The sequence below is a fragment of the Oculina patagonica genome, chromosome 2, assembly GCF_052425735.1.
Source record: "Oculina patagonica isolate OP01 chromosome 2, crgOcupat, whole genome shotgun sequence".
Classification (NCBI taxonomy): domain Eukaryota; kingdom Metazoa; phylum Cnidaria; class Anthozoa; order Scleractinia; family Oculinidae; genus Oculina; species Oculina patagonica.
In genome coordinates, this window is record NC_135759.1 from 21,199,793 (window position 1) to 21,271,093 (window position 71,301).

General features: G+C 39.1%; 6 protein-coding genes across 9 annotated transcripts in view; 3 read left to right on the plus strand and 3 right to left on the minus strand.

The window, feature by feature from the left end:
* Positions 1–2,664: 2,664 nt before the first annotated feature.
* LOC144643567 (fibroblast growth factor 8-like) lies at positions 2,665–12,690 on the minus strand. Its single transcript, XM_078502874.1, has 5 exons — positions 10,802–12,690; positions 10,519–10,564; positions 10,228–10,405; positions 8,096–8,199; positions 2,665–4,498 (listed from the first exon to the last, which is right to left on the minus strand). The coding sequence occupies exons 1-5, from the start codon at positions 10,849–10,851 to the stop codon at positions 4,049–4,051; spliced, it is 828 nt and encodes a 275-aa protein (XP_078359000.1). The 5' UTR covers positions 10,852–12,690; the 3' UTR covers positions 2,665–4,048.
* A 12,044-nt stretch (positions 12,691–24,734) lies between these two features.
* On the plus strand, positions 24,735–30,654 carry LOC144643568 (fibroblast growth factor 18-like). The gene is made up of 5 exons (XM_078502875.1): positions 24,735–25,026; positions 25,186–25,225; positions 25,317–25,479; positions 26,838–26,944; positions 29,880–30,654. The coding sequence occupies exons 1-5, from the start codon at positions 24,974–24,976 to the stop codon at positions 30,327–30,329; spliced, it is 813 nt and encodes a 270-aa protein (XP_078359001.1). The 5' UTR covers positions 24,735–24,973; the 3' UTR covers positions 30,330–30,654.
* A 6,983-nt stretch (positions 30,655–37,637) lies between these two features.
* On the plus strand, positions 37,638–50,068 carry LOC144643574 (fibroblast growth factor 18-like). Its single transcript, XM_078502883.1, has 5 exons — positions 37,638–37,815; positions 37,918–38,008; positions 38,096–38,264; positions 42,462–42,565; positions 49,079–50,068. The coding sequence occupies exons 1-5, from the start codon at positions 37,727–37,729 to the stop codon at positions 49,352–49,354; spliced, it is 729 nt and encodes a 242-aa protein (XP_078359009.1). The 5' UTR covers positions 37,638–37,726; the 3' UTR covers positions 49,355–50,068.
* Positions 50,069–56,304: 6,236 nt separating this feature from the next.
* Positions 56,305–67,741, minus strand: LOC144643571 (uncharacterized). Of its 3 annotated transcripts, none has more exons than XM_078502878.1 (2): positions 67,547–67,741; positions 56,305–57,624 (listed from the first exon to the last, which is right to left on the minus strand). In XM_078502878.1, exon 2 carries the CDS (start codon positions 57,473–57,475, stop codon positions 56,723–56,725), a length of 753 nt encoding a protein of 250 aa, XP_078359004.1. In that variant the 5' UTR covers positions 57,476–57,624; positions 67,547–67,741; the 3' UTR covers positions 56,305–56,722. The 3 variants fall into 3 exon arrangements, with proteins under 3 accessions (XP_078359004.1, XP_078359005.1, XP_078359003.1); XM_078502879.1 differs by lacking the exon at positions 67,547–67,741 and adding an exon at positions 58,606–58,746; XM_078502877.1 differs by lacking the exon at positions 67,547–67,741 and adding an exon at positions 57,808–58,437.
* The window catches only part of LOC144643579 (protein D3-like), a 217,454-nt gene continuing 209,791 nt past the window's right edge, over positions 63,639–71,301 (plus strand). Inside the window, exon 1 of the mRNA XM_078502885.1 lies at positions 63,639–63,649. The gene's annotated coding sequence lies outside the window, so the exon portion shown is untranslated. The remainder of the gene's footprint in view (positions 63,650–71,301) is intronic.
* The window catches only part of LOC144643504 (fibroblast growth factor receptor 4-like), a 16,416-nt gene continuing 16,404 nt past the window's right edge, over positions 71,290–71,301 (minus strand). For both annotated transcript variants that reach the window (XM_078502774.1, XM_078502775.1), the window contains exon 15: positions 71,290–71,301. This exon is cut by the window's right edge and continues 803 nt beyond it. The gene's annotated coding sequence lies outside the window, so the exon portion shown is untranslated.

Consider the following 71,301-nt stretch of genomic DNA (forward strand, 5'->3'; position numbering starts at 1 on the left):
TTGAGAACAAAAGAAAACGTTAATGGTTGCTATGGTAACCATTGTGACAAAGTGACGAGTAAAAAATTAAAATTTGGTCATATTTGATCATTATGGTGTATTTTGGCAAAAATCGAACATTGGCTTCCTAGATAATTTTAATTTTCAAAACAACCACCCTTCGGCTAAAAAAACTACATCGAGCCTCCTTAAACTACACGACGATGACGAAATTTTCGGATAAACACGCTGCTTTTAGATTTTTAGTTAAGAGAATTGAACCCCTTTATAATAAGTGATTCCACGGCATAGCAGCTTCCATTTCGCGGGAAAAGATTGCCTGTTGCATCATCGTCCAAAAACCGCTGACTACATCATGAATTGATCGCTTTGCAAGTTGTGAGAGCATCGCTACTCGGTCCCAGACCTCGTTTCTTCCCCCCCCCCCCCCCCCCCCGGCAAAACACCTCAAATAGTACAAAACTTGGGTGAACGTAAGTGTAGCGAAGCGAAGCAAGAAATCTGTCAGATATTCATAGCCATGAGCTAGATGCAATTCTTTGTCGTTTTTTTTGTGCTGAAATTCGAAAAGAAACGACGGCGATGAAGTACGAACGAGATTGTGGAAAGGAGTTTGTCAGATTCAAGAAGTTGTTACGCTCTTCGGACACTTTGTTTACGGCTTTCAATGATTGATACAGTGTTTTCACTCACTTTGTAGCAAGCTTCGCAAACTCAGGTGAATAAAATTGTACTGTTTTGTTTAAGTTTGATTTGTGAAGACAATGCTTTGAGTGAGTTGCATGTGCTGTGTTATGTCTACTATTGTTGATTGCTTTTCCCGTTCTGGTCATTGACTGACTACAAGCTATATAATTAAGATGTAACCGGACTACATGCTTGTCCAATTTGAAAATAATTAGATTCAAAAAATTCCTCTGAAAAGCCAAATTGGACTCGGCCTACGGCCTCGACCAATTTTGGCTGCCCTCGGAATTTTTTTCATCAAATTATTTCCAAATTGGACAGCATGTAGTCCAATTACGTATACAAATTTTAGATGCGCTCCAAGGAAGAAACTGGTTACTAGAACCCTAGTCCAGTCCTTGAACTCCCTCTTCTGCACGCCCTTTATAGGGGTTGACTTGCATGGGCATGCGCCAGTTTTTACCCCGAATCGGGGGAAAAACCATATTTGGCAGCACTTTTGAAAACGCATGCGCACAGATGACGATTTAAACTACATAACCGTGTACTAAAGCTGGATCACCGGGAATTATTTTAAAAAGAGCGTATCAGTAAAAGATCACGACCAAAACACAAAACGCTATCCGTCAACTATTTCTGATATTTTGTACCTGTTCATTGAATTGGCTTTGGATGCAAATTAGCACAGTTTTTCCTTGCATTTATTCGCGCGCTTGGTCGCGTAGTTGAATTCGTCATTTGATCGAGCAATTTTAACCCTAGCGCGCGCGTCCCAGGCAAGTAATAACGCTACACTTCTCGTTTCTGATTGGTTCGTACTGAGAATGAGCATGCAAGTTATCCTGGACTCTCGCTTCTCACGCTTCGGTTTAACCCCAATACACGTAATGGACTCCTGCCCTATAAAGGGCACGCGAAAAAGAGATTTCCGGGACTGGACTACTTGAACCCTTGAGAGTTCTCCTCCCACGCTCTTCCTCGTTTTTTTTTTTACTTTTGTGCCTGCCACGCCACGTGTGGGCTGTACAAGTGTAATGTAATGAAAGATACCATTGTACATGACAATGACTCTCCTCACTTGCACAATAGAGTCACTTAAATTTATGAGATTTATGGGTATAGTTTCTCCTGTTCCCAGAACCACATGCACTAATGGAATTAATATAATTGTAGAAACCTTGCAACAGACAAGCCAAGTAGTTTCATTCTTCGTTACGTAGTCCCTAGCATCCAAACTGTTCTTCTTACAAACTTTGTACGAAAAATTCATAACAGGCCATTTTCTAAACGTTAGCGCTCAACAGTGCAGGTTCATGGGAGTTCTTCCCTTGCATGCTTTATGCGAGATAGCCACACACAAGCCATACATATAATTTCTTTTTATTCTAAGCGTTCTATTGTAGGCAGTCGGCTCAGTAAAAGCCATGTTTACATCACCATTTAATATCATTTGCATTAAATTGTATTTAACATTTTTACACAAGCTAGTATGGAGACTGTCTCTGGACACACCCCTTTCCCACGATTCCTCAATCTCGCCAGCTCATCTGTTCCCAAAACCCCACCACGCAACTATATCTCAGTAAACAGTAGTCGTATTTAAGGATAAATTGAGTTTAAAGTTGTTAACTAATTTGGACGCAAGTCCGGCCATGTTGAAATTGTTTGCTGTTTTCCTCTAGCCCCACTGGTTTTGGTTGAATAAAGTGAATTTAGTCTTGGAAAATGATCCAGGCAAAGCACAACTGTTTGCTAGGAACCCACAATTTTATTATTTCATAATACAAGTAATCATCTACCATCATGGGAGTTTCGCAAATCTGACAACGTGACAAGGCCCTATAAGTGGACTGTTGTTGGGGGTTGAAAGCTATCTTGTTTCCAGAGCCTTTCCTCGTACTGATCAGCGAAGACTCTGGAAACGAGAGGGAGTTGGCGGTTAAAACGGACCTCGAAGACCTCAATCTGTCGAAAATATTTTGGGTATCCTGAGGGGTATCCTAAAGTCTTTTGCTGATCTAAGCCCTAGCATAACAGGTAAATTTGTTGGACATAAAATTTAAACAACGACTCTTACAATAATATTGCTACTTCAGCTTTTTCCTGAGCCGAAGATTTCTTACCTTCCCGCACTCGGCATTTCTAATCAGAAATATTTTACCTTAGATTAAAGAAATCGAAGTTTTTTTAAATTTCAGCCTGAAGCTTATTTAATCAGGCTTTAAAGCTTATCTTGTTGAATGAGTGGTATAGTCAAATAAAAATTTCCGTTAAGATTATTTCCTAACAGGAGAAATAAATAAATAAAGGTATAAATATATACACACTCCTATACCTATCCCTTGTTCTGTATTCAGTTTATAAATGGTAATCAAATAAAAAACAAGTTGTATAAACCTTCAGAATGCTGACAAATTTTGTGTTCTGGCATATGAAAAAAAAATTACGCTCACTTATTTTACAAATTAAACGCACTACATAACACCAAATGGTATCCCAATTAAATTACAAAGGCACTAAAATATGCCTACTATATGCTTTCTTTAAAAAAGCTAACGTTTATAATTATTAGAGCATAATAGTTACAATTAATATATAGTTACAGTGCACAAATCGGTGTATACACAACAGCTAATGGCCTGTTTTTGGTGAAAATATTCATTAAATTTACAAGTGTTATTTTCAAAAAAAATATTTGCAAAATTAAAAATTTGGAAATAATACAAGTGGTATTTTTCATGTAGCGAATAAAAAAGAAGCTGAAAAATACAAAACGTTTCTATGGTAGCCATGGAGTTTCACTTGCTCTCTTCCAATAATCTTAGAGCTGTTATTTCACCCACCCGATTACTAGTTTGACTCACTGAATTTAAATGACATATAAAGTTGCACGCTTTGTCAGCATTTTTGGGTTATCATAATTTTCTATCTTATATTTTTTAAGTAAAATAGTAATTGTTACTCTTTTTGGGCATTGATGGTGAATTCCTAAAAATAAAATATCTGTGGTGAAAACGACCTCAAACATTCAAGTCCAAAGTTCAGCAACAAATATCTCTTTGCTTTATGCTATTTTTGTAATGCATTCAGCAAGAATGTGGTTCTTCGAGCTATTTACGTCTTGATCCCTAGCTCGAAGTATCAACGCTTCCTATTAATTTTCAGGCATGATTTCAATCGATTTTAATGCTACTTCTAAGAATCACGTGGTACATCAAGAAAGCATCACCGTCATGATGATTCTCTTTATTCTCATTACCTTTCTGCTTGATGACGTAATGATATTTTAAGGAGAAATTTGATGCTGATTAGACTTGAGAATTAAAGGGTTGACTCATAACTTATTTTCACTTTACTCTATCTATAGTATCTTTACAGATGCCGTGGGGTTACTACTTAACTGTACAACCGTGGGATTTATTGGCGGAGCTGTGGTCGTTAAAGAGTTCCCTTTAGTTGCTGTGTCTGTTCTTTTTCTCAACTTAAGCCACAGTTTGAATTTTCTCCACTTCTTAAGCGAGACAGAGATCTTTTCATAAGGTTGCTTTTTTCGGTATAAGTCAATTCTGGTGCTGCCTCTTTTCTTGTTAATCTTGTACTTGCGTCCTCTGTATAGCCTGATGTTCGATGCTCGTTCTATGAACTGAACAGCTTTGATACCTCCCTTCTCTGCCTTCTGTGCCGGCCTTGGTCTTCCTTTCCTTGTGAAGGCGATGAGGCTGTTGTTGTACTTGACGGAGCTGAATTCTGTGTAAGCATTTTCAGCGACACGATCCGTGAAAAAGCAGTTCTCCTTCCACTTGCCTCGTTCCTGTTAAAGAGATAATTAATGTCAATCCTTTGGCCATTCAGGCAAATTAATAAGTGGGGTTATGTGTTAATTAAATCACTGAGAAGATAAAAAGCGTTCTCTGGTAAAAAATTTAAAATTATTAGCTTTCGATAGCCTGACTGCTGTCTTCGACGGACTTCATTTTTATCCGTCGAAGACAGCAGTCTGGCTGTCGAAAGCTAATAATTTTAATTATTTTTTACCAGAGAACGCTTTTTATCTTCTTACAATGAATCCTGGTATCGGATCTTCAATATTTTTATAAATCACTGAGATTAGGCACACAATAATACGTTAACAGGCTTAGGGGCTCAGACAGCTGCAGCCGCTGGTTTCGTGGTAAGAAACGTATTGTGGTCTTCCTAGATGGGATGCTGCTACAACCCCTGACATAAGTCTTGCACTTTAGTTGAGCGAAAAGCGACCTTACACACACAAGATTGTAAAGAGAGGGACCAACATTGATAGGGGGTACTGGGCGATCCTACAGCAGTACAGGAATGAAGATTGCTAAATTGAATTCGAAACTCTTTGTAATCGGGCAAGTTTTTAACAACTTGCACAACTATTTTTGTCTGGGTTTGTAGTTCTTCGAAATTCAATTAACAACGGGAAAATTTGCGGGGCGCCAAAAATCACCAGGGCCATTTTAACAACACTGTGGCACTGTGAAATTAACGCGCTTTGCCTATAAAAAACATGTAAGCTATGGCCTCGCTCGCAAACTGAACCATTTGATCTCCAATTTGACGCATTAACGATTAGGCCACCGCACCTCCCACAAAGGACTCACGCAATTTATCAAACCTGAAAATAGTTCGGTGGGGTAGAAAAAGGCCAAGGGATAGCAATAAATTAGATAGGAATATCTGTGGTTAAGACTGACTTGGACAGATTGTAAAAGTTTAAACCCTTTGCAATATGAAGTTAAACTCTCATTGCAAGCTATCTTTTGATGATTCTAGGCAATCTTTAAGCTCGTGGGCGTAAAGACAAGTTCAGTAACTTGCTTTTTCCCCTTTCGATAAGACCACCGAATGTGCAAAACAAATCTCATTTCAGAGGACAAATAACATAACTGAACTCGAGACTCTTTGTGATTTGTGTCTGTCAAACAGTATTTACTATGTTTTACTGAAGTGGAATTCTAGCAATGTTGTATTGTTTTCCTCTACGTAACCATGGGAATATTAAGTTAAAGCATAACCCGGGTAAAGAACAGTTTATTTGCCGTTGGGGTCTGAAAGTTAGCTGTTTTTGCGAAAGTTAAAAGTTGGTCAATTTGTCGCTTCCTTTGCTGAAACCACCAAAAATTCAATCACTGTTGAATGTGCGTTACTAGTTTGCAGGCGACAAACACAACTAAATTGTGCTATTTCCTTTAGTAAACCATCACGCTTGGCAAACACCTCCCACGCTCACAAGTAAAAAGAAATCGGCATCGCAAGTGACATCAGAAAGATTAACTTGTACAGCGGAGATTTTGCGGTACCTAAACTGTGCCGTTTGAACTTTCCGGGCGGTGCTTTCTGCTATTGTGTAGAACTGTAGGCTTATTTGAATGCACTGGTTTTCTCTCCCGTTGAGGCTGTCTCAACTTCACGACTGTTTCACGCTGTTTATGTGGGCAAACGGGCGAAATTTCAAACTGATTTCGTCTGTGTCATGTTGTGTTTGTGTATTTCGGAGCACGAATGGTTCAGAGCTGTAGTCCCGGACATCAGTAAATGAAAATCTTTCCAGTCAGTTTCAAAGATGACGTTTGAAGTTTCGCTATTTGGGCTGAAAACCCCTTGAAAAATGTTTGGTGTTATTAAAATTTGATCAGAATGTCGACAAAACGTGTCTTCGCGCATGTCTTAGACCACTTGCTTCTGAAAGCGAGTCAGTAATCAATTCAATCCAAAAATATAGCGAAACTTACAAAACTCCACTGAGTAGATGGCTAACTACACAAGTTTAAAACAAGAGCTATCGCTGACTGAAAACTAAGTCTTCAAATGCTTAATGTATCGACAAGTAAAAAGGTAAAAGACAGTGCGGGCACTCGTCAGCAGTGTAAGCGGCATACCGTGATTTTATTCAGAAATTCTTGCTTCTGCAAAGCAATGACAGTTACTGTGTTCCCCGAGTCAGTAACGATTTTTAAAACCAAATCTGCATGAGTAGCTACGCACGTCAGCAAAACATGCACAAAAGTATAAATTACACTGTTTCGGATAAATTTTCAGTTAGTAAGGTTTAAAAATTGGTTTTATACACAAACTAAGCAAAATCAACTCATTCAGTCTCGACCCCTCTTATACTGATTTTCAAACATTTTCTTGTTTTAAAAACTCTTTAACATCAAAGTGATATCACCTATTTTTGTCACTTCGCTACTTTCACTTTCCAAGTCTGAGAAGTACCTTCCTTCTAGAAAAATCTTCAGCACCGAATAAACTCTTGCAAGAGTTAATTAAATGCTGTCCCATTTTCTCTGAAAAATACTTTCTAAGCGCGCCCCTAATTGCTTTTTCAATAGCTCCTTCAATTAAGCTAAAATAAATCAAGGCGTTACCGGAATGATGACTGAAAAATTTGAGTTGGTGGAAAAATGTCACATTGACGACAAATGGCGGGGCAGGGGTTACCGTGACTTAATTGCTTTCTTCGCGATAAAATGATGCATTGCTTCTTGGACATTTACAAACGTGCGTCATCAGGTTTTATTTATGGCAAAAAGAGACGAGTCGGGAAAGGTGTTAGCTAGACAACATTCCAAACTAACGTGCACACATTACATAGGCGTCCACCATCCTGACATGCGTGGCATTCCTTTAACATAAGTCACTAAGGAAATGTGGCTACCCAACAACATGTTTGCAGGATTCTAAAGTCGTTAGCAATCGTCATTAAACTGAATTTTCGAAGCTGACGATCCGAATGCAAACCAATCATTGAAAGACTAACACTTGGAAGGCTAGCAGTGGAAAGACTTACAAAGGAGGGCAACTTAACAAATTAAGTGGTTTCGCGCGCCCGCCAACGCAGTACAACAGTTTAGAAAGTAATTTTCACTTGAACGTTCTTGAAAGACTGAAACTAACGCGTGGAGGAAGGAAACTATGGAGGGAAATACTACCGATTGTTCTTGTTTCCTTTGATTTAACTAATTTTTAATCTGAATCAACTTGGAAATGAAAAGATTATGACAGTTACAACGAGGGCACACAACTTAGAAAATTGTCACAGTAAGAAAGTCAAGTAAACTTGCCACTAATTTAAGGACAGTTATTTCAGCTAACCTATATCCGAGTTGACAAAGATGGGTACACTTTGAGGAGTGATTCTTTTGTTTTTGAGCACATTGTGACAGTGTTTTCAAAACATAAAACGAAAATAGATTTAATCACATAATTAGAATAGCCATTATAGGCAGGTTCCGGTTCCAAAAACGTCCTGAGCAAACATGACATTCAAAACTCTTCCCAACTGTTACCGACTCGGTGTTCCCATTGGTGCATATTTTTCAAAGGCCAGCATGATATATTAATAATAATATAATATATTTAGTTATTTTACTCCCTAACTTACCCTTGCTCTCAATCTTCCTCGCTTGTCCACACAGAGGTAAAAGTTAGTTGCTGAGCCCCGTATCCGAACTCGTCCAAAACTTACTGATTCGATCACCAACTTGGCTGTAATAAAAACAAAAGAAACAAGATGAGAACACGCTTGCAAAAAAATACGTTTGTTTATAGGCCTTCTCCTTTGAATGAAGCTGCCACTCATAGTTCATCGCCACTTCAGGCCTTTTGCTTATAGCTTCAAACTACGCCGATTTGCACGCACAGCTTTAGAAAGTTCTAGCAGCTTTCCATATACAAGATATATTATACAAACATTATACAAATAAAAGAGACATTTATGATTATGCTCTGTTCACCGGTATGGTTTGACACTGAGAGCAGAAATTAAAGTGTCCGTATTAAGGTGGTGTCTTAATAATAAGGAAACCTGTGGGCATTTATTAAACAAAGAACACTAAAAACACTATTCTGGTATAATAACGGGGTGTCTGTATAAAAGCAAGGTTGTATCAGAAACTTAACAACGCTCATCTAGTCAGAGCTTTACTCTTGGTTAATAACATGTAGTCATGATCAGTGGTTGGCAGGTATGTTGAAAAGAAGTTGACAGAGTTTCGGTGAGAAAGACCAGTTGGAACATGTAGCTTCTACATGCTGAAACGCTTTTGCCCCAAAAATTTAAAACAGGATAAAATCGGCGATTTTTGATACTCAGGTCGCACCGAGTGCAGCAAACTGCGGTGTTCTGTGGTTTCGCCCCCTCGTCCCACAACAAAACAAAGTCAATAAAAGATGCCTCTCATAAATGGCAGCAACGCAAATCCGCTCCGTCAAGCTTTTCTTTGTTGTTTACTTAACCGATGAAAGGTTCGAATTAGAATGTTACAATCGATAAATTCGCGACTGTTGGAAGTGTTAAAATGTAGTCATGTATCTGGATAAAGAGGTCAGTTTTGTGGCGAGGCAAAGCTTCACCGTCTATATTTGTTTTAATTAGGACAGTTTGCTTCATGCAGTGGTAATAACTATTAAACTCTCTTCGTGTGGAGCAGCTCTTTGTTGCCTGTCGCGAAATCTCTTTCATGCAATTAACGCAAAGAGGATTAAGTATTTGAAACGGGTTCTCGAAAGGTAACAATAAACCAACCGCCGCGAGGCGTAAGTCTGTTAACTAAAGACGCACTCCAAAGAGGTCGATTAATCACTTCACTTTCAGTGAGGTAGACACACGGATAGAGATGGCTGGCACGGTCATTGAAAAATTCTTTAAATCCTCCTCCTTTCAGATTTGTGTAAATAGAACACCCATCGCTTGACAATCAAATGATTTGTCGTCAAACAATATAAAAACTTGAATTTTTGACGAGCTACTGTGGAGGGAGTTACTTATAGCTACGTCAAGAAACAGGGACACTTCGCTTGTCTGAAGATAGCACGAACGTTCTTAAGAAAATTGAGACATGGCATCGATGCTAAGGTGTAAAAATAACCAATTTTAATTTGTGTTTCCTTTCAAAGAACCTGCCTTCGTACTAATAATAGCAACAATTAACCTTCTACGTAGGCGATAACTTGAATTACTGAAAAGAATGCGAAAAATTTCACCGTTTTCCGAAAGTATTAACAGAGAGTCGTTTTGCTGTGAATTTCGGAGCGTTCACTCACGTAAAGCTTACCTCAAATTAAATAAAAAACAGAGAACAAAACATTCTTGTGGTTCAATAAAACAAAAAGGAAAACCATTTAAATGTCTGTGCGATGCGTTCATGCACTTGGTAAACAGAAAAAAACAAAGTCAACTTAACTTGGAAAACTACAGAGAAGACAAGTTATGCTAAAAAAATACTTAGGCGAAAACGACATTAGCGTTAATTTCGAACAATCCTCTGCGAAGGATATCCAGCGAACAAATCTTATTTGGCCCTTTCACCGAGAGAAAAAGAGAGCACGATGCGCCAGTAGCCATTTGAAGAGCGTGTTACTGCCGTAAAAAGCTGTCAAGATTCCGAACAGAAGATTAAGACACCGCTTTTACAATAAGCATTAAGAAAGGCGACAGACAAGTAATAAACTCCAGAGTAAACAAGTTTTTACAATATTAATTATACAGTAACATAACAGTTTACGAGTTGGTACCGTATTTGTCGCCGTCTTCACCGATGGCATCCACGCTTCTGTCAGCCTTGATTCTAACGTGGCGGCCACTATTTCTCGAGTAGAGCTGAATGAATCTGCGAAAAGGTAAACTTTTCGTGTCGCTTTTCGTCTTCTGGTTCGCATAAACATCGTCGAAAACTCTCTTTTCTTCCGGTTTCTGAGAAGAAGAAAAACGAAGAAGCGATAAACCGGATAAGTTTCAATACGTGAGAGAAAATGCAAATTTGTCAAAATTAAATTTTGAACGAGGTTTGTGTTAGTTTCCTTTACCAGATCAAAATTGCTTTCTTGAGCAAGTCCATCCGGCAACAGCAAGCTGAAACAAGAAAAATGACGTCAATTAAGGATTTGCTAGATTGTTAAAGCACAGAAACTGTTTAGTACTTAGTCAAGTGAAAAATTGTTGATGCTACTTCAGGAAGGCGCCATTATTCATTTGACTAGGCGCTAAATTGTAATCTTAATCGATCTCGTGTTCAAAAGGAAGCTTCGATTCGCTCGTCTTCTCAACCGAGTCTGAATTGCTATATAACAACCAGCTGTATATACTTACTGGAGCGTGAGTAGCGTAAACGCTCGCAAGAGATTCAACCCCAAGGCCATACTGCACTAAACTGAATGGCAGTGGCGTGCGGAGAACCCTTTTATCATGCGTCACGGGTTAACACCCGTTACGTATACCGGTAAATCGCGCGCCTTTGGTACGGTGGGAAATGAGAAGCGAGATTGGCCGCAAAGAACAATTAGGATGTGTTAGCGGAAATGTACGACAAGTGTAACCAACTCCTACTCAGCGAAGGAAGGAACCTAGTCAGTGGTCTATCTACAACGACCCAAGAAAACATAACAAAGTTGATCGGAGATGTATAAATGACGGAGACACAAGTCTTGCCCATTAATAAGGTGTGCCCCCTGTACTTGCTAAGAACAATTAACTGTAAATGTAATTAAGATGCTTATCACAATCTTTTATCGTCGGCCGCTGGGGTTTGACCTTTCTAGGTGTCAATCTAAGCTTTTTACGCCTTAATTAAATTTTAAATGTTGAATTGTTACGCGCTGCGGTTCAGAGAGGTTTGATGACATGACATGGGTGTTTAGAGGCAGGTCTCTTTTGCAAGCGATTTGCGGACCACAGCGATCAAAGGTTTGCGGGTGCTAAAACGCGAGCTCAGAGTAAATTCTTTTCAAGACCATTAGAGGTTGCAGCGGCGACATGAAGGGTTCGTGTGAATAACGTATCGATTAAGTCTGGTCTGTTATTGGGCTAAAAGAACAATATGTCAATAAAAGTGTCTAAAAGCGGCCGACTTATTTCAGTTAACAACTTGAAAAAAGAAGCGGATGTTTGGAAGATTAGATGACCTGCGATATCAAAAGCTATTTCGTAGCTTGATTATTCAGCTATTTCTAGTTCGCGAGTTTGTTTTTCCTGCGCGTAACAAAAGATACAAAAGTTGTTATTGCACTCATTTACTGGCACATTTGTCGTACAGTTTTAGATTTTGACGGATTTAGGTCGATTAACATTTACGACGAAACAATTTAAAAGCGTGAAAAGCAGTTAACCTGCTACTAAACTGAAATATGAGATGGAGGATTATGTACAGTGAGATAATGGTTAGAGTAAATTAAAGCAGATAATAAAAATGTCCAAATTATTGGCTAATATACAATGTGAACCAAACAAGTTACAGGGTCCCACATCACTGCTGTGTTACAGCTCATTAAACTGTGTAAACAAAAAGCCAAAGAAAACTAATATCCTCTTTTTTGTCTTATCGACAACTGATATCATCTATACGCGCGTGTCGCGGCCAACATTCCGTAAGAGGAAAAAATAAGTCATGAATTTTCCATTGAAAGTTCTTGTATAAGCTTGGTTAATTTGACAGTTTGCATTTTTTTCAGTGACCAGAAATGATATCTCGGAAAGCACTGCTTTGAAGGCCTCCGGGCGGCATCTCTTATACCGAATTCTAAAAAGGTGACAATCTGTACTTCCTTCCAGCCACTCGGAGTGCTACTTATAGCCGAAAAATCTCAAACCTGTACAAAACACCTTGAAGAATTTCCCTTCGGTAAACATGCTCCTTGCAAAGACTCTTTGTCAGTTTCTTTGCAGTGGTTCTCGCCGCAGAAACTTCGCGACGTTTTCTAAAGGGAAATCGCTTTGGAGCAATGACGTCACCGGGTTTGAAGGTTGACCGGGGACGATGTTCATAATTGATTTGCTAAGATTATAATCTGTGTATGTCTTTATTACTGTAATAGAGTTGGATGATTGCTGAGTTTATTGCACTCTCGAGTTAGACGGTTTGCCTTACGTAGAACAAAAGAATGTTGTTATGATACATTAGTTGAAGGAGTAAAACAGAATAAAAATTAATTGAATTTTGAGTGTTTGAGCTTTTATCTTCAAGTTATGTTATGAGAACAGGGCGTGAGCATTTTATCTGCGTAGAAATTTTAAACTTGGGGTCTATCTTGATTTCTCAGTGCTTATCTCCAAGAACTGCCTTTTGCAAATGATCAGGGTGTAAAAGAACCTTTATCTTATGCTTTTAAATGTGAGAATTTACAGAGCTTGTCTCCACCTAGCATCGCTGGCTCCTAAACTCTTCTTACACAATCTTGGCACCGGATTATCCGGGAGACGGCGAATCAATTGAAAAAGTATAGCTTTCGAGAGATCTTAGTATAATAGGATATAACTGGCTATTAATAACAAAGTGGGGGAGGGGAGGGAGGGGGTGGTATTCTGGCATGTGATCAGCAGGTAACCTTCTTACAGAAGAAATTCCTTTTAACGAAATATTAGTTATTCTGTTTAAAGTATTCATTTTGCTTTAGAGAAGCGCAAAAAACCATACAGGCGATGTACTTGTGTTATAATACTGTACTGATAAAGGCACTTTACACATCCCCACAGAACCCTTCAACAAGGAGTGTTGCCGGTACCTGCTATCGGGCGCACGTCATTTGTAACATTGCAACTCTCTTCCGATCTCTCCGTGTTGATGATTTTTAAACGGAACTCAGTTTTCGTTTTTCGTATCTCGGCTGATTCCAGACAGTTCAGCTCGTCAAAGAGAAGGCTTATTTTGAGATTTCCGTTCTGTTCACTCAGCTATCACCGGTGACCGCGTATCGATAACTCGGCGTATGGGAGACTTCCGATGGGGTAATAGGCCAACTCGTCGAAGGATACATCAGATTTACAAAGTCCATCATAAACTCTCATCTGTTATCTCAACTTCTCCCAAGGCGCTTCGAGAAATTGCAGGCTATCGTGTAATAACTGAAAATGCTCTAAATCTCGCGTCCTCTCGTGGACACTTGATACGATGGCTGGATAATAATCCATTTTGCGCACATTTTGATTTTCACAGCATGAGCCCATTTTGCTTCTTGTAGGGTCATTTCGGAGGATTTTTATGAAAGTGAAAACTGCTTCTTTGGCAGACTCCGGGCGCCAAGTTTGAGCTGTGACATATATTGTTACATGGGAATTCTTTTCATGAAAAAGGCTGATTCCATGTCAAGGCAAATGGGGAGGCCCCATGTAATATTTATTGCAGCACAAATCAGGCAAGAGTATTAAAAGATATATTAGCAATCCTTTTATCGGTTTTATTTTAAGAAGTTTTACGTCTTAGAAAGCTTTGGTACTAATAAAGCTCTGACTTTGTAACCAATACCCACCCGTTAGAATAAGTTTAATTTTCAACGAGGAAACACTCAAGAGTTGGCGAAGAGTTGAATTCGGGTAGTACATCTCTAAAATCAAAAGTTTATATACCTTTAAAAGTTTTCTTCTTTCGAAATGAGGAACGGCATGATTTTAACAATAGCAGTATTGTGGAGGCGTGCGGTGTTCTTGAATTGAAAGTGTCTAAATGATGACCTAAACATAATATCCTGATAAAAAGATTATACGAGCTAGACACGGCTGAAACTGATAAAATACTTGTCGCAAATAAGCAGTTGATAAGTTCATTCTAAAGCTTCTTTTGCATCGATAAAGAGCCAAGAAACAAATTTTGCATTGTTCATGGATGCGCGTCACAGCCATGCGTGGGAGGGTTTGGGGTTTTCCAATCTTCGGAATGTTTGTTTTCCAAATCTGTACTGGGATCTTCTTGACTCTGGAGCACTCTGGAGCTGGCCTCGTTGACACATTTAACCACAAACTGATCGCCAGACTATGGAGTCCCATACCCTATATGTTTGTGAGAACAAGATCTTATCATTTTATAACTTGAGGTGAATAAATCTGCCATGAGAGAGGTTAACTTGACTGAAACTAGAGGCCATCTTTAAGTATGCCCTTTGTTGCTCAATATAGCTAGGAAATCCTCTTCAAACACTATGAAAAGAGGTTCAAGGGGAATGGCGCAATTCTCTTGCAAATCACATTAATTCTGCCGAAATCAGGGTCTAAAATAGTATTGTCCCTTTTTGGGTAAAAAGAAGATCTTTTCATCCATTGGAATCCATAGCCACTAAGCCAACAATGCGGTAAATTAATGTCAGCAGAGCTGTACATAAGGTGAGACACACATGTTTTCGCTGGAGCCAGGATTCTAAAGAGCTGTCGATCGCATTTAGTACAAATTGGCCAAAGATAAGGAACATAAAACTGCCCTGGAGGAATTCCCATGCGAAAAAGGGTGTGGCTACAGATTTTCACCATTGCGCAGGGGCCGTGTTTTTATTGGAAAGTGGCCAGAGCTCAATCGGAACAATGGATTTCTGATGATTCTTTTCCTGTCAATTCCAATTACGAATTCCTGAAGACGAAATTATTGTCGATCAAATGAGGTTTAAATCCTTCCTTTTGGTAAATTTGCAAGACCTCCACTTCAGTCATGACTGATGTTTTAATCGTTTTCACTTGTCTCTGTGTTGATTTCAGCTAATAATAATATATTTCTTAAGATGCACCCGAGTTAAAACAATCTGTACGGAACTGCCAAAGGTCTCAAAGCATAAACAGATAGTCAGGCAAGGGTGAGCGATCCGACTTTGATATTAACTCACTTAAGAGCATTAAAGCATTTGAAAAATGTTTACTTTTCATTCTGTCTTTGCAAAGCAGATTAAGCTAGGGCCATCGCTAATTACGGGGCCCTTATAATTATGTGCCGTTAACTCATTTCTTTCAAGAAATAAGAATTGCATCGATTTAAGTGATGAATTGATGAATTTGGACCATAAGGCATGGCTTACAAGTTGCACTATATACTGTACTGTGCATTTTCTTTTTTTACTGACCTTTCACCCAATTTCGACTGAATATCGTGTAGAGCAACAACTTGAAAAGCGTTCAGCTTAGTATCAATTTCTGGCCTCTTTAGACACATGGGCTCTATAAACACTCGCATGCTTGAACTGTAGAGGATTAGGCAAAAATACACAAAGCTCGCCTCGTGTGTGTCTGATAACTTAAAGACTAAAAAAACACGGCGGCGGTTTCATAACGTTACTTTTTACACCGCAGTTAGAGCTGCACGCGAACTACGGCTCATTATAACAGTAATTTCCTTTCCCTACAGCAAACATATTCAGCATGCTATTTGAAGTAAAACTAATATTTCCAATTTCCTATTGTGCCTGTAAATAGATTTTCGGCTTCGAATGCTTTCCTTTTAACTTCGTGCCTTCACGTCTGTTGCCGAAGACTTTGGCTTTGCGGTCGGTTAAGGTATTTGACCAAAAGCCGACCCGGCAGTGTGCTTAACAGAGGCGAAATGTTACTATTCTTAAATCAAGTTCCCATTCCTCTAATAGAATTAATGGAACGGTTCCTTCCGATGCGATTCAATAAATTGTTAACAGTTCCTATTTTGATACAATTTGGATTAAAATACCACTTTCGGTACCGGTTCATCGAATTAACGTAACCGTATCAAGTCTATCATGATAGCCGCTGGCGAATTTATAGACTCCCATTATCCAACACTGGGCATATTTAACAATTATTCATTATTTCAAGCGTGTAGTGAAGTATAGTTCGGCATAATCAGATAAATTATATTGCCTTTTCACATTTCTATTTTTCGACCCAGTTTTGATACGACCCGAATTAAAGACGAAGAGGCAGTAGTAGACAGCAGTGAAGGTCTCAGTGAGTTTAATGATTCTTCGATTACTTTAAACCTAACTTGATTTTTCCAAGTTACCTATCATGAGATAACTCACTTATTTGTGGAAGACCATGATCTATATATAATCGATGTAGAGCAATCACGGAAATAGCCGATTGAACATATGACGAGGCTGTTAAAGATTTTATGATTCAATGTGAAACTTGTGCTAACATCGACCGGCAAACCTCTTAAGGCTAGAGCTGATTAAAAAATCTTAGCATATGCATGTTGAAGACAAATATCATTTCTCCGATGGATTAATCAGTAATTGCTTTAATGCTAGAAACTATAAAACACTAAAGCGCCTGGGGAGAGGTGATGGCATACGTAGGGGGATCATCCTGTTTTGTACCTGAGACTCAATATAAAATGGCCGAATATAGCAATGCTATAAACACTGCACGAAAACTTAGGTGTACTGAAAATTTGTGAAGCAGCACAAGAACTCCATTTACTAGCCAGTCGAAGCAAAACTCCGAATATCGGATACAATGAGATACTAACACACTAAAAACTCGATGAAGGAGTATTGAATCATACACTACGTATTTGAATCAAGACACTTTACACTTGACGTTAGTTTTCCCAGCCTTTGTAAAGTACTTTGAGGAGAAATTTAACTTTGATCACTTTAATTTTGAGTTCAGCTGTCTTTTTATTATTCTATGTAGAAGAAAGAAACGGTGAATGATACGATGCCAAGACACAAAAAGCTTTTGCGTAAACCTTGCCGCGAAGAAAATAAACTTGGCGATATCTAAACTAACTGTCAATGTTTTGAAAGGATTTTTGTTCATTTTACCTTGCCTTGTGAAATGTTTCAGACAATGAAGCAATCCTACCCTTGAAGGGTATATACAGTTGTAAAATACAACATATTTTGTTTTTGGAGCAACAAATTCCAGGGATAAGCTTAACTGTTCCTCAGAATGCGAAGACTTTCGCGGTGTGATCACTCAGATGCATGAAGGTCAAAGAATGTTTGAACATCTGCATTTTAGATATTATAAACTTTAACAAAACACACCGAAAAGTAAAGTACCGTACCCCAAAAAACTTAAAATAGCGTTCGGTTATTATTATCATTATAGTGCCCCGGCTTCTTATCAGAAGATAACATATGTATTTTCTACACGGAAACGTTTTTTTTAGGTTGTTTTGCGAAAACATTAACATAGAGTAAACATAATACAATCAAAACATTGTAAAAGGTTGTGATGTTATGTGATGTGTCGAGCCAAGATAACTAATCAACAGCACCTTGTAGACTACTTGTTTTTTTTCCTTTCATTTGGCCTCTATTCTAAAATTTAATATTATATTAAAAAAAATTATTGATTTTTTTTTTTTTTTTTTTATATTTTTAAATAAAATTTTTTTTTTTTTCGTGCGCCGTGTTCCGCCTCTGAAAGGAACTAACAGACATTTGCGGTATGCTATATTCAGTTTAGTTGATTACAGCGCTCGAAAATTCTGCTATACGTTTATTTTGAAAATGATTTGGGAGAAATTAAATTTTGTTTGCCTTTAAATAGATTCTGACATGCCGTACTAGATTGTGCAAATAAACTGATCGCAAATTGAAATTCCATGCCAAGAGACTAGCCCTTCTTTACTCAGACAATGAAAAGCGACCCATTTATTTAGGTTGGTCAGAACTTCGAGTCGGCTGCTGTTTAACAGTTCTTTCATGCGTTTCTGTTTCTTTGAATAGATTGCAAAACAAATTATAAAAATTAAAATTATCTTCACGGAGTTCTCAATTTGGGAGGTTTTGGGGACGAGAGGACTCTTTACAGATCAAAAGCGCCTCTAGGACATCACTGAAGTAATCTTCTTTTTATATTAGTTAACATGTATCAGCGTATACGCCACTATAAAAGTTTTCATGACCCTCCTAAGGACTGGCACTCTATTCAAAAGTCTTTTAACAAGAGCTTGGTTTCAACTTGACTTCGGCTAGAAGATTTTTTGTTATCTCAGTGATCAAGTTAGCTCACTTGTAGACCAAGTTCTGCATTTGGTTCTGCTAACAATAATAAATTCTGGGGTCCTTTCCCATGCTTTGGCTATAGTTCCAGCCAGTAAGAGTATGTTTTATTAGAACCTAATAAAATAACGCCTATTCTTGCATTGATATATTTTAATCATGGAGCTGATAACAAATGATAAGCTCCTGAGTTTGTTCGTTTGAAATCAGTCAATCCTCGAAGTATGATCTTGACAAAACTGCGATAAATCCTCTTTACTAGTCAACAACTTTTTTTTTCGCACCCTAATTAAATCAAATTTACAATACAAACAAGAATAAAAATCGCTATAAAATGTTGCTATAAATTTATTTTAATAGCCTGAATATGAAAAAATTGGATTTTTGTTTAGACAATCTCCACTCGGAAAATCCATTCTAAAATAACGTGTATAGTATCTACAGTTGTCGAATGTTTCTCTAAGTGAAATTATCGGCGGACACTTCATTAGAATTGAACTTTGAGGGGGGTTTCATTAGGGAACATAAATCAAAATCTGAGTGTCTTGCAATTGACGTTTATATTAAACGTAACAGACAGGCTTAGCATTCCTGCACACTTAGAACCCAATTCAGTTAACTTGTGACTTTAGAGTGACCTGCTCATTAAATAAAATGTATGAACCGTTTCATTTTCTTAAAGAAGTATGAAGTTTGTATGAAGTTCAGAAAGCTGAAACGCCGAGCGTATATCGAAACAAAACAAAGGCATTGTGCTTGAAGAGTAAAATAAACTGCGTAAAATTCCAAGTTTTAAAATAAGGGTCACTTATTTTGGTCCATGGTTTATGGGTGTGGCTGGGAACCTCGATAAAGAAAGCTTCACTTTACAGTGATCATCCGTGAATAACAGGAAAGATTTACAAGATGGGAAGTGATCTAGAAGATAATGCTTCTTGTAGTGTGCTCCTCCCTGATGTCGCAAATGAGCGTTAGCAATTATAAACCGATACACCGAGTTTTAAGAGTTTGACAAAAACTTCTATGCATTCAAGTCTGAATATTGGCGTGGAATTTTAGAATTAAACTTAAACTGGTTGCAGACGCCAGGTAAAAGTTCCCATGATTTCATACCTGGCACTAATAACCTCTTTCTGCTATTACAACTTTTAGAGTGTGGTACTGACAAATGTAAACTTGGACATTTATCTTTTTAATGAAAACTTTATTTTTGCAGTTACAAAGCACTAAAAAATCATAATTCTTGGTGGGGGAACTGAGAGGAGACTGACTTGAAGTGATAGGTTTTGGCTTGGGGTGGCAGTTTATTCAGAAATGTCTTATGGGCGACAAACATTATGTCATTAGATTCTACAGCATCATAGAATTTTGTAAATGAAGTCTGTGTGGCACAATTAGCAGCTAATGGCATTTCAAAACAAACGATCTGAAGGAAAATCCACCTTGATGGATAAGTGATGGAAATACGTCATCCAAATTTCAGACCACAACACACAACAGATGACAACATTTTTTTTTTTCACTAGTTTTTGCCAAAGATCACGAATGTTTAACTGCGTCTCTAGTCTGAAGAAATCTTTGCAACCTGCTGCTGGCGAACCTTATCGCTGCTTGGTCTTGATTCCTTATAACTCGGCTTAGGCTGCACTGATTTTCTCGAAGGGAATAGGCAGTTGAAGTGAAAACTGCGTGTGGTCTTAAGGTTTCGTGAGAAATTGCGGTAGTTTATCGATGACGCCCATTGAATTCATCCCATGTTAATTTAAGTTCCAAGGTGGGGCCTCTTAGCTCGGTTTTGATCTTTCATCATTGTCCTCTTGCGGCTAACCAATTGACGCAATGTTTTTGAAAGAGGGAAAAAACGTACGTGGATTGGACACTTGTTGTTGGAGTGGTGAATGTTACCTGTTTTTTAATGTCTCAGTTTAAGTCGTGGCCGGCCTGAGCTACTCGAAGTAAGAGCTAATAAAAGAGCAACGGTCTTGTGTCTGGTTTCTACATATTTCCAAAAGTACTAGTTGAGAGATTTTCAATTATCAGTATCTTCTTTCTTGATTAGTTTTGGTATATCCTCTTGACCCGTCTACAATCGATCATCGTTTTTAGGGGCTGAAACGGGAAATGCACACGCCGGCGCAAATTTGACGGTAAGAGACATATCTTTACCAAGTTGTTGTTTGTAACAGAAAGTTCAAGTTAACTTCATTTTGTCTATTTTTAACTGAGTTTGAGAACTTCTTCTTTAGGGATATATTCAGAGAAAAGAAAGCGATATGCTTTGTAGGAGTTTATGACTGTTTAGTGGCATGCCGAATCATACGCTTAGCAAACGATATGCCATCAATTTTTGGTTTGTAATACTAAAACTGATGTTAAAAAAAAGATCCTCGACCCTCAACCCTAGAAGCTAACAGCTATAAGACAGTCCCTTAAGTCGAGTTACTTGGTCTGAACTACGCCGACGGTGATTTCATTTGTTAACGTTGAGTACTTACTCACCAAAATATGTTTCAGTAAATATATAGGCGTAGACAACCAGACCAGATATAAACTGCAAACTGTTGTTTAGAGCAGTGTCTTTACTTTTGCTTTAAACTAAATTCTACATACTGTAGTGATATGCATTTATTTTAAAGTTCAGATAATTTTGTAAGGTGCTAGGATTGTCTCCGACTTGATAATTTTCTTTATTCTCAGTTAAAGTTCTGTGTTATTGACAATGCGCTGAATGTTCTTCAAGGTCAAGTCCCTGCAATAAGTCCCCTAGTGTGTACCGACGACACAGGTCACCATTGCAGTGGTTAGTTCTGCCTCTTTTTAGGAAATTACTTCAACACCTGATCGAACTTTATTATGTCCCGACAGGTTCATTCCCGTAAAGTGATACAAAAAGGAAAGCAATTGCAACTGACTTCAAACATCTCCCCAGAAAGCGAAGAACAAACCATGAATGTTCAGATAAAGCAATACGTTTGAGAGAAATTCTAAACGCCGAGACTAGGAATGTGTAAGAACAATGAGAAGAATAAGACGTCACGTCTTTTATACACGTCCACACAGTTAAAATAACTTCCAAAACGATATAAAACTATAGTTCGATATATATTTCGCTCTTCGAGCCTCTTCAGTCGTCCGTCAGTATAAAAATGTTGGAATAGAAAATATTAAATAAATATAAAACACCGTATAAAAACGTTAAAATAGCGTTTGACCCGCACTAAAAGTGGGTTTGTAAATTGACAAGCCCGAAGAGTAGTGACTCCGTTTTTCCTCGTAAAGAGATCTTTTTGCCTCGGAAAAATCACTCAGTAGGCTGTATACGTATACAAAGGTTAGCTTTGGGTCATGATATAAGGGTGTGCTAAATTGTAAAATTCTCCAAATTTTTTCTCTGTTCAAGGGCTTAAGTATCATGTATATTGTAGGTTATATTTCTCATACATATTTGATGCGAAACGATGCACGCTGTAAAACCGAGATCAGTTTTTCCAAGGAGAAGTTCACATTTGCTGTTATGTGTATCTTTTTGCTTGCAAAAGCGTATTTTCAAATTCACTGATTAAAGCAAATCAACCACTTTTGGAGGATTTGTGATTTGTAAACCTCGATTCTGTTCTTAAGAAAATTAGTTGTTAGAATTATAACAAGTGGTAGAAACGGGGACGATTCTTTGCTCACGCCTTTGCAAACTGTACCAGGAGAATATGGGGAAAACAGAGAGCAGGAAATGCTGTTGAGTTCCCACCTGCTTAATGTTGTCATCACTTAGCTTCTCTTGCCGTCCTTGGATTTGTGAACACGCAACTGCTTATTACCATGCAATGCTTAAACCGTTGAAATACTTGTAAGAGGAGGTTGGCGATAGATCGGTCACGGGCTCTGCAGACAAGCTGCTGACATAATTTTAAGTTGTTCTTAGATAGACCCCCAGAGGGAAAAGGAAGACAGGTTGTCCTAAATCTGTCCAGAGACCCTCTCTCCTCCACAGAGGCTCCTGTTGTATTTGGAGTATAGGAGGTGTAAGTAGGAGAGAGAAAGACCAAGAGGAGGACTGACGAGGCTTGCACCGCGGTCAAACGTCTCAGCCAGCTTTACTTTCCATTTAAGCATGTTTTGTTGGGATATTGAAGCCCTAGTACGAGCAAGGATTGATTTTTCTCAAGAAATAGTTGCTGAGTGTATGAATAATCCCATTGACCTCAGGTAAAGAGTTTTTGACTTTCTAGATGTTTCAGAATCTGAACCAAAGGTGCTCTGGCCCCAGAACTGGCGCCGAGCAAGAGCTTACACGTCCGTCATATCGCAATTTTCAAACACGAGAACTCTGTTAGTACAGCTCCAAAAAACTTAGTAAACCCTTAGGATACCGGTTATGTATAATCTTTGAATGGGAAAATGGAGACCTTATCTTTGCAGTACTTTTCTATTTTTTGATGTTTCTGTCGTTTGACCGCGATGGACTGACGAGGCAGACTTCAGCTGAAACCCTCAGCTGGGGCTACATTAGGCTGCATGGATTTCGAAGGACTGGCTGACAAGAATGTAGAGTCCTTTAGCTTGTTTCTCCCATATGCACCACTGAAGGTGCATAGAGGAATGGTAGTAATAATAATAATGCACAAGAATAAAGATGATGACGACAATAATATTATTTTAATTTTTGTATGAAAAATATTTTAAACTGTTAGTGCCAGAAAATATGCCTCCTTTGGCTTTCTCTAGCTTGGTATGAGTTGTGCCCCGCTAGCAAAGAATATTTCTGAACGCTGATTTTTGGAAAACAAAATAGCAGCTCTAATCTGGACTATACTCTTAATTAGTGGTACGAAACAACTTCAGAAAGCCCCTTAGTTCTGAGTAAGGTTTAGTTCCCTGTAGTAGTTCGCACAAGGGAGTATGATTTTCATGATAATTACAAATTTGGGAATGATGAAAACAGTCTTCCATCTATAGCTTTACACCTATGGCTTTACCCGGATATGCCACTGCGTCGCGGGATCAAAATACAGTCAAAGAGTTTCCGTTCGAGGAGGTTCAACTTACCCAAAACGAACTGTAAATTTGATTGCCAATTTAAGAGCCAAACGTAGTTTGTAGATTTCACAAACGAACGCCTGAGATAAATTTCTGTGTATTAACTTGTTGGTCTGTAAATGAAGTCATTGCAAATCAGTTATGACTTATTCGAGCAGCACACAGCACTCTGGGATAAAAAAAGTTGTAAATTAAGTCACGCAATCAGCTGAGCAATTAACAACCACGTGTGGGAGCGAATTTATTTAAATACAAAATCATCACGTTACCTCAATCAAAACTAAATAACGAGAACCTCTTTAAACAAATGCATAATAAAAAAAATATCTTGAGCAATTAATGAAACTTACTCTTGACAGTTAAACAAATTTCATTGGCTACAGCCCTATTCTTTTAACAGGCTAGACATTTCTATGCAATTTTGAGCAAATAGCACTGTCCTAAAAATAGCAGAGCCAGAGAGAGAATAACATGAGTGTCAAATAATCGTCGGCCTCAAGTTGCTGCCTTTGCACTGATGGGTAATCTTAGCCAGCAGATTACAAAGTTATTCGATGTTGGTATTTTATTCTTGTAAATACTAGACCGTCAAAAAACGGTTTAAGTTTTAATTAGCTTAGACAAAAATCTTACACACGCAAGTGAGAAAATTTCTTATGTTTATAAATAAACTTATCACGAGTAAATAAGCTGGTATGTTTTCCTAGAAACCAGCAGCTTAGTCCTCTAAGGATATCGATTGGCCTTGAGTGAGTTTTACAAAGTTTATCATCCCAGCAGGGATCTGATTGCACTCTTGTCATTTCACAATGGCTTTGCGTGTGGACACTGTAGGAAAACAGCAGGCAATGCCATCATCATCCTCCAAACGATCATGAAATCAATGCACTGGGAAGTTAATTGTGTCTCGGAGGTGCCAAGTTTCATTAAAATTTATACACCTAACGTAAAAAGCTGTGACAGCATTGCATCGAAGATGCCTAATTTTCCCATAGAAATTTCCGTAAGTGATATGTTGACACGTTGTTTACGCAGTGATGATACAATAACGCTCATCTACCGCCCCCCTTTCACGCCCACCTTAATTCGTTCTTAAACGGGATAATTGAGCCAATCTTTTAATGCTGTGACGTTAGAAGTTGGCGTTCTGAGCTCCGATTTCTCGTCGATATTCGCGCGCGATAACGCTGTGCAGTGGAGGCTATGTAAAACGTCGCGGCGTTTTGTGACGACCCAATTGTTCCATTTCTCCGGTGTTGTTTATTTAAGGAACCCAGACATGCCCACCTACCGCAACTCTAATTGTAAGCGATTACCTTAATTAATTTTGTTATCTGCATATCAAAAATGGTACATACAAACTCTCACCACGTTATAATGGGACAAAAACGACACAAAATAGAAAGGCGGCATCCTTGTGGTCGATCACAAAGGCTATAATTGAAAGAAGACCAAGGAGTGTGGGTTTTTGGAATGCTGGACATTTTTCTCTGCTCTTCGCTGTGTTTTTCTCGATCGGCCCTTAACTCGCGCTCCTATTTGAGTTAAAATGAACTTGATGTCTTCAGCGACGTTTAAATTTCACATGTTGTTATTTTCGCTGTAAGTATAGTGCGGCGGCGATTTGCTTGAAATCTACAATTTGTCGCCTTGATTTCGAATCGAAAGGAACATTTTCGATTGCACAGTCGAATTTTGTGCTATTTTCGCCCACGCAAAATCGACTGGTTAAAACATTTAACCTGTGATATCTTTTTATAGGATTTGTCGGATTGCCTTCATTTTGGGAAGAACCCACGAGGTAGGATAACAGAGTAAATTATTTATTGTCTCATTCAAAACACTGTTAACTAGCGTTCGATTAACCACCGTGTGTATAATGCCAACCGCAGGAAAGCTACTTTCGAGATCACGTCAGGGCTGAGAGGAGAAGAAGCGATACGAGGAGTCTACCGTTTCACCGTGAAACGCAGTTGTATTCGAGGTCCAGTCGAAGCCACCTTCGCATACATGGAAAACGCATCGACGCTCTGGGAAGAGATGGTGACAAATACGGTAAGCAAAGCTCTGAGTAATAAACCTAAGAGTCAACATTTCCAGAAGATAAGCTGATAATTGCCGCGCGCTGTAAAACTCAGTAAGGTAATAACTTGTCAGTAGCTTCGAGTTCTTGCACCGCTATATCGCATGAGTGTAGCTGGTTGTTGTTGTTGCTGTCGTTGCCGACTAATTTTAATTGACTTAATTAGTCGCTCGTGAGGAAAGTCTAAAGAGGTTGAGAGTCAGATAAAAGCTGGTGTTTCCCTTGACATGCTGCAATAAATGGCTTCACACGAGGTAAAGCGATTATATAGTGTTAAGTTGAGTATCATAGCAGCGCATCATGCCTTCGTTTTCACACGTTTCACAAGAGGCATTTAATCGGATCGTACCCAAAATATTTCCTATACAATTTTCGAACAATTTACCTCCTAAAGCGTACTTTTATTTTGCGTGTCAGCTCGGAAGCACTACCTGCATTTATTTCTTCATTCTTCAGGGCTTAAAAGCTCCTGAAGGTACATGGATAGTATTATGCGTAGTTGCCAGTTCGGAGCGCCAAGTTTGTTTGGTGCGAAAAGCACTTTACTTAACCGCTTCGCCAAGAGCTTAGCATGGATAAATATAAGCGATATTTTAGCGGAGCAACGTTAAAAGCTAATGCTATCATTAAATTGTAGGAGAAAGTATGCACGCGGTGTTTACAGTTTACTTTATGCTGAGGTAGAACAGGATGCGTAGCTGACGACCGAAAACAGTGCACTGTCTTAGAGCGAGCCTTATTAGCGGCAAAAGCCTAATCCCAACAGAAACACTAAGGTCATAACATAAGGCAAGGAATTTAATCTATTTATGTCCAGTCAGCGATTGTTTGCGCTAAAGCGGCGCCAGGATATACCGTTGATAGCTTTATGAGATCCCAATCAAGCCTTTTAGTGGAACTCTGTCAACGTTGGGGGTCTATCGAGCAATAAACCTGCTTGGGCTTTCGCTCGACATTACGTGGGTCTTCTCAAAATGGCGCTTACAATTACAAGAACCATGCTACGAAAGCAACAGCGCATTCAAAATAAATTTTGCTGGGAATAACACCTACGTTCTTCGTGTAGATAATTTTAATTTCAAGGCATAAAAACAGGGCAAGAGTCGAAGCGATTATGACTTGACGTCGGAGAGCATGAGGGATTAGAAAGCGTGTTATCTCAAGTTGATAAACTGTAACACGCATCATAAATTAAACTGTGCTTAGACACAATATGAAAGTTTCCGAAAGAATTTTCTGAATTTATCCTGTGCAAACAAACAAAACGAGGTGTTTGACAAATTAGAAATGGCCGCTAACCGATGTCTTCGCGATTCTTTTTTTCTTGCAGCAAAGCTTGTCATCGAATCCGACAACTTTGGACGGGTGCGGATTCGTGGAGCCTTAACTAATTACTACTTGTGCATCAAAAGGAACGCAACGTTGATCGGACGAAAGGTAGCTCTTATTGCTTATGGTCATTTCATTATTTTATGCGCTCAATGTTTACAGAATGCTGTGTATTCTTTGATAATAGGTAGGATTAAAAGCATGGGAATACGGCAAATTTGCATTCAATGCGCGCCCGGAGAGAAAGGGCGTCTTAAAAAAGTATTCGCTCACCGAAATTAAGATATTGGTATTTTAAGATTGTTTTTTTCCAAGGTGAAGTTTGAATAAAGAAACGTTTTCATGCACTCATAGCAACGAGAAAGAATTACCTCGCGTCAAAGATGTGCAGATGTTTGGACATGACTGACACTTTGTCAACATAACCCACGCATGGGAAAATTCTCTGTAGATAGAACAAAAGAGAGTCAAAGGGATTTCTTGAACATGTCAAAACGTGTATGGCCACCTGAACTTCCAAATTATCTTCTTTACCAATTTAAACTATTGAAGCAACTGTCATACGGTTCCGTGACAACAAGATTGGTTTTACATGACGTAGAAGTTGAACTGTGTTTGCCAGTGACAGGGTCGGTCAAAGTTTACTCAAACGAGATTTTTTTGGGCTGCTCATTACAATAACGTAATTAACGGTTCAAGTCGTAAACAGACTACATCCAAGAGTTGATGAAATTTTGTTCGATTTCCACCTTAATTTAGTCAGTAAAACGCGGTATTCACATTGTTTTAGCATATTGGCACGACACCTAAAGGATTACATCCTTATCTTACCGATTTCAAAAGTCACAGCCCTCTAATCTTACTTAACTGATCCAATAAAAATAGTTGAAAGTTTTTAAACTTAAAAAACACATTAACTTTAAACTTGAAACACGATATCCTCGGTAGATGGGCTGGTTCGGCAGCTATAACTTGCAGAAGATCCACCTATGATAAAATGGTTGCGTTCTAGTACAGGGCGTGTTTTAGAATGCTAAAGCGTTCATCTTACATTTTCCAGGTGTTGAATGTTTTTTTACTTTTTTTGCAAATTCACAGGGCTTTATAAATCGCGATGCAGGAACCAAGTCAAATTGCTCTCGAAAGTTACAATAGTCAACAACAAATGACGGGCGGTAGAACGAGCCTCAGCGACAAAAGTTACTCAAAAATTCGAAGTGTATTGGAAGATTTACTTATCTCAATTATCTGAATTCTCCGGAATAATTACGTTACATTTCTGAGAATTTTCATTATGTTCTGAGAACTTGGTGCTATATAAAGTGGACAAGTGTCTCTATGTTCGTCACTGTCTACAAAATGTATTGATAACGAAAAGAGAAATTGGATGTTGCTCGTGCCAAAACTACAAGCAATAATTAAACGCGGGTCTTGAATGATTGTCCGTTCATTATTTACTGACTATACGGGGCGTCGGATGATTTGGGTAAGAAACTGGCGGTGTTTTTGTGTCTGGTGCCCTTCAATTACTACAATAATGCTCGCTCACTGGCAAACACATCCTTTAATGTAACCTTCATTCAAATCAGTTTTTATCAGAAAAACATGGGCGTGACCATTGGAATTTTAGGGTGCGTTGGAAATAAATCCGGATCTGATCCAAAACGGATGCGTCACCTAATGAGACATGATCTGAATACACTCGAGTGGAACTCAGATAACTGAATCGGATAGGATTGATCGTGCGCGGATGGACGAGACGCCCAGCGGTGTGGAAAAAGGCGCTCTGTAACACGCAACGGAGAGGCGGAGACAACAAACGAAAGGGAAACGAGCGTAGAAGGAGAGAAAACGGGAACAGGCAGAAGCACTGGTGCCACGGAGGACGAATGTCACGAGTGAAATGCACTGATCATTCGCAATCAATCTTCGCACCAGATGCTTAGTCTTCGCCAAAATTGTGCAGTAAGATAAAGAAGATCTTTTGCTTGCGTTGTCAGTTAAATTTTTGGCCATTTCCCAGATTTTCAGTTGTCGTCTATTAAGCTAAAACAGTTTGGCCTTCGTTTGCCAATCTACCAGATGTCCCTTCAAATTTTGTCTGCTTGAGTCAGTTAAAGTATCCGCTTGATCTGTAAGTTCCTGATACAACGTTTGGCCAGAGTTTAGTCATCCTCGGAGACCCAGGGGCAGTTAGTGGGGGCGGGGGAAAGTCTATACGAGCGAAAAAAAAAATTGTCGAAGAAAAGTCAAGAACGAAAATAATAGCTTTTGTTCTTGACTTTCCCCCGCCCCCAGCTAACTGCCCCTGGGTCTCTGAGGATGGTCACATTGTTTAAATGTCAGTTTAACGTCTGGAAAGTTAATGCTAAAACAGTTTGGCAGTGCTGCCTTTATCAATAGCTGAAGGCAGACTGTCGATACGTTCAGTATTTTGTACTGCTTTCCAGTCGTTAAACTTTACATTACATCCAATGTGTTCATTTAAATTAACGCTGCGTTAGGACATTTTTGTTTTTTCTCTGAGGACGGTGTTCAGTGAAAATTTGGGTTATTTATCGGTTATAATGTTTTGGCCGGAGAACAATTTCCCTCAAACTCTCTTCTCCTGGCTTTATTTAGTTGAGCCAAGTGTATTGTAAGTTATGAGTTACTGCACCGGGTTTTCTTTTTTTCTTTTTTGTTTCCCTTTTAAAGTTGTTACTAAGACCTACTAAGCGACATGGCGTTTCTTGCGAACAAACTGTCGCGACGGGTCTCGAAATTTCGCGTGTTTTGCAATAATTTAATTTAAACAGCACCATATTCCCTCCTATCTTTAAGAGTTATCAAGGAACCCACTGAAAAATTAGTCAGTGTTTCTTACAGACTAATAACTCCTGTAAAGCAATTTCAAAATTTAGCGTACTCGCATATGTTTTCCCTGCCTTGATTCGATCTCACAGTTGCTAACAAAACCTCAGTAAACAGAGCAAGGAAACTATTGAGAAATGGATTAGTGTATAATTAATGAGCGTGTAAAAAAACATTCCCTTTCTTACAGGCCACTAGGTCCAAAAGATGCGTTTTTTACGAAAAGTACGCCGAAAATCACTACACAGAATTCCTTTCGGCTTACAATGAGAGCTGGACAATAGCAGTGTCCAAGAAGGGCACAATGAGACCTGGACACAAGGGACAAAGAGGAAAAAGAACCGTTCAGTTTATTGAGCGAGCTTCAAAGATCATCATTCAAACAAAAAATGTCCAGGAGTCACTTTATCACGGGCTTCGAGATCACATTGAACAGCTGTTGCGGGCATACAGAGCTAAAGAAGGCGACAGCAATAAAGACAAGACGAGGAAAATGCCACACCCTGGTTATCCAGAAACAAGGAAGCGAAAAACCAAGATTAAAAGGAAAGAGAAGAAGATGAAGCAGCGATCTAAGAACAAGTTGCTAAAAATGCTTCGAAAAGAACAGCGCAAAGAAGAGAGGAAAGATAAACCCTAAGCACTGTTGTTTCGTTAACTTATTCTACTTGTTTTAGCACTGTACTTTAACTTATTCTATGTTTAGATAACTGCCAGCCATGATTTTGGGAGTATCCAAGGGGCTTATATTCAATCTCTTTCCATTTTTCACATCATAGAGCAAAATACGTGCCACAGAACTGGGTTCCTACCAGTTATCTTTGGCTTTCTCACGCCCACAATTCGTTCCTCCCAACCGAAGAGCCGGAAAGAAGTCACAAAAAAAAATCGTTCATTTGGCTCGCTCGTAACACGATATTTCTTTTCGGGAAACATCATATGGGGTGGGACGTTGCGTTAAATGCCACAAAGACACGAAGTGCGATCGCACCGAAAACGTACACTCAACAGAAACACCCGCAAACACTGATTGGAGGCAGGTGATGCATTTATGGGACAGTGAATCAGCCTCAAAGTGTCAAATGTTCTATTTTAATTAGTAATACTACCCAAAAAGCCCCAAGATGTAAAATTAGCATAAATTGATAAATATTCTTTGATTTTAATGATCACAATCAATACTCTATAATTGAGCCTATAGATGAGATGACTGGCTGTCCTTCATTATAGGTAATGATGAACAAAATCACTTGTTTTTATGTAATTATGACACCTTTTCCATTTTATAAGAACATGCTGAATTTTTCAGCCTCACCTTGTTCTTATAAAATGGGGCTTTATTGGCCAAATTCAGTTCAGCCTGGTGTTCTTAATCCATTTGTTCTCATATGCGGGTGTTTAAAGTGTGGGTTCATATCATAGTGTGCTCAGATATTTAGAACGAGTCTTTACAACTTATCTCTAAATTCGTTATTAACATAAGTTAAAGTGTGGCTAAACATAGTAGGAATAGGTTGAACTCAGAAGAACCCCTCGTTATAGCTGGATTACGTTTATTATCAGTTGAAAATATAACGAGCAGACTTTCAACCGAGACAAAATACAAGTCTGACGGCAGCGCAACCGCTGAAAAAAAAAAAACAATTGACAAAATGTGGAAGAACGTTGGTAATTCGCTTACGTTCCCGGGCTTACGTTTTGAATGACATCTGTAAAACCAAAACCAAAGTAGTCATAGAGCTCATCACTTCGATTGCAAAAAGTAGAACAAGTCAGTTAGAACTCAAACGAAAAACTGGCAACTGGTGGCGAGCGTGGGAATTGACGCACAAGGTGATTGGTCAGTTTTAGATTTGCACCTGAGTAGGGGACTAGGGACGACTTCTTGCTTTTGATTAGTCTGAGTACTTTGCACGAATTTAAGGAATTTTTATAGCCAATTACCTAGCTAGGCAAAAAAAATTCAAAATTGTCTTTAAAAAATTGTCGGGGGACAAAATTGCTTTTGAAATACCTTCACAAAAAGCTGATCATTGCTTCTTCTTGAAAACTTATATATTTTTTCTCTACACGATGAGCAGCTTCGCAGACTGTACGAGTGAATCATACCCATTTCGTATGAAAATCAATTTGCATTACTTCACAGCACAGGGATAAACAGTTATCAGTGTTTTGTTGGGTGTACCGTTAATTTTGAAGCAATTATGCCGATGTTATTCTTCTTCCCAGTTACATTGTATTATACAGGATTATAAATGTATGGCTTATTGATATTGTTTTGCTTTGTATAATATAAATTTACATATATAAAGTGACATCGGACACAATGTTCCTGTTAAAAAGCGACTCAAAGCAAGAGTAAATTGAATTTTTAACTTGAGTTGCAGTTTGTGACTTCATGCGTACTATTTAGCTAAGTCCGCCGTTAATCTATCACTGAAAAGTAAAACATATCTGGATACTTTGGTTTTTTGCCTAAGCTTATCCCCTCCTTCCCTCCCTCGAACGGGCAAAAAAGTAAGGAAAATTGATCTAGCAAACTGGCAACCATCCGCATTGAGTAGCAAAAGGGCCGGTGCACAAGAAAGTAGACTTGATTAAAGGCTCAAGAGTCCCATAATGGAACTTAAACTTCCAGAGTAAGCTTTATTGGCTTAACGAGACATGTTAGTTTTAATGGGAGTATTGGGCAACTTGCAGAACCCGGCTCCAAATCCAAGAATCTCGGCACCAATCAACAAAGCGATCCAAACCGGAATTGACGTAAAACTGTTTGTAAAATTTAATCTAAGCGGGAAACGTTACATAAGTGAATTCGGATTGGTTAGTTAGAACACTTTGCACAAGTTTCAGCGAACCAGTTGTCGAGCTAGGCAAAAGCGAAATAAAGAAGTAACCCCACCATTACCTTAGAATACCATCGGCTCTTTGCCGAGTGTTTCAGATAAATTTCTAAAGACGTGAGCAACACGGCGCGTATCAAGAAAAGAGGATGAAATTTGATAACAATAGGCTTTGTTAAACGATCAAAAATGACCCCTCCATTCTGACATTTTGGAATAATGAAGGGAACAGCTTCTAAATACTCAAGAGATTTTTCGAATATTTTAACACTTGTCTTTGCAAGGGAAAGTACATTACTGGATACTGGACTCTTAAGTTTCAGCGTTCCTTGGCAATAGCTCGGAATGTTGAAGCAGTTATAACATGCTCACAAGTTAAAGGAGTTACCGAGTAGCATTTTTCGCGCCGGGTCGGCCAGGGTCTTTAATAGGTATACGGTATAAAGAGGGATTTTAAATAGGGTATACAGTAATATTATGCTAATAAAATTGGGCGATCCCTGGTGCTGACCAAAAGGATCGCGGCCTCTGCGAGCGAGAACAGAGATTGGCACGAGAGTTGGTGAAACCTGCGCATGCGTTAACTGATTCGGGTCTCACCCGATACTTACATCGACGCGATTACCTCCCGGGGGGGGGGGGCACTCAAAAAAGTTTTATACGGGGAGGCTCCGCCCCAAGCTCTTACCCCTTACCCTTTTATATACCATTTTTGACAGGAATTGTACCCCTTTCGTATACCTTTTACTGAAAAAAGGTACCCCTTTCATATACCTAAGAGACATGGCATGAGCCTTAGAACAGGACGTTTTCTTGGCATTTTTATGTAGCGCTTAATAAATTAAAATAATAGAGCCATAAAGTGGGTCTGTTCAAAATATTTTAATTAAAGGCCCTTTTAAAAAGCCTAAATGACAGATTTTCATACCCTTTCATATACCTAAACTCGTGAAATCCCTACCCTTTTATATACCTGAAGCCTGAAAAAGGTACCCCTTTCGGGCGGAGCCTCCCCTTATAGGCCATTATAGGGAGTACCCCCTCCCCCCCCCCCCGGGATTGCCTCATTACAATGTGAGGGAAGAGCGAGAACAAAAATGCTATACCACTAGTACATGCAAAAGGATGAAAAAGCATGATTGCCCCTCAAGCAGCACCACACAATACCTCCAACACATGCATTTACAACAGTCGCTGAAACAGCTCCGTCCCGGAGACGGAACGACGACACACAGACAAAAAGGAAACCGGCAGCAAAACGACCGCGGGGACAGCACAGACAAATGAATCTACAAAGAAGCCTAAGAAGCGTCTGAAAATTTTCTAAACTGGAGTCCTTTATAGGTTATTTATATGCAGTATAGGGGCATAAGGATCGGCGACATCATCCGGAGCACGTTTCTCCTAAGGCTTTATGTATCCGCTAACGTTCCCTCTATCCCGGTTGTTTTTATTGAGGGAAGTGGGTGGATATTTATCTTGACAAAAATACTTAAAAATACTTTGGTCAGCCCGTTAGGATCAGAAATGAAATTATACTTTCCAAAATCCATTTTAATTTAGGCTAATTTCAACCATACGCACCAGTTTTGTATATTACAGCTTCTTCTACAAAAGCGTAGTACAAAGATCTACAAAGTGCTGACATGATAGATTCGCAAAGCGAAAATAAATTGCCCGCGTTGCGCACTCTAGATCCTCCTCCGACCGGACACGGGGGAGCGACGGAAACCGAACCCAGGATACGGTGCGGACGGGCAAAATCACGTTCTTGATTTTTATCCTACTTGTCTAAGACAAATCAGTTCTGATATATGTGCAGTACTGATATGTCATTATTCACATTGCTAATTGTAGCAAGCTTAACGATGTCCCATCAGCTACATTAGTAATCTTTCTTCAGTAACTGTATTCAGGAAATACAGTAAATAAACAGAAACAGGGGCACACTGAGGTAATCACTCTCCTGCGCCGTGCGAAGAGCAGAACTCTGCGCAACAAAAGCAGGAAAACCATAGGGCTCCACACTAATGTAATATTTTTGATTCAGTGAATGTTTTAATCTTAGGCATCCTGACAATTGTTAGCCTGCACAGGAGTACATCTCTATCAGCCGTTTTTCTTAGCTTATGGTTGCGCACGATGAGAGGCGGCTGCTGTTCTATTGTCTATAATTCATTAAACCTAAAGTGCGACAAAAGAAAGCGATCGCAAAACTTACCATTATTCTGGATAGTTGTCGATGGAAGCCTCATCTGGCATCAATTTCACAATTTTCCCTCAGGAATGAAAGCGGTATCAAGCAGTTGAAGCGCTGTTGTTTTGACGCAGAGTTTGTTACGAGCGCGCGCTTCCTTTCAACTCGACTGCTCGTATGTCCAACCGGCTTGTTATGAAATACCTGGTTTATAGCCCAGGAGATCAACGACCCAGTCGGTACATTGTTCTTTGATGATTAGCGGTAATCCACTATGTTGCATAAGTGTGGACCAATGCACTCTGAAGAAATGCGCTATTCATTAGTCAAACAATTTCCCTAACAATGTAACATTTCTCCACATAACGACCACAATCTCACTTTCTTCCAGCAGCGAGCCTTCCTATTTTAAACTCTCATACAGATTAAGTTTGACCGACGAGGGTGATTTTTAAACCATGAGATTTCTGGCAAAATCCCGAAAATTGGAACATCCTGTTGGTTATGATCTGATGCCTGCGGCAAGTGAGATGGGAGATTCGCCACTTCCTGGTTCTGTTTTTCCGACAATAGAGCGTGTGACATGACAAACTCTTTAAACAGCTGTTAAGATATTCTCCAATGTTCTGAATGTTCCACGACCAAAATTTAAATTACTTTTATATAGAGCGGCCGTTTCGATGTATCTACTGTAGTTCAGCGATCGTTTGTTGTCTTTCTAGTCACTTCAACTTTTATTCTGTTTATGTCTATCTTGTCCCACTATCTTGTGCCACAACAGAACTTTGATTGTCGTGGAAGTGAAGAGCTCTATAATGATGAGGAAAGTGGGATCAATGCTGATTCTATCTCATCTTGGGTGGTCAAACTAGATTTATAGGTCTCTTTGTTAGCAAAACTGCACTAAGAAACAATGGTCTACAACTGCGTCTACAACTGAAAAGCACAGATCTGACGCGCCATTGTCGGAAAGAGCAAAGGGATCCGGGAAAAATACGCTTGTCTGACAAAGTGCAGATTTCTCAATTAAAAACCACTTCTTGCCGAAAAGCTCACATCAACACCTCATGTTTCTTGACAGACAACTGGCGTGCCTTGCATGTGAAAGTCCTCGTTTTTACAAAAAGAAAACAATTTGTCCTAACAGATGTAGTTGTAATTGTTCAGTCAGGACTACAATCAAGGCTTTAATGTCATTATTTTAAAGTATTTTTTGGCCCTATTCCCAACTTGGGTGGAGGAGCTAAACTAGTAAATTTAAGGTTTAACGTGTGACTTTGAGCAAACTACAGCCTTCAAGCAGGCTCCCCGTTGGAAAAAAGAAATGAAAACTTTTTTCCCGCGGAGAGCCCGCTCGCAGGCTGCAAAGCAAATGATGTGCAAAGGGCCCCATGGTCGATAGATGAATAGTATGGGGCTACCTTTGAGCATTTAGATCTGGTCTGTTTAAACTGATTGTTTTGGTAACGTTTTTAACCGGAACTTTGTTTAAGAATAGGGCCACGCAAAAAGAAAACTTTTGAGGAGGCCCGCGTGAAGGAGGACGGTCTTTCGGTTACAAGATTATCCCAGGGGGGGGGGGGCAAAGATGCCCCCTATCCCCACTCTAATCTCTCAGTCGACATGACTGCAAAGTTTACACGGTGATATGACTCAAAAGACTCCAGTGAATTTAGAATTATTCTCATTCCTTTTGTTATTCCATTGTTTAAGACTGATTGACTAAAATTAGGAAGCACATATATAAAACATTCAACTATGCCAGTATCTTTCTGTTTAGTACGTTATGGTCGTACACGTATCGAGTGTGTAAAAACAAGAGCGCTTTAACACCGGAAATTGCAGTTGAAAAGGTTACAGATAACAAGGTTCAGGAGTAACATAATTGATTAAGAGGCTGTGTGGAAGTTTTTAGGATAAACACGACTTGAGAGAAATCTCCATGAGATTTTCCCCACATGTATTTTCAAAACAGCCTTGCGCTCAACAGTCGAAATAATATCCTGCCTAATCCCATAAATAATGAGACAACGACTTGCCAAACATAATGACATGTTTCCTAGAACTGTTTTTAATTTAAATTACTCTACTTCATAGATTTTTTCCAAAACATCTGGTAAACTATTTAGCAAAAAACCCCGAACCGTTGCTTCAGGCATGTTTTCCCCGCAGTTTCTCTCGTGAGAAAAATCGGGACGGGATGTTTTTGATCAAGGCCGAATTTTTTCCGGTGAAACGAAGTGAACTCGGTTCTTGTAAAGAAAAGGGAAATGAGTGGGTGTATAAACAGTTTGTAAAACAGACAAAGATAAATCACAAACATTTTTATGTGTTTAAACTGGCAGATTAAGTTATATATTAATAAAGTGCTTCAACTTTAAAATGCAAGGCGATCAATTAGACCAAATGACCATCAACTTTTAATCTACTTTGTTTAAAGACGTATTTCTTTCTTTTCGAGCGGCGGAGTAGTTTACTCTCTTTTCCCTATCTAAAGCCTGTCAAATGTAGATCTTTAATAATGATCACAGCGATAAAAACAGCAAAAATTATATCGTAATTAAAGTGTCATTTGTATCTTCAGCTGAGCATACAATTATTTTACAATTTCAAACCTTTGTGAACTTTCGTTTGTGGTACGACCAAAACAAATATTTTCTTTCCTGTAAATCCTTACTAAATTTACCACATATTCCGGGTTATTCTTTACCTTGGGTTTTAACTTTTGTAATTTTGGAATGCCGCCCTAGAAAATTATCCCAAGAAAAACAATTTGTCACTCTGCCCGAACAATGGGCAACTTTTCTCTCACTTCAGGGGTTAAACGTAACAGGACACCTTTGATGAAAATCCCACTGGTATCGCTTCTCATCTGTGGCCTTCTCATTTACACTCGACACTGTGATAAAATGTCGGCAATACCTCCCACTTAAGGCCTGCAACGAGCAGTATAAAAGCGGGCAATTTGTAGAGACCTCGCTGATTCATCTTCATCGGATGTCTTTACAGCCTGCTTGTGCGTTCAACGACTCTACAATGAAGACCAAGCTGTCATCCTTGAGTATTTGTGGTCTTATTTTAATCCTGTAAGTCTTGACAATTTGAAAAGAACGTCCTGTTTCAGATAACACGCCACACGTGTGTGGCTAATTCGTTGTAGACTGATAAAATCTTCGTATCTCTTTCAGCCTTCCAGTAACCTTCAGCACCAGTCCTGCAGCTAATAGCTGGGATAGTAGCAAAGGATCACTGAAATGTCCTACAGATAAGTCCATTCCGGTAAGACACAGATACTAGTGAACACCGCCACTTTTTGTACAAGATAACGTGTTTAAAGAACTTTTCCGTTTTCTCTTGTTATTTCAGTTCTACGAGAGAAAAATGTGCGAGTTTGTTGAAAAACAAAAAAATATAACGGACCCACAAAATCCTCCTACAAAAAGAACTGTTCAACTCTATTCAAGAGCTTCAAAACTTCACGTTCAAATCATGAAAACGGAGCTGGATGCTCGCGGTCGGGACGGCTCAGGATACGGTAAGAAGAGTGGAAGTTAACTCCTTTTTAATTAGTTACGAAGAAACGAAAAACTGTACCGAAGTACCTGCGAATTAAGATCTCTGTTACTTAAATGGAAACTATAAAGGACATGCTTAGTTTGTTTTTTAAATAATTTATGCTCGCATTGTTTTCTTACTCTATCAATAATTTCTTTAGGTTATCATAAGTTCGCTGATGCTTTCAGAGAAAACATTCAGCTATATACGCCAGCTAGACTCAAGTAACATTTCTCTCGGCATAGCTTGTGTTACATTCACTCATTTTGTCCTCGTTTGTCGTCGTATCTTTATTAGATCATGATAAATATCGTGATTACCGCATTTCGTGATTAAGGAGAAAGTTAACGATCATCTGGGGACCACATTGAAAAAGCGCTTCGTAGGAAGAGCACGCTATCACGAAAGCCAAAAATATCCCACTTTATCTGCCTCAAGTAAGTTTTGTTCTTAACAAAGATGATCAGAAAATAACGCCGTCACACAGAGCGGATTTTGCGGCTTGTTCTTTTTAATTGCAAGTCACGTTTCTTCAAGTAAGTGCGAAATTACTTTCCGCTTTTCCGTTTTCGAATAAATTAAAACGGATAGCCGGCGCCCTCTCAGCACGAGCATCTTCCGTCAACAAAGCAACACTAAACTTAACTGCAAACAAAAACAACTCGCTTACGTTCAAAACTGATCTCGTTCCAGAAAATGGGAGAAAGTGGCGTTTTTTTTTAATTTGGCTTGCCATCAATTGCGGACTAAATCCTGGTTTTAGGGTTGGGTCGTTTCGCCACAGGGATCGGAACTAACTGGATCGCACATGTTTTACGTTTTCACGGGAATCCAACGCTTTTTTCGTTCAAGTCGGAGTGAAGCTAAGTGTGTCGATTCTTCTGTTCTTCGAATTCTTTCTTCAAAGCTCTTTTTCTTTTCTTTCTACTCTCATAGAACAGGATGATAGACTCTTTAGGAAAGTGGTCGTGACGTTTTGCTTTGTCGTTTCTTCAACACAAAATGCCCCGTGCTAAGAAGAACGATTTTTGTTTAAGTTTGTAGAACAAAGTATTCTTCCACAAAACAGCGACTGATAGAAATATTCAGTAAAAGGGAAAATGCTCTCCTCATCACCAAGTAGTGTAAATTGGCTCCCCGGCGTGGGAGGCTAATAAACTTCTATCGCTACATTATGTAACTGTTTACGTCCCAAGTAACGTAAGGTTAGAAGGGGGATTGTTTAAGATCTGTTTCAAGTAAACTATTGAATTTTTGTTTTCGTCTGAAGTATTCTCTTCGATCTTTGGCGTTGTTATCATTGTTTATTCAGCTAGCTTTACTAATGGCCCCACAAAACGAAACATGGGGCGCAGTTATTTATGTGGGTTTTGTTGATATTATAAATTCTTTCGTAATGGATACCGTTTTGTCTAACAAACCGTGAACGTTCTGATTTTAATTCACCTTGAACGTTAACATTATTTTCTCAGTTGGCTCAATAATTACACTGAGATGCAGGTTGCATCGATTAATCCCGGTTCAATGACTCATCAATTGCTTTAGTGATAAAGCAGCTTGAGTTCACTGCACAGTAGTATGGCGCAGTCGACGCTCGATTATAAACTTGTAAGTCAAAAGCATGATCGTTTTCTCGTTGATTAATCTGGTTCTTCCGGAGGCTGAGTGAATCACACTGTTGATGAATAATGAAGTGCCATAAAGGAAAGATTGATCAATGAATTCTTTGTGCTCCTATTTTTTCTCAGACTTTAAGTTCAATATCATAAAATCTGGCTCTAATAAGTTAAAACTTACAAAAACGCACAATACAGTTTAAGTAAATTGTAAATTAGAAACTAAGCCGCTGTTGACATTGGCGAGGATAAAAAAAAAAGAAAATAACCTGCTTGGTTTCGCACAGCTTGCACAGCACGTCAGATCATGAAGCAGAGGGGAGGGGGCGGGAAAGAACAAAAAATAACCCAGCCTATCCTGTTGGTAATTCCGCTACTGTTTTCTCTCCGCGCGGCCTCTCCTTCTCTGTTTGTGTTTTCATTCTCACTTCCTGTCCTTTTCCCTTCTTTTTAACCCGCTGTGCATGCACAACACCCGCGGAAAGTGGGTTGAAGTAAAAAAGTTAAAACTGCCGTGTGGCAAAAAAAGAAATTGGGGGTTCTAATTTTTGCGGCTTTTTTCACGATCGGAAAAAGAGTTCTGGCTGTTAAGTTTTTTTCCACAAAAAAATTCACGGTGAAGAGGAGGAATACCGGTTAGAGGCACATAATTTTTGTGGTTCTTTTCACAAAGGTCGCACAAAAATGTTGCTTCCTTCAAAAAAAATATACACTCTAAAGAAAATACAACGGGTCCCACGAGTATTTATTTTCCTGCATACACAAAGCCTTTGTATTACACGGAAAAAAGAAATGTCAAGTGGGATATTCCATAGTATACCACACGAGAAGTGTTGTGTCTATTTTATACCATATAGAAATTACGCAAGAGAAAAGATCCCAGGCCCGTGGAAGGTGGAACCACAAATACAGGTAGACTGGCTGTTTTTCGATCTTACAAATATTCATCAAGTGGTGCAGTTCAGTTATCGCTGCTTCGTTTCCAGGACATTCAGCCACAGAAGACCAAAACGGTTTTATAATGACTAATAATGTAATCTTTGCAATTAGACTGACATGATATTCTTGCACTGAAATTTTCACTGTTTTACGTGAAAGTCTTGCAAAACACAAAGAAGATCAAAATCATACAAAGTTGAATTCCCACAAAAAATTTACCACGCGAGCAAAATACCAGGGACTGTTATTCCACTTCCTTTTTGGGGCAAGAACTCTAACGAATTAACGCATTTGACTCAGCATGGCTTTCTTTCAAACTTGCATTTTCCATGAATTGCAGGAAGTGGACCGCCAAGTTTTCTGTGAAACTTTACATACCGTATATGCTAGGGAGAGTAGTACTCCCCTGTCATGGACTAGCATACCTTCAGCATTGGTGATCAGACTCTCAGTTGCTTACTCTGCGTTACTTTTATAAGTTTGGAAATATAATGTTGGCTGTCAAGTATTGTCCTGTTAAGTGAACAGACTTAACCTTGTAGAAGAGGAGAAAGGCTTTTCGTTTATAAATATAACGTTTTCGGACGTTAAGTTGAGCGGCACCTCTACCCGGATTTTTCTTCTTTCATCCAAGACTCCATCAAAGTTTCCACCCAGTTTCTTCACCTCTATACCATTTTTCCAACGTCAGAAATAAATTCTCCTTTCTTTATTGGGTACATTTTTTCGTCATAATTCACCTTGGGATAATTTAGGATTTATTCGCGGCGTTGGGCACCGGATGATCTAGGGGAGCAGGGATAGCGCAGTGGTCAGTGAGAGCGCTCGCCTCATACCAATATCTTGGGTTGAATCCTGTCCTGTCATATCTCCGTCGAGTTTGTTGTTTGGTCTCGTTCCTGCTACTGAGGGTTTCCCTTCAGGATTCCCAGGTTTTCCACCCTCCACAAAAGTCGATACTTCTAAATTCCAATTCTATCGGGAATCAGAGGGCCCCAAGTTTGTCAGTTCAAAGACTGTTATGTGCAACCATCGTTGAACAAAGTCGTTTTTTTTGATTGGTTGATTTACTTATTTACTTATTTATTGGCGATTTTTTCATTCATTCATTCATTCATTCATTCCAGGATTTTAATATGTACCGACAATTGATGGAAATGCAATCGTTGCAAGCGTCTTTAAACTGAACAATCATTTATTTCGCAAATGATTATCTTATACTTTTGTACTACCCATAAAAATGTTTTTTACCCATTCTATACACGTTTTCACAAAACAAAGCCGGTTATTTTGAATAATTCGTTTGATAGGTACCCCTCCCTGTCCCTGCACACCCCCCCCCCCCCCCAAAAAAAAAAAAAAAAAAAAAAAGAAATGAAGTGTGTTTTAGGCATTTTCTGAAAAGCTACAAATCAGTGAATTCTCCAAACCAATTACATACTGTACGTTTTAATATTTTATAACTGATTTGGGGGTGGGGGTTTTATGGGTGATTTTTCTCAATTTCCATCACCTGTGAATACATTTTCGATGAAAATGATTTATATAAGGCTCATTTGAGTGTTCGTGTATTTCGTTTGCTGTTTTCACCACCCTAACATCATTCTTCATTCATTCTGTAGCGAGACTTGTGCTGGAGTCAGACAACTTTGGACGGATAAAGATTCGAGGAGAGAATACAAACCGCTATCTCTGCATTAATAAGAAAGGAGACCTCGTTGCAAGGGTGAGAATTCAGTTTCTCTTGTATTTGACTCTGTAGTACAAGGGGGGACCCGGTGGCCGAATGGTCAGTGAGCTGGACTCCGGATCGAGTGGTCCGCGTTTGAGTTCTACCCGGGGTCACTGTGTTGTGTTCTTGGGCATGACACGTTACTCTCTTAATGCCTCTCTCCATCCAGGTGTACAAATGGGTACTGACAAGTTTAATGTTGGGGGTAACCCTGCGCGGGACTAACATCCCATCCAGGGGGGAGTAGGTCTCTCGTACATGGGTGCACCTAGCACAGCAAGAAGTATATATTATGTATATTTTTGTTGAAGAAAGAGAGGAAACATAAAATTTTGGGTGTTTTTCTCCCAAAAAAACAAATACTCCTAGTCGCTAAATGCTTAGAAACCGGGATAAGATTCGGCGACATGGGACACTTAGCTCTTTATTGTACAATGAAAGCACTTGTTTATGACGAATATGTTTTTTACCACTGAACGCCTATTGATTCATTGTATCTGATGTTCGCAATGTAAAACGAAAGCTCATTTCGTTGACTCTGCCCGTTGTTCGCGCTTTGCCTCTTCGCTCGATTTGCTCTGTCGCAACATTCTAAAAAATTACACTTATAGAGAGTAGAAGAATTGTAGACAGACCACACAAGAGTTGTCCTTACATCCATGAATGCACTGTGTTTTTTGTGGTTATCAAATAATCAGCAAGGATGTTGAGAAAAGGAACTTGTGTTGCTTGTCCTTTATGATTGGCGTCAAAAACTATGACAATACAATACAATACAAAACAATGTTTAATGTGGTCATTACACTTAGCTATGGTTTCGTGCGTCCCGCATTGTTAGCAAAATCGGGGGGAACGCACCCCTAGTCCACCGCAGGCTTTTTTATATAATTTTAAACAAGCGCCACTTTAGCTGGCTATCAAGCGTCTTTTACGGCCATGATAAAAAATTTCAGCTTCTTTTTCAACGCCATTTTCCTTCTAATTTTGAATTATTATTTATGAATTCTCCTTCCTGGTCTCCATATCTTTCTTACCGTGTTAATGAGGAGGATTTAATTTTAACTTATAACAATTTCCCTTTGTAATTTGATTTTTAACAATGCTCCGTTTATTTGGCCTAGTTTTTGTATTTGATTCAGTTGGAGATAAATTTTACTCTACTCAACTAATAACAAAAGGCAAACTTTTTGATACCAGTTCAGTGAGAAAAACAGCAGCAACAGTCGCAGTTTTTTCCGGATTAAAATTTATTTAATGGATAAAGTACCACATTAATAGATCAACTTTTTCAACATCATGTGAACGCTAAACAATTCAAACTTATTAGAGTTGTAAAAGTTAACTCGTGGAAAGTTATCCAAAGTTCACTACCACGTTACCAGCCACCACCAGCAAATGATATTAACTTTTTATGGGACCGCAGCTTACCATAAAGGAATGAACCTCATGGCAAGTGGCACAAGAAATCTATCTCCCGCGTTTATATAAAAAAATATCGGTTGCGATTGGTTGGGTAAATAACACGTGGTGTCTCTAAGGACCACGCCCTTGCAAGGTGTTACTACAATTAACGACATCTCGGATTTTCTACAAATTACGAAAACGTGTTATTACAGTTTGCGATAGGTGCGTTATTAAAAAACGCAATAGCTGTTATTACAATTTACGACAGGTATTACAACACGACAATCCACGACAGAACAAGCGAAAGCTAACTTTAAACTTTTGTAAAATTCAGTGTTTACGTTTTCTGTCCTTGATCCTCAATTTTTAAAACCTTTGATTAGGTGCGAATAGAATACAAGGCAAGGCACATTATCAGTTCTTTCGCAGTTTGGTGACTTGGGAACGCGCACAGAATTTTTTGCGGTTTCCATTTTCAAACAGTCATCAAGGTATTGCCAAATAATTAGTTCGAAAGGATTTTTTACACATGAGTACGTACCCGTGGCAAGGAAAAGCATATACTTTGGACTAACCTCCCGGACTGTCTCAGCCCATATGCTCAATACTGTGAGTGCCAAAAACAGTATAATGAAATTAAAAATACAACCTACAATCTTTGACAAAACCTTGGCACAATTGCTGTTTTTCTCACTTGAAACATGAAAAAGTTAAGTTTTTCCCCCTCTCTCTCTTTGCAATGTTGCGTAGCATGCAAAAAATAATGCCTTCAATTGCTGCCTACTTTTGTTCACAAACTAAAACGCACTATACAAGAGGTTTGGGCACATTGCGCTATCAAACAGTGAAACGGGTGGGTGTGTCAACGAGTTTTGTCAAAGATTGTAGCCATGTCCTTCAAATACAGTCATAATTAAACTACAAAGTTGGAAAAGGCGGGATTACTCCAGATTTCTAGCTACAATATAAAGCAGTTTTATTATTTAATTACAGAGTTTGCCATGAGAAAACATGAAATTTGTCGAAAGGCCGTCCCAGGCCCTTAATCTAGGTAATGCGGTATTTTGCGAAATGAAACACAGTACTTGTTTTAGTTAATCAACCTGGGTGATAACATTAGTAGAGCACATGTTCCAGGCAGGTTACTTTGTAAACATGACATTTCAGACCTTAAAATGCAATGTTTCGAAAAACACAATACTGTTTTTATTTTCACTGCACGAGATTCTATTCATGTCATGTATACCATAAATTGTTGTCCCACGGACTGCTTGTGCGTCACTTCATGCTGCGTTGCACAAGATACATTACAAAGGGTTCAAGGTTTGTAAGAAACAATATGCTGCGGTGGTCGACTGTATATTCCGATCATGAGGCTACCTTATGTTTTTGAAAAGACAAATGGTCCCCTTTTATTCCTCCTAGATAACCAACAGGCTATTGTGCTGAAGTTATTTAATTTTCCATGTCGTTGGCTGCTCGTATCCTTCACTTGTTGACTCTGACTGGTCGGTTTTCTAATCCTTTATTTTTGCAGCCCCCATTGTGGGCCGTCTGGTAGTCGATCATTCTGAGCGCGGTTGTACGCCCATTGTGACTGAACATATATTTGGCAAAGAATTACCAGGCGACCTATGGGCTTTGAATTTGCGAAAAAAATACGGAAAAATGCTCAGAGGACAAATAAATTGGACAAACAAATCATTAAGCGGTGAACTCTACGCAGTGTCTGCATTCCTATTTCTCGTATGACGTTTTAACGTTTTATGTTTTACCCTGTCTGATGTCTGAGACAGCAACCTTGTCTGAAACAAAGCTTTTTAACTCTGTTTTTCTATCCTTTGGACACGAGTCAGGCCTCCCAGGTTGCTCTCCTAGCTATCTCTATGCCTACACCAGTTTTCACTTTTTATTATGTGCTCTAACAGTGACATATTTAACTTTATTTCTCTCTCAAAATATTTATTCGTATTACAGTTAGCCAGTCTAAAGAATAGATGACGATCTGTATTGAGGTCTGCATGTAGAAAATTGTAATGAAAAAAAATTAAGGAAAAAAGGGGATATGATTAACAGAGAAAATACCTTAATTACATTTTGAGATTTAGTTTTGTTTTACTATATTTTTTTGTAGCCGAGCTTACTCCCACCATATAGATCCCGCTGATGAGATGTACTGTCATTCATTCGTCACTGTTCGTCTTCGCAGGGGCTTAACGTCTTTTACCTAATTCGATAATTACTTGTCTGTATTCCAAGGCGCGCTGCAGGAATTTGATGCAATGGAGAAGACAGTCTGTCAACAAGAATTAGCAGAAGAGACTAGACGTACCAATGTAATCTGCAGCCAACTTGCATGCGACTGAGTTAAAAAAGGACCGCTAGAAATTGAATCGGCGAAACTCTTTTAGTGAAGAGGACTGCTGTTTTGCGCAGCCCATTTCTTTTCGTTACACCGTGTGATACCTTATAACTGTTCACACTTGACATCATACGCCTGGTTAAAGTGAAGTATTGTTCAGAATCTTGGGTGTGAGCAGGCCATTCCGGCAGTTTGTTAGCTAAACTTCGGTACAGTTGATAAGGCAAGCTAAAAAATAAACCGCTCTTATTTTTGAACGAAACTGTATAGCCCACTGAGATATTCCTTGGCTGAAATCAATGGGGTGCTCCACAAAGTTTAGTAGCCACATCAGCAGTCTAAAAATATATCTTAAGTCCAAAATTAAACAGCTATTACTCAGGTTGACAATGATCTTGAAAACTTGTTAACAAGCCGGCAAATGACGTTCAGTGACCTAATGTTTGTCCCATATGAAAGCTAAAATCAAAAGACTTGATAAACTTTGGTTTTTGGGCATTTGATTATGTAATGTCTTTCACATTGACGAGATTGTCCAGCAATAGTGGCATGTTTCGAGTACAGGTAGGCAGCAAGCAACAGTTTGATTTGAACAGTTGTTTAATTTATTAGAATATTCTCACTGCCACTAAAGAATTCGAGTTGCTGAGAAGAGTGAAAATCCCCCATTCAGTGTCACTCACAGCAGAGACCCGGTAAAACGCCAGGGAGTTTAACATTTTTACTTAGCTTAAAAAAACCAAACACGCTTTATGCCAAATTAAATTTACTAAAATTACAATTTTTTACTTGTACAAGTTTGCAGTATTACTTAGTCAAATGACTGACCAGGAAAAATATATTATGCGCATGCGAGCTAGATAAAATCAAAGCTAGAAAGTTAAACAAAGGCTACGCCGAAATTCAGTAGTGTTATATATAAAAGAAGCTTAACCCCACCCTTTACAATAAAAATTACAGCAGCTGTTTTGGCTAATCAGCAAAGGCAAACAAAAGTGAAGATCAGTAGACCTTAAAATTCGAACAGTTATAGTGCAAAACAAAAATATGTTTCGCTCATTCATTTGCAAACGTGAGAAATTCCGGCAGCTTCAAAGAAATTTATACATTCATATCAAGTTTGCAATTTATATCGTTCTTTTGTTTCTTATAACGGAAAAGAGGTATAATTTTGGTCAACAACAACAACAACAACAACATCCTCTTTATTTTCCTTATCAATAAAATTAAATTACAGAAATTGTTATATAAATATTACTAAAGATAAGAAGTTCTGGCAACCCGAAATAACCACTAGGTTAAAAATGCCGGGTTGCCAGTTTACAAATTGATTTGTCAAATTTTGGCCGGACACACACACGTACACACGGACACACATACAAAATATAATATAGAATATAATATATACCAGAAAGTAAAGAAGAAAAGAAGCTGAAAATTACACGCGTAATCTATTACCATAAATAAAAAATATAAATGAACTGAACAATGAAGAATATTAGAAACATAATGGTAAGGCGTTGCAAAAACAGTGATATTATCTTAATGTGAAGACAAAGGAATGATATGGAAGGGAAGGGTCGCTTTACTGTTTCGTAGAACTTTTAACACTTCGTCAAAGATGGAAATAACTTTCGAAAAAACTAACCACCTGACAATCAAATCCCTTCCATATCATTACTCCTCGGGCGATAATTAGAAAATCTCAACATACGCTTTTCATTTGAATAGATCGATAGCTGGGTGTTAACGTAACTGGTTTCTAGTGTTAATCGATTGTCGACACGCCTTTGCCATTTTTAGAATTTCGTGAGTTGTGCCTTTTCCACGTGTGGGCACTCCCAAATAATGACTTACCTAACTTATATAAGCACGCTATCATGAAGACAATTTATGCGATAGCCGATTTTTTAAACCTTTGAGAGATAGCAGGCTTTAAGCACGGGCAACACAAGATGAGAGTCACCGAAAGTTGACGAGAGTTAAACTTTCATCGACTACCATTCGAGCGAGGCTGAACGAGGATGCGAGGGATGGCACGAGAATTGATAAACATCACGCGATGCGCGAGCGAAATCTTTCGTCCTCGGGCTTTCGTCGACTGTCACGAACATTTACACACTTTCAGATTCGACGAGTTTAGCTAAGAGTTTACGAGAGTCGAGGAGAGCGTACTTATAGTTCCAGCCAAATAACGTAATAATAATAATTTATATATTTATTAAAATAGCGCTATTTCCAAAAAAGGATTGCCCACTAGCACTTTACAACAACTGGCTTACAAATGAAATTACATGGCTTAATTACAAATAACAAAATGGGAGCGAAAGTTTGAGCTCTTGCATTAGGCTACTCTTATTATAGTTTGGCCCGAGATTTATATATTGTAGCAATTATCGCTTTAAATTTCATGCCCTGTCATCGAGGTTCCGTTACCTACAAAAATAAATTGAAATTTTGGGATATCTGGCAAGCAAATAAACCCATAATGCGATTCTCCTGTGCTGCATAACGCGTCAAAGGTTTTCAACTTCGGTTAAAAAGCCTAATCTTCCTTCCCCCATCCCGATCCCTCCTCCAGCCACGCATCCCTCCCTCACAAACAGAAAACGACTTGAACACTAACAATAACAACAATACAAAAGCAACAAAAAAACTAAACTGTAGTTATACACGTAAAGTTATAAGATGGATGAATCACCTCATATTCATTTATTCTTTCCCACGCATTAATTTTCCAGGTAAAGAAACAAAGGTTTGCCCTCATGAGAAGATGCATTTTTAACGAAGAGATCACATCTGAGGGCTACTACCAGTACAAATCTGTTAGATATCCAGATTTATACATCGGTTTCTCCAAAGGCGGGCGCCCAAGGAACGGAAAAACAAGCGCCAAGAGGCAAATCTACCGTCATTTTACACCAAGGGTGCTGGGGAGAAGAAAACACCGACGAGAGGCTAAAATCAGAAAAATCATCAAGTTGCTGAAGCAGACACTTCACAGGAGACGGGCATAGAACTGGAAGCATCGCCACCTGGAGCTACCAGGTCTGATCCGCACGTGCAGTGTACACAGGGACAATAAACGACAACAACTTCCATTTCTACTAGGAGTCGATGAATCTCTTGCAGGCAAAAGACATCAGTGAGGAAATACATTATCTCTCTTCACTTTTAGAAATTAGGGTCAAATATACTTCAAAGTGTTAGGAGCTTTGCATGTGACAATAAAAATATTGTGGTGTGACGAGGACATGAATGTACCAAGGCAGCTTGCTTGCTAGCACCAATCATCAATGATTATCATTGAAATCTATAACTCAATTTTCTGTAACATTAAGAGATGAAGATCTAGTAAAACCAAATACTCATTCATAAATCGAGGTAGAATTAACCCTTTTAGTTTCAATTTCGACTGAATACCAATTATCACTAACTTCCATAAAATAACTCCTGAAGGGTCCCCCCTAAAAATTGGGGGAACATCAAATCACTATCTGTCAGTGTTTGACAAAGTATTGCTATTGTAAGAAAAAAAATTAGATATCGCCGTTGAGAATTGAAGGTTTTTCAATCAGTTCCAGTTAAATTTTAAAGCTATTATAAAAACGGTTACTCAGTTTCGCCAAATGAAAATACCAGTTAACTAACATTTTTCAGTAGTACTAGTACTAGCAGACTAATGAAGGAGAATTGAATGTATCAAACGTTCAAATATTTATTCCTATATATTTATGTTTTTGTACTGTCTTTGATTAAAATATAGCTGATAGGGGAAATTGGCACAGAAGTACTGCCTTTGATTAATTTTAGTGTTTCTTAAAAAAAATTGTCAATGAAAGCTAGAAAGCCGTTGGCTTTTTAAAAATCGACGAAGGCCGAAGTTATTTGGAAGAAACGTCTTGAAAGTTTTAATGTTGTTTCTAACGTTATTACAAGTCAGTGTCAAGCACAAATTTTATATTATGAAAATCAGTCCCTTATACTTTATTTACCACAAAAAAAAAACACAAGAAATACAATTAATTTGAAGAAATAAACGATAACATTATATTATTAAACAGACAACACACTATTCGAAGTAAACACACTTGGTAAACACTCTTCTATCTTCGGTTACGCTAAACGGCACGTAAAGTGTCACTTTGCTTAGTGTAATAACTTTAGCTGAAACTGCTATGTTTCAAACAAATAGAGCTACATCGGTTTTTGATTGGTTATAGAAAGAAAAAACTTGTGTGTTTTCAACCAGTCAGAACCAAATCTAAAGCAAAATCGCTTTTGGGGGGAGCACGGATAGCGCAGTGGTGAGAGCGCTCGCTCACTTCCAACCAATGTGGCTCGGGTTCGATTCCCGGATCCGGCGTCATATATATGTGGGTTGAGTTTGTTGTTAGTTCTCGTCCTTGCTCCGAGGGTTTTTCTCCGGGTTCTCTGGTTTTCCTCCCTCCACAAAAACCAACACTTCTAAATTCCAATTCGATCGGGAATCCGAGGGCCACAGGTTTGTCAGTCGAAAGACTGTTATGTGCAACCCTCGTAAAACAAAGTTGATTTATTTATTAATTTATTGAGGCTCCACCAGGAATTTCAGGGAACAAGGGAACATGGGCATTATTAACTATATTGAGAAAACGGGAACCAACGGGAAAATAAAGCTGGGAACACGGGAATAAAAGCATATTTTAGGGAAAACCAAAACGAAGAAATGCTTTTAGGGAACACTGACGGGAACGTAAGGAAAGTTTTGTTAGGAACAAGGGAACATAGACACAACCCATCCCCCCCCCTCCCCCACACACACACACACACACACACAACACACCCCGCAAGCCCTCCTAATATAATGAACTGATGCGCGTTTTCCGCGCTTTTTCGCGCCATAAAGGGAAGCTTTGATTGGTTCAAGCTTTGATTGGTTCTTAGAAGATAAATCTTTACAGTACTATTGCAAAACGGATATCTTAGTGTTGTTTATTTGGATCAGATTCTTATGCTGCCAGCCTAGAAAGGAATCGATGTTTTATAATTAAAATTTGGCCTAGAAGGGACTTTACTTTTCAATTATTAGATCCTAGAATCGTCCCAGAGGTCGAAGCATTTCTGGCAGCGACAAGATTCTGATATCTAAGAGACGGCAATATTATACCATTTCTCGTTGGTCTGGGAAGAAAAATGGTGCAAATATGGATCAATATGATCACACAGTCTCCACAACCGAGGCTTCCGAGGAGCAGGAAAATGAGTGGGTACCAGGGTATTGGTGGTCGTCAGGAGCCCATTACTAGGAGCGTGCAACATTACTAGATGGGTTCCTGTGGTCGTGGGAAGAGAAGGGAATTCACCGAATGATCTGCGTAAACAACTGTTCATTTCACAAGAGAATACGAAAGATATTTATCGTAATTGAGAGAGTTGCTGCCGCAATGGTATCAGATAAAACTACCTAGCTGGCACGATGTCATAATTTCCTGATAATTTCTGAAGCCTTCTAACTATTCCATTAGATAGGCATTTGTCTATTGTGCTCGACCAAATGTCCAGCAGTGCTAATCCAGTGATTATTACGCTGCCCAAGTTATAAAATGTGACAATAACAAGCTTGAAATTCCGTCTACAAACTGGACACCCTCTAGGGTGTCTTTTTTTCTCAGGCCGAGGTAGTCACAAATGGATGGACGCCATCTTGATTCAGTCAGTTAGGTATCCTTCCGGTCTTTTTCGAGGCTTCTCTAATACTCCAATACCTCTAGAAATCCTTCAGATTTCCGGATTTTCGGGCTAAGCAAACAGCACCTGAATTAACAAATTAATCTCTTGTCAATTTTTGTGTTCCAGAGAAAGAAAAAAACATTGTCAAACAATGCTAGCATTGCTGCGTTGTAGCAAACATCGCCTGGAACAAAGTTTTCTCTCCCATAATTACGTCAAAAGTGCTCATTATCCTCAACCTCTATTTAAACCACGTAGGCGCTGTCCAGGATTCAATGAAAGCCGTAACTTATGCACGTGACTCATCAATCTTCATTAGACCTTTCACTTCTTGTTAATGGTTTGACACCAACTTGGACAAGCTCCACAACCAATTCCAAAAGCCGGTCTGTTTATTAAGCTGTGTCACGTGGTGTCTCGACATGATAATGCCAAAGATTACAAAGAGGCATTTCCGAGCATACTGACCACACGTTTCTTTAAAGCCACGTGCAAGCCTTCGGACCCTTTACAACGGCCACCCTGAGAACATTTTACTGGTCATGCTGCAATATGATTACTGTACATTCATTAAAATGATTAATTCTTAATATTCCAAGAAGAAAAACGCTGGCTATGGGCATACAGGCCATAAGAATGACTGTTGTCAAGAGGTAATTAAATCATTTTTTAAAACAAAGGCAACTGATAAAGTTGATAAAATATTGCAAATAATGTCCTCTCCAGAGTGTATAATCATCATTGAGGCTATTGACATCGCTGAAATAAAACTGCGGCCAGTTTTGGCTCTGCAGTGATTTAAAGGTAGCCGCAAGATTGTAATAGGTAGATTGTTAGCGCTCACTTTAATTCTGTGTGTGGCTTCAGTTTGTCATATCCCGAAGTTAAATCTGTTGCTCTTATGACGTCTTGTTACAGGTTGTTATGCACACAGGGTAAGGGTGGTGGCCTTTAGTGGAAGTTAATAAACTCAAAAACTCGATGAAAACAATGTCGCGAAGTAAAAGAAATTTAATTATAAGAAGGTCTGCAAACTACAAAAAACCTGACACTTGTACTTGGAGACTAAATTCTTATCTGACAGAGGTATATCCGGGTCAACGATTTTTAATAACCTTATTTCCGCTGCTTTCATTTTCGCCGCCATAAATATCACGTTGTAAAAAAAAAGAGGGCGAAGAAAATTATGGCCTTTTTGTTTGGCCTGCTCGTATTACTTTTCAAGGAAGGAAAAAAAACGTGGTGTTTCGCATTAACTTTTGCTTTGCTGCAGAAACTCGAAGTGATTTTGGCAGCAAAAGCTTAACCTAAGGATTTTAAACAAAGGGCTGCTTTGTGTTCCTCGTTCTAGGCTGTTGTTTGATCAGATTGTTTCTGCATTAATTCTTGTTTTGAATTTTCTCATTTGTTTTACTTCATAACCAACCGGAAATTATCCTTGTACATAGTTCGACTGCACTGCAGGAACTCAGGTTAGATGTCAGCCCACAGAAGTCTGCAGCAGGAAGCGTCGCCGTTAATTTCATTAGATAATGAATTTCCTATCTCTCAGACTATTTACACTATTTTTGCAAGGGATCATTTTAAAAGTTTGTGGTAGACCGCAACACGCAGTGTAACAAAGCTTTGATTGTCTATCTCGCTTTTCCACATTGATTTTGCTATTCTGCCAAACGAATGCACTCCCTCGATTTCAGTTGATCAATTATTAAGACAGTGCTTTCAGTGCCGAGTATTGACATACTTTGGGAAGCCATTGAATTCCTAAGTATGTGGAAGATGACACGCTTGTTGTTGTGAAATAAATTGATATGCTAGTCTGCGGAATAGAAATGTCGCACGATTTGTGAAGTAGGACGCCCTTACTTATCAGGCAATCTGGAAAAAAGTGAAATCAGTAATTCAAGATCGTGAATTAACGGTATTATCTTGATTTTAGTGATTGTGGCTCATATCAGGTCATTTTGCGGCTTGCTATGACGTCTGAAACTCTAAAAAAAGACACAAAAACTTCTCCGGGGCTAAATTAAAATTAATACAAAAATATCAAAAGAAGTTCTACCGTGAATTTGTCAAAATATTTCTCAGCGAATTCCTCAACATTTTATTTTTAACGCTAAACAATTTAATGTTTGATCTAAAAAAAAATGATAGATCGCACATCCCAGTAGCTTTAGAGCCATTGGGTTTCAGCCTCAATATTCCTTAAAATTGGAAAGTTCGGTCCAAATGGCTTGACTTGCGGGCGACTTATAATGAACCATTTCCTGCTAATGGTTTATTAAACGGAAAAGTGACTCGCCACATCGTCATTGTTCATCACTCTTTCTTGCGCCGCGTGGGCAATATAACGGGAAGCACAATTATTGAAGCGAACATCACCTGACGTAATTGTTTTTTTTTTTTTCCTTTCAGCGTACATTTTGTCCACCGAGACGTGATTTTTCCCTCATTTTTTCGCGAAAACGTTAATTTTCAATTTAGAAGTTTCTTTGAATTGCTTAAAGTCAATTTCCGACGTTCAAAGAATTTCACACGCACAGGTGCTTTCGCGATCGTCACGCGATTGCGCGAACCCGCGAAACATTGCGCAGTCACGTTGAAATGCAGTTGTCTTTTTCTATACACTTTTATGTCGATTTATATAGCTAAGCTTATGTTGAAATCGCGTTGTAATTGTTCACCCCCATTGGCAATGTCGTATTAACGGATACAATCAAAGAAACGCGCGCGAGAGAGATCCGAAAATAATGATACTCTATTCCTTTTGTTTTTCTTAAAAAAAATAATTCTAAGTAAGAGAAGGTAAACCGGAAAACGACAAGATGTTTTGAAGGTCCTTAAGCGAATTCCTTTGCGAGCTCACGAAAAATTACTTTAGCATGTCCTGGTAGAATTGCAAACAGAACGTGCTTTGTTTGGAACATAAAAATTCCGATGCAAATTGTGACAAGAAAAAGAGTATAAACGTCTGCTAAACCAAGGGTAATTAAAACGGGTTTCCAAACAAATGTACACAAATAAATGCATTGTCAAAATTCGTAGAAAAAATGCGCTAAATGTCGACCTTGGAAACATGATGATCAGCTTAAAAAACATCGCTAAGACAAACTTTGCTTAGTAGACTGTTCTTAGTTTTGTCTCTAAACTATATTTTTATCCAAACCAAAGAAAGCAAAGGGGTAATTAGGGACATCAATCACCATGTGTGACCTTTATGAAGTTCTGTGTATCGTGAACTCATGTCATGAATATGGATTTCTGAAAAACCGCAAAACACGATAACTTTAAGTAGTAGTTTCTACGTATTAAAGTGCGTATGTTCTTCTGTAATGAATACAATACTATTCATCATAGCGACTTTTTTTTGCTGGCTTACAAATTTGACAGTTGTGATTGAAATTTTAACCTCGATTAATCGGTTTATAAGCCAGGAATTTATTTAGCCAACCAGCTGCTCAGAAGGCAAAGGCAATAACTTTTAGATGAAAATAGCTCAGCGAAAGCAATAAATCTTGTTTGGCTCTTTGCGAAATAAAAATAAAACAACAACAAACATTCGCACGATCTGAGAACTTCGGGTGGAATTTTAATACAATACTGCTGCGAAGAGCTACCTCGCTTTGGGAAAATCAACAGAATTAAATAAAGTACTCAAAGACCCATCATCTCATTAAAGTATTATAAACCGGGCTGGGTTTGGGAAGCGAAAAAAATTATTGGGCTTTCAAGAAGAAACTCGTTCTTGCTGAACCGCGGGTCGCGATCCCGAGTCACATGTATTCAACAGAAAATATCAGCAAGCGGGCTGTTATCGATGTTTACAGGAACTCGATAAAGGGCTCGGTCCGATTGAGACAGAGATCACGTCTCTTTAGAACTCTATATGTAAAAGAAACACACCAATTATTGGATTTTGCATTCTAAATAGGAAATATTTGAGCGAAAAAATTGACCCGAGTCACCCCATGCCCGTCAAAACAAGAGAGATTCTTGCCGAGCTTTGACCATGCTGTGCGGTTATGCGAAGGTTTCTTCGGTCACTAAATATTGATATTACTACTTGTAGGTTAGCGATGCAGCCCGATACCGCAAGCACTGTGAATTCTAAGTTATCACTAATAAAGCGTGCATTCGAGACTTAAAGAATATCGCTCTGTTGCCTTTGAGATTTGTTTTGAGTAATACAAACTCCCGGCGGCGCGCGGGAGTTCGAGTAACAGTTACAGACGTATACGTTTACCATCAAACGCTATTAACTGTACAAGAATTTTTAATTGTTTATCTCCGAGAAAATTCATGTACACAGTTTTCAGTTTATAGAATTAGTGTCGAAGAATCCGATGGGGGAAAAAACTGCACAGAAAAGCCACAAACTGGCTGAATGAAAGAGGCTGTTCCTACTTTAACATCAAATCGGTCTTCTCAGCCGATATCACTGACAACAGAAGATAAAAGGATTTAATTTTTCCCCCGAGAGCTTCGAATAATTACGCGCTGACTATCACAGGTATAAAACAGAAGGCCTTCTTTAAACAAATTTGATATTTACAAGGAAGGTATAAATAAGGCATATGTATTTGATAGACAAATTTCAATTTGAGAGCTCGATACGAACCCGCTAAGCTAAATTATAAATTAACCCTGGCCCCGCACTGTTATAATGACACTTTTCAGACGGGATCTTTGGGTCTTCTTTGTCGCTGCCTACTCGCAGTTTTCTGTCTTTTATAACAACCACACACTTTTGAACATCCTTTGAGAGGCAAATAGCAAAGGAGGCAAGGCATGAAAATTGAACAAGCCGCCAAACACCCCCATCTGCCGATGCAAGATGTCCGAGGGGGACCGCACGAGCAAGGGTGATCTGACGCACTGCCTTCATCGAAGGAATCCTTTGAGCAGTGATACAACACTGCTTTAACCCCGCACATACAGCTTGCGTAGTCGATTAACACGTCCACGTCCCGCTTACAGCAAAACAACTTGATATCGTCGTCATCTTCACTATGTTTGCATTGGAGTACATTACTACGTCGCGATTGCACCGGTGTTGCCGGACCTGTGGGTTTCGGTTGTGTAGTTACAACTTGTGACGGTGGACTGCGTATAGTTCCTCCCGTATGTCTCCTAACAAATGCGTTAAACGTCCTGTTAGTTGCTGGAGTCGATAAACGGAGCCGATTGTCACGATCCGCGACCAAGATGGGTTGGCGAGGTGTAGTAGTCGCCGTCCGCTTCGTAGCGGCCGCAATAACACAATAATCTGAGTGATATTCATCCTTGTTCACAATCGTGTCAACTTTGCTAACAGTATTCTGTGGTCGAATGCGATGTTTTGAGTCGTAATCCAAGCTCCTTTTCTCCCAAACAATTGTCTTTTCCAGTGGGTTCTCGTGTAGAGTGACCGCTGTCTCTACCGCCATGAAACATTGATCGCCATTCAAATGGACGTCTTGAAAAACAATTTGGATTAATTTCGCCGGGATCAGGCGTTCTCGAAGTCACCCAGATCCAGCCAATGAATGCCGAACGCCATCATATGGCCTCAGCGAACGGGAGAACTACGGGCGACCTGAAAAATAAACCCAAAGTACGTTGAGCAATTGAAACCCTTGGGACTAAATGAACATGAATAAAGCTTTCATCAATTAACATTACGTTAATCAAAATACAGTTTATATATAGTATCAGAATGCAGAGGTGAAGGCCATACAGCTGGAGTTGCCGGAGAAAAGTAATATTCAGTTTTTCTCACCTACACCGAAGACAGAAAAGATACAGCCAGCTAATTGAAAACTCGCACGATTGATTGTTCTCGAATGCCCAGCGAAAAGTTCCGTGTTGTGAATACAGCACTGCCAGCACGCGCAGGAAATGAAGGAATGTTTCCGGCAGCAGTCCGGATTCTTACTGATCGAGACATTGGCCAGTAAACTTATCCATTCAGTCAGCAGATAAAACCAACTCGCGTTACACTCCTACTAGGCCGGGTGGGTAACCAAAGCTTTTGAACCCCGCTCGTAACGGCTCGCGCTTTGCGAGCGATTAATAACAACCTTGTACTACGGCTCACGCGCGGAGCACTCGAATGAGTTGACAATGCAAACGACTGCCTTGAGCCACAAAACGAACTAATGCAATTCACCGCCCACGAACTAAAGCCATATCTGTGTTATTGTGATTTGTGACGTCACAACACGCCCCTTCGCTGCAATTGCTTCGCAAGGTATTTTCGCGTCGCGCGTGGCAAGGTAAAACAGACGATTCCTCGATAACCCATTTATCTTTGTATCACTCTAAGCCTTTGAACGTCGCGGAGCGAACAGCGCTTAGGAAATTTTCTCGTTCGAAGGTCGGTCTGTTTATCTGTTTATTAAAACGCCATATTGCTTGCTGAAGACAGTCTCTCTCAATGTGACTTCCGGTTTCATTCTGGTCAGAACAAAGGCTGCAGACAAAGGGTTTGTTCGTGTGTCTTTGGATTTACATAATGAACATACTAAACATATTCTGCAAATTGCTTAAAAATCCTAAGAAGCTTAACATTTCTTGCCTTTGAGCTGGTGCAGTTGAGTCTTGTTCCAGTTTTCGCCGATTTTTGTGTTTCTCTCTGGCGCTCTCAGCTAATCACGCGTTCTCCTTTCAGGTGTCAACTCTTTGAAAACATTTTTTTGCATTAATTTTGCGATCACGTTTGACAGCGACAGGAGGCTGGATGTTTGTATTTCTTTCTTTGCTTTAGAAAGAGAAACTACAGGACTGGATCTAGCGTATGAGACACTTGATATAGATGTAATTGATGACCCATGTTTGGGGGGGCTCCAGTCACCCTTAATGAACATAAAAACTGGGTCAACCACTATGCCATCAAAACCCTTCACTTCCGACGCCAGTTTCCGATTTTGTGTGATGGGATTTAAGCTGACAACCGGGTCTGTCGGAAAACCAGCAAGCACTCGAGAAAAGCGACTACGAAATTGGAAAAATCCAATATGTCAACTTTCAATAGATTTAATCATCTGTTGGAGCGCTTTCAAGTTAGACGCATGCAGATGAGAACAGACCGTCATTTCAAGCCCGGTAACCCAACACTTGAAAGTGGCGTATTGGCCTGGAGGGGTGTATGAATATTAGATGCCTTGAAATCTGCTCTAAGGCTGGCGCTTGGGAGGGCAACTGAGTCTTTACAATCTTTGTGCCTTGACTTGGGGGTCTTGAAAAAGGAATTTTGACTGAAAAAAATGTCGAGTTATTTACTAACGTTTTCAAACAACCAAAGGAAAACGATATTGCTTAACTTTCATTAGTGAAAAAGAACAATATACACATTTGCATCTCCATAAACAATATAGTTTCCGGTCGTCAGCTATCTCGCCATTCTTCCAGTAGGTTCTCCGAAATATTTATTTTCGATCAGGTTAGTGTCTAATGCAATTTTCTAAACGTGATCGAGGATTTCTTAAACAGATTTTGCTTTGCGCTGGTCGATCTCCTTGCTAAAACTGCCGAAAAACGCAAAGAAAAAGGCTCAAGGCCGAGTCCTTTACACTTCAAAAGGAACCGAAAGTGCCAAAATGTAATTACGGTCCAAGAAAAGTGTTCGCGTCTTTGTTAGGGGTTTCCTGCTTTGTCCATAGGCCTATTTTCCATCAAAACAAACACCTGCTAAGGGCTTCGTGACGTTGAATTAACGCCAGCAATCTCGTTGCCAATTATTTTGCGTCTCCGTGAAGCTAAACTGCGAAGGAATGCCACTGTGTGTACACAAGCAAATTAAATTCAGGCGACCAAATGCGACAGAACTTGATTCAGCAAACATGGGGGGCTTTTATGAATCAACTGGGATGACAGTTTGGATGAGAAGTAATTTCACAGCCGCGGGGAGCGTAAAATAATAATTGTTTGTGCGTGATACACTAAGCGCCCGAGCGGATCAGATGCAAATTTGATTTTCGCTATTTAATATATGCACACAGACTACCCAGGCTTTGGGTAATGGCTTTATGTGAACAGAAACATCGAGAAGTTGGTTTTAAAAAGGTAAAAAGACTTTCTGAACAGGAAATTGCATCAATTGGGAAATGGAAATTTCATTACAACTGACCTTCTTAAAATGTTTTTATGCTCATTTGATCAACTCTCATTTACAATATTCTCGAAATATTCTTCTCTATTTTTACGGAAACGCCGGTACTCTGATAGAATCCTTTTGTAGCTTTCCTCAATTTTGTTCTTCATCTTGAACAAAAAATAACAACTATAAATTATTTTCTTATTTAGATTCCTGTATTTGATCACAGTAGTTATACGTTCCGGCTAAGACTTCAAAGGTGATAGTTTGTTTGTGGACATTGAACGAAAAAAAAAAAAGAAATAAATCCCAGGTGCGTATTCATTAACACAGCATGAAATAATATACTGGTGGAAGACTCACGCACGAAAACATTGAGCTTCAGTAGAAAACATCAATAAACCAAGTTACTTATTGGTCTGGTTATTTTTTTGCTTTTGTTTTGTCGTTTTGTTTTTTCGAACTAAGAAAAATGCGATTGCTGTCTTGGGCTCCTTCCGAAGATTTTCTTCTCCAACTCTTTTATTTTGGCGTCAAAAGATTCTTTACGGTCTGCGGACTGAACTGTATTGCTTGGGTTTGTTGACAATAAACTTGGTTGAAAAGTGCCACGATCAGAAGCCCCAAGGCTAGAGGTTGCTTGAAAACGCTGTTTAAGGGCCTGTTCGCACTAGGACGAAAAATTTGGTTTGGGTACAAAAAAATTGAAAATTTTGTAATGCGAAATTTTGGTTTGTGGGCGCGTTCGCACTTGAGACATGAAATTTTTGTGAAACCACAAAAATCAATCGAACGAAATAGAAACCATGTTTCGTGTGCGTTCCTTCAATATTCGCAGTGGAAGAAACGTTCGAATTTCGAAGCGCCCTTGGAAGAAGGTGGGAGCGAGGAGGTGCTGGTGACTGACAGTGCTGTGACCGTACTGTCCACCGAGAGTCGCATTGATAGCCAAGAGTTGAAGCAGAGGAACAACTGGAAGGATGATTTGGTACAAACAAATAGGAATCGGTGTTTCTCTCCCATAATTCATCTCTTCGGCTACCGCTATATAGCGGCGTAACAGAGCAGGACTGACAGATGACCCGTGAAGGGATGTCAAGGAACAAAAGATCCGCCTGACAAAAAATGTAGGCCCCAAAGCAGCGACGGCGGTGAAGTTGAGCACCGATGGTGGTCACGACGTCGCACAATGGCGCGTTGACAGTGCAAAACAAACAAAATTTCGCGTAGTGCGAACAGGCCCTTAAACATAGCTCACAAGAGCCCGTTGAAGGAAAAACAAATTGGATTAATAAGGATAAAAAATAGGGTTACGCTAACTGAACACATCTTTGCGATGGGATAAGGGTGCAAAATTAAAAGCGATCAGTTCAGGGTCATACAGGTTGTAGACAAATCATTTGCAAGCCAATATACAACTGAGCATTTGATACTTACTCATATCAGCACAGTGAGAAAGCTTATTGACCAGGCTGTTGGAAGTTTGGATAAGTGGCGAAAAACATCCGAAAAAACAAACATTTAAAGATGAATAAGCATGGAAAATTTACTTAACGCGACCTTGAAGGAAAAAAAAAGCGATTTGACGAAGTTAAATACACCACAAAAGTTGCCATAGCACGTCTTACTAGTTGATATAAAGGATTTATTTTATCGTGTTACCGATTTGTGTACTGCCGTTTTCGATCCTTCCGGATTTCCAAGTTCTTAAAATGCTTGCAGTGATTAAAGTTTATAGAATGTTCCATGGTATGAAACATGATCAAGCAAGCTGCCCTCGTACCTCGCTTGGTAAATCTGGTTTTACGCAATGCAAAGACGGCTTAAAATGAGAGGTGAAAGTTCTTCTTTTATTCCGAATTTCGTTCTCACGGGTATTTGGTTCTTATATTAAATCAATTTTTTCAGGTCGAGCACGCAGTTCAGTCACTTTGAATAGTTTGCCGTACAAGACCTTATAACACTTCTTTCTCTGGCCAGAGTTCTTACTTTTTGCAAATAGCTTGGAATAGGAAATGCATAAAAAAAGCAACGTTATTTTTTTTAAGTAGCAACTACTCTTGCTAACGTTTTTATTAACAGTGGTATCTTCAAGAACTTACATCGAAAAATTAAAAGCAGTTTCAGTCAATTGAAAATTCTTTTCGTGACTTTGATTGTCTCAAAGGCTTTACCTCAGTATCAAGTAATCGTCTAATTTCGAAGTTAAAAGACTAACTGTCTTACCATAGCTAAGAACAGATGTTGAGTACCAGATTTGTACTGGCTTTGTAAGGGAAAAACCGACAGCATATTGGATTATCAAACACAAAATATTTAGGGCCGTGATATTTTCAGTCCTAATGAAAAATGCACATGAACATTTTACTCACAACAGAACCAGAGTAGTTTGTTTCTGGCCAAGTAATGTTCTTGATGTTCTTAATGAATCTCTAGCCATTGCTCGTACGTTTGTTAAGGTCAGTTGCACTCCACAAGAATACAACTTTTTCAGTGATCATACTCAACCGTATTCGCATTATATACTTGAGATATTTGCTTTGCTGTTTCAGTTTCTATGTAGTACCGACTTTAAACAAACACCGAATGGTCACCAGTGGTTTTCCATGAACAGTGTAAAGTCGAATGGCAGCCAAACGAACAGATGAACACTGAAGTACGGCCTAGTGTGTGAGCTTAAGTAGGGAAACAGACAAGAAACGAAGTGAATCTGTCGACATCACAGAATTAAGTTGACAAGCAAGTGCGACTTACTGGCGTGATTAATAAGCGTCAAACAAACAAAAACCTAAAATGATTGGCTTAAGCACGGGCCATAGTTCCTGGTTTAAGTCTCTTAACTGACATGCTCTGCAAGCGGGTGCATGAATTCAAACAATTGAAGCCGACAGTTCCTTGTTGAATCTAATGTATAATTCCAAAGTGACACTGACAAAACCTGCGCGCATGCAGGCATGCATGCGCTCGTTTGGTATGAATTGATTAATTGTAAAGTTATTCAGCCGTCTTAAATGTGTTTTGCCTTTGCTATAGTATGTTGTTTTTGGTGTGTGTTTTTGATAGAAGTTGAAGGCGTCTATTGTGCCTCCTCTCCAAAGTCTGTTATTTGTTTGTGTGCAATCTTGATCTGTCTGTTTTTTCTTTCTCAACTGCTTGTCTAAGTGTTTTGTCTAACTGTTAATCTGTTATGTGTTTGTGCCTATTTGTGGTCTATTTTTCTCTTTTTGAAAAGTATTCCGATCCATCTATCTGGTTGTTTGTGTGACTGTCTTGACTTTGTTTATTTATAGCTTAGTAATTGTCTTTCCTGCGAGCTATATGCTGCCTGGTTAAGGTTTTGGTACAGTGTCAGTCGTATCTGCTTTTTTCTTTCGGTTTAGGTGTAGCTGAACGACAATGGGGTAAACTCATAGCGAGTTTAGAACACTTTTAGTTTTAGTCTGCATGTAGACGTCCAATTCACCTCCTTTAAGAAAAAAGGGTCGCAGGAAGGAAACAACTTGAACGAGGATGCTACGAAGGTTTGCGTCAGTAAAACAATATGACGGTCTGTTCGTCGTTGTCGACTTCCTTTTTGTAAAGGAACTAGATGTTTACGCTGTTTTGTTTGCTCGTTTGTTTGTTCGTTTAGCTGTTTTCTGTTATCCAAATTCAGTGCCCGATTGTTCACAGTGTATGTCACTTTCGCAGGGAAGATGACGCACATTGAAATGAAAAAAAAAATGAAAAGAAGAATATCATAAAATACCGCAAATCTGGCTTGGACTTATATTTGCTTGTCAACGTCCCTTTCAGCTGGGCCTATTTTCGGGGAGGGCTCATATACGGGAGGGTTTATTTTTGGAAGGATTTTTTCGTCTGAAATTTGAGGGCCTTTAATATATTTTTGGAGGAATGAAGGGGGTATTCATATTTTCGGAATTTTACGATATCGCTTGAATGTTGCTCACTTGTCTCTAAGTAGTAATTATAGCTTTACTGCGTTCACATTATATTTCAGTATTCTTTATTTCCCTCCATTTTGATTTTATAATCTACCATTATTTCTAAGACGAGCTGCCTAGCCCACTCACATATGAGCTCCTTAGGCAAAGCGGAGTTCTTTAAATTGTATCTAGTAGCTAGCCCTGTGGTATATTACGCATGATGCATGTAGACGGCTGCAACTCTGCAAGCAGGCTAGACGTTTACTCCACAATATTCAACTAACTAATAAAAAATTTTAGCGACTGCGGGAAGGAAGGAAATGTCAAGGGTCTTTTCATCCCTTCTTGTCATCGTATGGCTACTGGCAGATTAGGAGAGCCAAATTGAGTTACGCTACAACGTAACTTAGACATGAAAATATACAGGAAATTAAAAATACACCCTCGACGTGATTCGTCCAATACTTACCATGCCAGAATCAACGACTGTTTAAGCACGATCTCCCTAACTGACTGTGAAACTCAGTGAAAAGGGAGCTTACCGTTGAAAACCCAAAGAAAACTGAAAGGCCGAGCCTTTTACCGTAGGACTCACACTTTAAAGATCAAAAATCGGGAAGAAAGACTGGAAAGATCATTAAGTCAACGCTATAAGACACCCATCGTGCCATTTTTGCTCTTTACTTCTCAGTTTACGCTCTAGTAAGGTCTTGTTGCCCTGTGCTATCAAGCAGTCTAAACTTTGCTTTAGTGGGATACGAATTTCTCATATTCTCAATTTCTCGGGCCTCCCGATAACTCGAACAAATGTCGCTTTCCTTGGAATTGCTTCAATCATTCGAACACTGTAATTTTACCCCCGACTTCTCGAAACAATTTTCGTTTCTCTCAGAAGTTCGAGAAATCGGAATTATTTGACTTAGTGGGCCACGGTCGAGCTCACTTAATCCGTTTGAACTGCGATAAATAAACTAGTAGTCTTTAACCTAAATCAAGAGAGGATGAAGTACTTCATCCTATCTTGCCTAAATGGAATAAAGCTCAAACTTGTAGTTCCATACAATCAACTGACCCATAGAGAAAAGCTTATGAAATACTGGAAAGTCGAAACTGCATACGGATGGTCAAACCTGGATGAGATGAAAACGGATTGCATAAGACATAACATAGTTTATTTCAGTCAGACCGTTTAAAATCCGGGAAAATCAAGTTAAAGTTAATTTTAAACAAGTTAAAGAGGCATTTCTTATTTAGATATGTCCTCTTAATTTGTCCATCAGTATAGATGAAAATTTTTTATTGAAGTAATATTTCGTTGACAGTTTTCATTTTGCCAGTTGACGCACACGAAGAATCACGAGCCAAAAAAAAATCTCGTGACCTTGTAGAAATAGAAAAGACCGCCGCCGGCTGGAGCATCTTACATAGCTACACCGATGACCGCCGCTTCCATAAATAACTCATGATAAGGAACAAGTTTGGGAAACCCAGTCGAGACTAGACTGGAAACTTTCAACGAAAAATGGGGTTGCTCTGCATGATTTTTGGGCAAACCAGACTACAAAACTTTACACGAAAGTGGCGTTACTCTGCACAATTTCACTGACAGACCCAGAAACGTTTAAGGGTGTGGACAAATTAAGTTTTAAGTACAAGGAGTGCATCTTTACAAAAGGATAGAAAGTTTAAAATGATGAGAGACAGAGGCTTCAAAATTACACCCATTCCGTAAAGGCGTATCTGTTCTTAAAATGCACTTAACATCGGCAGAGAATTTGCTGAAAGTTCTTGTAAATTGATCTTATTATACCACACAATTTAGTGGGTAAAAATATCTCTGGAAAGGACTAAGGTTTTTTCCGCATTTATTCTTGGGTGAGAAAGAGTATTCGAAAATTAAATTCCTAGTTCTCCATTTGTAAACATTGCGAAGGCCTTGTAAAATGTTTTATTCTGTTTGGAAGATTTAGTACCATCATGGACTAAAATTATACTGAGAACGATGACATTCCATTGCACGATAGCTGAACAAAAAATTTCCGCAAAAAATGACCCTATCAAACCAACACTTGATTATGTATTAGTTTCGTCGACAACCTTTGTGATCTCTGGCCGATGGATAGTTTTTATCAAATTCCACATGTTCCACTAACAATGTTGTTTAGCTAGCAAAAAAACTGCATCGACATTTCGTACTAACAGAAAAAGTGAACAGAGATTTCGCAACTTTGAAGTCTAATGAATAAATGAGCATAAATGAGGTTGTGTTAGAGTAGCTTTGGCTGGCAAAAAAATCTGGTTAATTCAGGTTAATTCCTCTGTCTTCGCCGCCAGAATAAACTTGCCTCACAAACCACAAGCGAGTTTTTTCGGTTGGCTTGTTTCCCTGCCAGCTAGTGTATTCAGTTACGAGACGAAAGTGCTATAATTGGCTATAAGTTATAACAATTAGTCATAGACTTTATGATGATGGATGGCGGAGCACGAGATAAAAGTATCGACATCACTTACAAAATTAGTTACTGTTTCAACCGTATGCTTGCTAGGTATTTCCGTCGAACGGAAGATGTTAACATTTCTGACTGATTTCGGTCGGAAGGAAGACTAGCCAGCTAACTTAATACCACCATGAAAGTATGCACGGACCGTAGTTGTGCTAACACGGTGTCTGCGAACTCATTAGGCATTCTTCTAGACAGTTTCTTTATAATTGTGTACGATGGCGCAATTTTTGATGGTAGCTTGTGTGATCTACTAGGGATTATTGTCCGAAAGCTTTTCCTAAACGGCTGGACATGCATGTCTATCTATCTCTGTCTAGTGTATTTATTACAACTATGGTTCTAAAGGGCACATGCATGGTACTCATAAAGTATGTAATCCATTCCTTCTCATGACCGTTATATGTCGGCGCCGAAAAGGCCTGTCCTCTCATCAGGCGAAGGTCTTAAATTCATGTAAATCCGGCAAGTGAGTGTGTTTAACGTCGACCAAAGGGCAAACGTTGATTCTAGGCAGGGTTTCTTTGTGATATCGATATAGCACACGTATTCTTTTCTTTGTTTTCGAAGAAAGAAAATATCTCTTTCCTGACTGATGACACATGTGTCTCGTTTCGTTTTTTACAGCCCTGCGTTTTGTTTCTTTCACTTAGTAGTACTCCGTAACTTTCAACAAGGAGAACTTTATACTGGGAATTACGTTCTACGTTTTCCGGCGTCTTCTACGACCAATTCTTTCGCCAAATTTGGTAAATTGCGCGTGTGTCTTGCATGTGCGATCTGCGATGCACGTTTCTATAAATACTCCCCAACGAGTAAAACCTGCTACAAGGTTTTGGCTATAGATTAATGAATCAGCGATTGTGAGCTCCCCTGACCGAACGAACGACTCGAAAACTCATTTTTCTCTTCTTCATAACTAGAAAGAGTAGTTTTGCTTGCTTTGTACTGCATAAATTTCACGGTTAAAATCTTTAGCGGACTTCTATTACTCACCTTTCGTAAGACTTGCTTAGTCGTTTATCTGCGTAACAAAAAAGTGGCTCAACTTTTCAGTCCGTGCAAGCAGTTAGAGAACTTTGTAGACAGCTTGGAAATGTTCTGGACTCTTCAATCTTCAGTGATTAACCCAGGACTGATTAACACAATGCTTGATCGATTCATTGGTTACCTAATTATGACATAAAACATTAGGAGACTTTTGTTTCAGCGAGTTAGGACCTTCGCCACAAAGAGCTCTACTCGACCGGAAGTTCAGTGAACAAAGGCAAGTCGTGTACCGAGAGGCGGACTTTTCCCGCGCATTAATCACGCAAATTATCTGTGAGCGAAGTTCGGGCAGGATATACCTTTACCGGAGTATAAAAATACCAAACAGACCAAGTATTTCCATGCGTATCTGATGACGAAAAACATTGCCTTAAAAAACTGACCTCGTAGGTGCTGTATGCTTAAAGTAAATTAGCTATCATTAAATCGTTAACGGGTAAACAACGCAGCCTTCCGAATGAAGTTTTGAAAGTAATCAGATGTGTTACAAACGAAGTTATGAAAGTCTCTCGTTTCGACACTAAAGTAAACGGGGTCTATAAGAAAATGCGTTTTTAATACGTAACAGATTTCGCACTTGTGCGCAATTTAGCGTTTATCACGGTTAAATCTTTATGGACGCATTTTCATAACTCAAATTAAAAAGCTCGGGTATTGTCTTTTCGAGACTCTCAAGTGAATGAATTCAAAGCATTTCCTGTTAGTTGGCGAGTATTAGTGCAAATTATATTTGTAATTATAGAACCAGAAAACAATTTGGCTTTTTGTCAAAAGCGAAGCACTATCATTTTGCCTTCAACGAAGTTCAAATGTGACAAGTTCTTGTAGTTTACGTTGATATCTTTTACAACACCAGTTTTATACCATAACCAAAGACCAGACCTCCCAGTACACATGCATGAACTTCAGTGCATTAATCATTGTTTTAAGAACAAAATAAACTCGAGTTTCCTGTTTTTCTTGCTTTCTTTGTTCGTTTCCTGTTTATCTAACTGGCAGGGCTTCATGCTCTACAAAGATTACTGACTCAACGGTCCATCAACATGATTGAGACTTCATACAATTATGTGAGTTAACAGTAATCCTTAGGCTGTATTTGTTAGAAAAATAAATTCTCCATTCAGCTCCAATTATTTGGTTAAAAAGTTTCTCATCAAAGTAATTAAGTAATCACGTGATACGTGACACGGTATATAACGGTAAAGGTCCAACGAACGATTTCTTTCTTCTTTATGATCAATACTTTGCTAGTCGAAATGGTGCTTGTTCCATCGAGAGCTACAGTAAGAATTATTTGAAAAAATTAAATAGTCAGTGTTGATTCAGATCGAAAGTCCAGACTGAGAAATGATGCCCTGGGGGATTATTTCATTTCAACCCCTTTTAATTATAAAGAGGGAGGTGTGAGGTCGTGTGAGAGGGGCCGGCTGCTGGTTATATAACAAGCTCTCTAAACAGGCTGCGAAAAGCCAAAATTTTAAGAATGTGCTAAGAACGTGTCAAAGACTGACATTTGGGTAAAAACTTTATTTTTTCCACCCTTTTGTTGTGAAATTGACAAATAAATGAACAGTAATTTAACTAATTTAAATCCAGCCTGCCGGGACCAACTTTGCCATGACTTGACGACAGTGACGCAAGCAGTGTACATGAACACGTTCAATTTAAACGTATTTCGGAGTTATTTTCCACATTAATGCTCATTTTTTTATTTTCTCTTGCTAAAAGTAAAGAACGGTGAACCTCAGCCAAAATACGGTAATATTTAATAAAAGAATTAATCATGAGAATACCTAAATGAAGAGGCCCACGGGAAGCTGATAAAAAAACTGCGGAAATGTTTCTATTCCGGAGCACTCTTTGTCAGGAGATGGACGAACTAGAACTCACTTGAGGTGTGAAAAAACAATTAGGACAGTACTAGGGAAATAGAATAGGGAGAGTAAATGGGGAATAAATAAATTCGACGACTATTAAAAGGTAGAACAATGTTCTACAGCGCCAGAGAAATATGACGGTCCAAAAAAAACATCAGTTAGGATACTGTAATGAAAACAGATATACATGTATAGAATATCGGAATTTACCTCGTAATAACGGCTTCTTGCAATGAAAACTAGAAGAAGGTATTTTATAAAAATTCCACCGCAGGACAATCCGGCGCTGCTTTGGTTCAGCTCAATATGATCCTTGACATACCACAAATGTCATCCAAAAACAGGGCCCCAACGAAAACACCGTAGACCTGCCTTAAAATGTTTTGTTAGTTATGCAGCACAGTGGTACAAGCGGGGGGGGAGGCGAGGAAAGGCAGATTTCGAGCATGCACTTTTACTTCCATGTCACAGGTGATCACGTGGATTAAATTGTACCCTTTCCCCCCACTCTCCGCGCCAAATTTAGAGATAGTCAAAGAAGGATTGGGCTGAGGGAAAAGAAAGAAGCGCTAAAAACGCACATACTTTTTACTCCAGTTTTTTCTTACTTTTTCATGCTTGTCCCCGCCGACCCAGTTGGTTACGTTCCTCCCGGCCCTCACACCAATACTGAAGAGCCTGCAACAGGCCTACACCCAATCTCGTACCTCGAGTCTTAACGAGGTCGAGACGAGCCGACTCCGGACAGTTCCCGTTGCAGGATCGATTATATTGGTTTTCATAAAAAGGAAAATGACTGGAAGTAAAACAACAAGGAGTTCTTGAGCCATGCCTTCGAAACGTACTACGGGCATGTACAATTCAACCGGAAATCAAAATTTTCGGACTTAGGAAGTTTCCAGGATCGCTCTTTTTTGACTGCTGGTCAAGAGGAATGAAGACACTGGGTACGAAGTTGGCCTGCACCCCCGTCAGTTTATTTTTTAATGCGCGCGCATCGGCCCCCAAATAATATGCCGCCTCGCCTTTTGTTTCAGACTGAACTAATTTGAGGAATGTAAACTTTCTACAAAGCGCACAGTCGTGATTTCAGTTTTTTTATTCTTTTCTCAGGTTATCTCAAATTTACGAACAGTGTTTTCTTTTTTACAAATATAATTGTACGCAGGTCTTGAGTTTACGTTATTACTCTATACATATAATGGTTAAGCCACTCCTGTTGTGTTCCCTTTTGGTTGGGGTTCTTTGCGACGGGAAAAGGCAATACATTTCGGAGGATAACTGGACACATCACACATGTGGTTGAAGCCCACACACACGGTGCAAGCTCATGTAAAATGTTGTGCGGCATGTCTGAATTGCATCGTCTGAACCCTTGAAATTGCCGGCTGCGCGCAATATTGCAATAGCTTTTTGCCAACGTAGCCACTAACTATAACATTGCAGTGGCACAACTACCGGCCATTTCATGCTTTGGACTATCCAATCTCCAAGCTAAACACGACGATCTCTTTCTTTCTCTAACGGCAAAACTGCTCAACTGTTACTGTTTTCTCACTGGTTATTTGTTTCGTATTTATCTGGCTACCGTCGCCATTTTGGTTACGTTATTAAACACTTATGGCATTGTACGCAACTCGGTAGGTGTGAGTCAACCGGAGCCCCTGAAATGAATGATTGACGCTTTTTTCAAACACGTTTGGTTCACTGGCAATTGTCATCATATTACGAGTGCGCGCATAATCGACTGCATGTTGTTATTTGCATATGCCATGGCAAAATCACTAGCAAATAATATAAACCAAAGGACTGTTGTCTATAAAA

What these genes read in the sequence shown, in the direction of transcription:
- LOC144643567 (XM_078502874.1), bottom strand. Translation starts at nt 10,851, where the DNA reads ATGGCCTTGGGGTTGAATCTCTTGCGAGCGTTTACGCTACTCACGCTC. An exon ending in TGAAGACGGCGACAAATACG is followed by an intron (nt 8,200 to 10,227) that starts GTACCAACTCGT and finishes TTTTTATTACAG; the next exon opens with CCAAGTTGGTGATCGAATCA. An exon ending in GAGGAAGATTGAGAGCAAGG is followed by an intron (nt 4,499 to 8,095) that starts GTAAGTTAGGGA and finishes TCTCTTTAACAG; the next exon opens with GAACGAGGCAAGTGGAAGGA.
- LOC144643568 (XM_078502875.1), top strand. Translation starts at nt 24,974, where the DNA reads ATGAACTTGATGTCTTCAGCGACGTTTAAATTTCACATGTTGTTATTT. An exon ending in AAGAGATGGTGACAAATACG is followed by an intron (nt 25,480 to 26,837) that starts GTAAGCAAAGCT and finishes TTTTTCTTGCAG; the next exon opens with CAAAGCTTGTCATCGAATCC. An exon ending in CAACGTTGATCGGACGAAAG is followed by an intron (nt 26,945 to 29,879) that starts GTAGCTCTTATT and finishes CCTTTCTTACAG; the next exon opens with GCCACTAGGTCCAAAAGATG.
- LOC144643574 (XM_078502883.1), top strand. Translation starts at nt 37,727, where the DNA reads ATGTCTTTACAGCCTGCTTGTGCGTTCAACGACTCTACAATGAAGACC. An exon ending in TGTGGTCTTATTTTAATCCT is followed by an intron (nt 37,816 to 37,917) that starts GTAAGTCTTGAC and finishes TATCTCTTTCAG; the next exon opens with CCTTCCAGTAACCTTCAGCA. An exon ending in CTACAGATAAGTCCATTCCG is followed by an intron (nt 38,009 to 38,095) that starts GTAAGACACAGA and finishes TTGTTATTTCAG; the next exon opens with TTCTACGAGAGAAAAATGTG.
- LOC144643571 (XM_078502878.1), bottom strand. Translation starts at nt 57,475, where the DNA reads ATGGCGGTAGAGACAGCGGTCACTCTACACGAGAACCCACTGGAAAAG.